This window comes from Pinus tabuliformis, chromosome 4_2 (assembly GCF_031772625.1).
Source record: "Pinus tabuliformis cultivar Carrire ecotype Pingquan chromosome 4_2, CPIR1, whole genome shotgun sequence".
Classification (NCBI taxonomy): Eukaryota; Viridiplantae; Streptophyta; class Pinopsida; order Pinales; family Pinaceae; genus Pinus; species Pinus tabuliformis.
The window spans coordinates 548,841,989-548,914,077 of NC_142304.1; positions in this window are offsets into that span (position 1 = coordinate 548,841,989).

The following is a 72,089-nucleotide window of genomic DNA, read 5'->3' on the forward strand; positions in this document are numbered from 1 at the left end:
AAAGGCTCATCTCCAACATGACTTGTAGAGGTTGAAGGTGAAGTGCTAGTGTGACTCGTAGTGACTAGACTTATGCTCCCAGCATGACTAGCAGTGGCTGAAGGCTCATCTCCAACATGACCTGCAGAGGTTGAAGATGAAAGGATAGAATTATTCTTCTTCTTTGACTTCCTCTTTCTCCTCTTTTTAGATTCCTTGTGACAAGAAGGAGGTGAAGAAGGAATCCCAGATTTCTCTTTGAAAGAAGATGAACAATTAGCACCCATGTGATGCCCTTGAAATAAAGCATTCAACTGAGAGGCTTCAAGAGCATTTGGAATATTCAGAGTGGACCACAGCCAAACGGGTAGTCCAACATTCAACCCAGGAATATTCAAAGTGGCCATCAAGGGAGTACCAACGTTTCCAAAGAAAGGAAAAGCACAAGGATCCCCTTTTGGGAGGGTACCTTGGTTGGTTTCCACATGAATATTAGCCATATCTAACTGATCCAAAGACCCTTTCCCTTACGGGAATATAGAAATAACTCTTCAAATAATATGGGTAAGCAACCAAAACCTTTGCCCTTGAGGAGGCAACTCCACAACTTCTGAAAGAACAACCAAAAGCCTTTCAAGATCGGTAGAGTGGTAAGCCAGTCACTCAGACCACAAAGTCCAAAGGTGACTAGACAAAAATACCTAAAGCCAACTATATACAAGGAGCAAAGAGCACTCACTATAAAGTCCCTAAAGATACAGCCAGTCAAACAACTTCCAAGTATTTCCGCTCCAGGTGGTGAGGACCGAACACCAAAATACAAGAAAGTGGAGTCAGGGGCCTTCCGAAGATAGTCTGGGATGATGAGGGCCCAGTCCTATCAGCGAAGGTATCAGAGGAAGTTACGCTGACCTCCTAACAACAGCCTGCGCCGGTGCAATCCCCCAAGCTTCGCAAGGATGCCCTCCAGTAGTACTGTCGAGAGTGATGCAACGTCGACCTCAGGTGCCACGGGATTCCCCTCTGCAGCCACCTGTGTAGATCCCTAGGAGAGGCAACTATGGGCACCAACTCGTCACAGAAGCCAGGCGGAACAGTCGTGAGGTAAGTTCGGACAAGTAGGAGAGGGGGTATCTCTCTTCCCTGTCTTCACAGACCCTCGTGCTTAACTCCCAGATCCGGAGCTTTCCTGGTCTTCCTAACGCTATTGGATTTTCTCTCGTTATTCAAACTCTTATGTTTGACGTTTTATGTGGCCTTGGAGAGTTAACTCTCCACTCGCCTAATCCAAGGCCCTAAAATCCTAAACTTGTTGGTGTAACTGACTAAAACAAAAAAGTTCTAGTGGATTTTAATTTAGCGCTTGATTTTATTAGGCTGTTCTTTAAGTCACAGGGTAATGGAGATGAAACTTGTGGTGTTTTTATGGACGCAAAAGAAATTAATAAAACTTAGCTACATGCACATGCACTTTTTGTTTTCGATGAAGAGCAATTTCTATGAGGTTCAGAGGTACTTCTAATATAAACAAATTTTTCTTTTCTTTTCAGACTCCACACTCACAAAAACTAACAAAACTATATATGCCTAAAAAGAGATGCAAATCTATCCTAATGCAAGAACTATATGTGGATGCAAGATTTAAGGACTACTCTAAAAACAAAGAAGGAAAGTTGCTGCTTTACCAAATTGTGTCTTGCCACTCAAATGCCTAGATAGAAGATGATGTGTTACCAATCATTTCGTCCAAACAATAAAAACAAGTTCTAAGATAAAAAACAAAGCACTTTCACTTCGCAAAAAAGGAAATCAAATGAAAAGCAAGTTTAAGAAAGCGAAACTCAAAACTTTCAAAAGATTTTCTTTCAATCAAACCAAAAAGTCTTTTTCAAAGGAAAGCTCTCAAAAATACTGACACCAATGATTGATAAATAGGCAACTAAACACTTTTGTGAATTGACACCTTTTAAATGATGAAAACTCAACAAAAATAAATGTGTTTGAAATCGCTTTTTTGACAATCAAAAGTAGCAATGAAAGTCCAAAAGATCAAAAGACAAGTTTCAAGAAAATGGTAACAAACAACTTTCCCGAAACGAAGGAGCAAATGGTCACAAAAATGGTTTCGTTAAGCAAACAAAAGGGTCATCAAAACAAAAGTGAACACAAATCTTGAAATTCAATCTTCCTACTCTGCCAAAACAGAGCAGTCAAGATTCTTAACTAGAAATCTTGAGTGTCAAAAATCAATGACGCTTGCAATCAACGAAAACAAGACTAATACTCCTTATAACTAGAGAGAGTTCAGAACAAGATGCCCCCTGTTAAACAAAGGACTGTTACTGGAAAATGACTGCTTGAAACTGACCCAAACCACCAGACAAACATTCAGCAAGAAGAAAATTTACAAATCTTGAAAATTATATAGTATACGCGCCTGCAGTGATGTGCAGAGTGCGTGTACACGCTACTGTAACTGAGGAAACCTGCGTATACGCGGGTTCACTTAGTACAACTTGCGTATATACGCTTCTGTAATCCAGCAAAATAGCGTATATGAAGACTTTCAAGAAAAATAAAAAAACACAGACTGAAAAAACTGGAAAAGCTTAGAGTTCAAGAACAGATCAGACAGTCAGAACCAGCAAACAGAGAGGCTGAGCCTTGATTGGCTTGAAGGCTACCCAAACTAGGAACAACAAGAGTGTTGTTCCCCAGTGGAGTTGCCAATTCTGGTTGAAGGGAAAGTACCCCTAGGGTCCTTTGGGTTAAGACTCTACCAGACTGAAAATTGCTTATTCAAAGAAACACACACACAGCCATTATCTTCACTTTAAGCAAATTCTAATGTTTAGGGTACGTACCTAAGGTCCTACGTTCGAGAAGGCCTTTAGGGTCCAAACCCTTCTTGGAGTTCCCTTCTTCTTCTTTGACCTGTAAAACAAACAAATCAAAGAACACAACAGTACATGGACAAATACTTGTATGAAAACCATCTTCATGCTATAAAGTTAGTTATAAAAATCTTTAAGTAACTACTTGCATAAGAATTCAAGACAAGAATCTCATAAGCATAAAGAAAGATTGTTTCGGGAACCAAGACGTGTTTCTTTATATAAAGGCAAGTAAAGTACATATAACGGAAAGATTTCACCTGAAACACCTTCAGCAGGCTCCAAGCAAAGCTTCCTCCCAGATTCGTTCCAGCCTCAAGCCTCCAACAAGAGCTCCTTCCAAGTCTTACTCAATGGTGATATAAAGGATGGATGATCACCAATACACATGGAAACAAGGGTTTCCTATGCAAAATGGGGGAAGTGCAGAAGGCACCAAGGACTTCAGACCTGGTCTATGGGGAAAATCTCAGCATAATAATCTTGCTCTTCTTTTCTCTCTCCCTTAGGCCTTCCCTTTGATGTCTTTTTATACCATCTCCAAAGTAGTTTTTTAGTTAGGAGTTGGTTGGGAACAGTTGGGCCACGGGCACTAACAGGTGATCAGCAGGTAAAACCCGCGATCCCCGCCCGAAAATGAGGAATTATTTATTTTTTTTAAGTGTTTTAATACATACACGCGGGTTGGGTATACATAGACCCACGTGTACACGCGTTTAACTCAGGGAAATGTCGCGTATAGGGAATAAAACACTGTTTTTTAAATTTTTGGACCAGGTCTGGAAGGAGGGGTTGCCCTAGGCCATGAGTGGAGCATCACAAACCATAAGAGTGATATTTGGAGCTATAACACAAATGTAGAAATAAACATGTTCTAAGAGAATGCCCTCTTGATTTAAAACATGTAGGAACCTGTGCTATATGTGTAGAAAATCATTATACAAAAGAATTTCCTTCAATACCAGGCCTTAAAGTAGTTTATAAAGAGGAAATGATACCAAATAAGCTAGATCCCATCTGTTTTATTACTAAGAGACCATGGAAAAATTCACAACCAAATATGACTTAGCGATTTAACACTCAAGCATTTGCACAACCATCACAAAACAATTAGATTTCACCCATGCATTAGCAATATATGCCTCCACCTTGGGAACAAGGATGGAAAAATCCTTATGGAATTTCTCCTCAATATCAACAACCTTATCCTATTTTTCCATCTCAATATTTTCCTCAACATTTTCAACCAACTCAACCTCAGAATCCAAATCGATAACTTTCATTACCATTTTTGCAAAGACCAAATCAATTTCCTTCTTAACCATTTCCAAATCTGAATAATAATAAAAAATCACAACCTGTTTACAATATGGAAGGAAAAAATTTCCAAACTTACATGGTAACTCCACTAGATCTAAAAAATGTCCATCTTATATCTAGTAGAGTATTGGAAAACAAGTCCCCAATAGTTGTTATTCAGGAATATGAAAATTAAAATACCTCTGGAAAAGAGAAGCCTCTCAATGAAAAAGAAAAATTTCAAAAACATGTCACCCCTACACATTCTGATAACATTCGTGTTGGCATTATGACACAAGTTTGGCTCGATGACATAAGTTTTGTCCTTGATGGAAACTCACTCAAATAGCAGATCACGAGTTCAGGCTCTCAAAATAATAGAAAATGAGATACCCGCAAGTTCATGTTCACAAAGTTGCGTACATACGCAGGTGCGTCGAACAAAAGCTGTGGACATCTACGCAGGTGCTTCGAACAAAAAGTGCGGACATAAATTACACGCACTTTCATACAGAGAAAAGCACACACGTGGGAAATCTTATGGTTGGTCCATGGTATTTAGTCTGACATTTTTTATCCTATGGTTTTGGTTCGTGGTTTTGCATCTAAAGTATTGAACCCAGGTTTTGGGTCCCTAGTATTGGATCTCTATGGTTTTGGACCATGGTTTGAGTAAGGCCTAGACTATAAAAAGGAAAGGAGATCATTTGGCTTGGGCAACTAATGTGTTGAATATCTTGAGATGAGCAAGATCTGAAATACTGGTGATTGGTTAGTGAGTTATAGCTGGACCTGAATCAAGGAGAAACCTGAGCATTACAAGATGGATCCACTGTTGGGTCGAGATCTCTTTGGCGCATGATCAGATCTGCAAATCTCATAATCTGGGGTATAATTGAAGTCTGATAAATTATCTATACCCGCAGGTTTAACATAGCGCAGACGCGGATACCCATAGGCTCAACACAGCGCAGGCGCGGATACCCGCAGGCTCGACACAGCGCAGGCACGGATACCCGCAGGCTCAACACAGCTCAGGTGCGGATACTCACAGGCTCGACACAGCGCAGGTGCGGATACCCGTAGGTTCGACACAGCGGAGGTGTGGATACCTGCAGGTTAAAGAAGTGAATACTGCAGACGTACACAGGTTTCTATTGGTGAAGTTGCGGACTTTTTCTTGAAATATGTTTTAGCTGCTTTTGTCTATTACTGCAATGTTCAGGGTTCTAAATTGGTGTCTAGTTATTGGTACTGTGTTCTGAGAAGTTATTGATTCAATATTTGTACAAGGAAGTTGGTTGATTGCAGATCTATTTGATGTTTGATTGATATTCATGGATCCAGTTTGAAAATTTATGAAACGTGGTCCCTGGAAGAAAAGAGAAGTCTTCTATAGGTCAGCACCTACGTACTAGTATCTCAGCTAGTATAAGAGCTAAGGGGGTTGTAGCTCCCTTCCAGAAGAGTTTGGAGAACGAGAGAAGGTTCTAACCTCCTGCAGGTTGAAGCCTGTGTACTAGTATAAGACTGCACCAGTACAGAATCATTGTAAAAATAAGTTTCTAATTGAAAGAAGATAGAGACATATTGCAGCAAGTGGTTTTCACCCACATTAGGGTTTCCACATTATATCTTATGTTCTTTTGTGTGACTGTCTGCTCTACTTTTCTGTTCCTTCTTACTGTTATATGATTCTGACACATAGATTAATGATCAACATCTAAAGAATAAATAAATTATAAGTCTAGGAGGTATACGCAATTTTCATTAGTCAGATCTGCAAATCTTTGTATAAATTGAAAAGAATTTGACAATACTGATTCACCCCCCCCCTCCCAATATTATTTTCAATAATTGGTATCAAAGCAGGTCCTTCAGGAAAAGCTTGATCACTTTAAGCAAGATCTATCATCATGAGCAACTACGAAAAGGAAGCATCTATCAGGCCACCGATTTTTGATGGGAGCAACTTCGTTTATTGGAAGGTAAGAATCACTGCCTATCTTCAATCTCTTGGTACATAAGTTTTGGATATTGTGGAAACATGATACACATTTCCATCAGCAACTCCTACAGATGCAGCTGGTAAGAAGCAGTATGAAACAAATGCAAAAGCTATCAATACTCTATTAGGAAGTCTATCTCAATCAGAATTCATCAAGGTTATGCAGCTCAAAAGTGCAAAATAAATATGGGACAAGATCGTTCTGAGCTATGAAGTAGATGAACAGGTAAAACAAGAAAAACTACAAACTCTTAGAATTCAATATGAAAGTCTCAGATTGCATAATGATTAAAGTGTGGCTGGCTACTTCCTACATATAGATGAGATTGTAAATTGTATGAAAAACTTGGGTGAAGAAATAAAAGAAGTTGTTTTGGTTGAAAAGTTTCTAAGATCTTTGTCTCCTAAGTTTGATTCAAAAGTTTCTGCCATAGAAGAAAAGCAAAATCTACAGAACCTTACCATGTCATAGCTGCACGGAATTCTAACTGCTTACGAAATGAGAAAAGGAGGACCATCAGACAGGAGAGAAGCTGCATTCAAGGCTTCGGGAAAAGGAGATTACTATGAGTCAGGACATATGTCAGAAGAAGAGGAAGAATCAAATTTTGTCTAGAACCTTCAATGGGAACTGGAAGATTCAAAGGGAAGCTGCCTCTCAAATGCTTTGCTTGTGGTAGAGTCGGTCATTATGCTGCAAAATGTCCTCATAAAGATAAACTAGACAAAGGTAAGGAACTTGTTAGATGGAACAAAAAATAGAATATAAATAAGAAGAGCTATTACATGCATGAAGACAGTGATGGATTGTCAAAAAGTGATGGAGATGAACAAGGTAATGATGATAGACTTTTGATGGCTTTTGAAGATGATGATTTCTTGGATGCTATAAATGAAGAAGGTCTTTATGAAGAAATTTCTAAACTTAAAGTTTGTTTAGAGGAAAAGAATATGATTATAGATACTCTAACATTCCAACTTGCTGAAAAAGATAAACACAATGAAGAGTTAGAATGTGAAATTGTGGTACTTAGAAAAGAAATTGAGAAAACAAAAGCCCTTAATCTCAGATTTGCTAAAGGATCTGAAACTCTAGATGAGATTATCAAAGTGTAGCATTCTCCTCTAATCAAGACTGGTCTCGGATATTCCGAAGAAGCATCTCAAGCTCAGAAGCAAGCGCAGAAGCCATCCACCTCCAAAAGTTATCTTGATGCAGCAAGGAGAAGTGAACAAGTTGACAATTGACAGTAAAAGCATAATGTAGATCACCAAGAAAATCAGGGACAATTTTCTTCAAGAATGATCAAAGATTATCAAGTAAATCGGGGGCAATCTACGTCAAGGATGGACAGAAGCCTCAACCGACCACAAGTAAATCATTCTCAATTTGGCTCAAGAATGGATAAAAATTACAATCATATGGTTGGTAGATTTGATAATTGTAGGAATTTCTTCAATGGCCAATGTTTCTCTCGTCATAACTTTGGTCATAAAGCTGCTCAATGTGTTTCCTACAAGACCATCATGACTAGGGAAGCTCAAAAACAAAGGAGTATGACAAGAATCATGAAAAGAACCTACAATAACTTCTCTGCTCTTGAAAATGAAATAGAATGTTCTATCTGTAACAACTTCAGTCATGAAGATTCTGAATGCAGAAGAAGGTTTCGGCAAACAACTCAGAAGGAGCAAGCTTCATTGAGTTCCAAAACATGGAAAAATAAAGAAACGCAACCGGAAAGATGTGGGATAGCCTTATATGTGGAAGGACAGGAAAATCAATGGTACATCGACAGTGGATGCTCGAAACATATGACAGGTAATAAAGAAAAACTTTAGTCGTATAGTGCCTTAGAAAAGGAAAAGAAGGTCTCATTTGCAAATGACACCCTTGCATTCATAAAAGGTAAAGGCTCTGTTCATTTGAAAGAAAAGGTCAAGGCTGGTAATGTTATGTATGTTGATGGCTTAAAGCATAATCTATTGAGTGTCAGTCAGATGTGTGATCAAGGAACTGAGGTAATATTTCGATCAAATGGATGTATTGTTCGTGAGCTTGATACAGGAAAGACAGTGATCAGAGGCATAAGAACTCCAAATAACTTATACGTACTCAAGGGAGAACAACAACAATGCTATTTAAGCAAGAATGATGAACACTAGCTATGGCACAGAAGACTAGGGCATCTTAGCTTCTCTCAGATAAGGAAAGCATGCAAATATCAGGCAGTTCGTGATCTTCCTGACATTAGAATTTCAGACAATACAATATGCAAGTCATGTCAATTTGGTAAGAAAACCAGAACTAATTTCCCTGAGAAGGAAGGATCAACTAGCAGGCCACTTGAACTTGTCCACACCGATATATGTGGTCCAACTAGGAAGAGGTCACCTCGAGGAGGAAAATATTTCATATTGTTCATTGATGACTTTTCAAGGATGTGTTGGATAGGACTCATGAAGTATAAAGATGAAGCTTTTGAAAAGTTCAAGTCATTCAAAGCTTTGGTTGAAAACGAATCAGATCGCAGAATCAAATGCCTCATATCTGATTGAGGAAGGGAATTTACCTCAGATGAATTTTTCGATTTTTGTGAAGAACATGGAATAAGAAGGGAATTTTCTGCTGCAAGGACTCCTCAGCAAAATGGAGTAGTGGAAAGGATGAATAGAATGGTTCAACAAATGGCTCGTGTTATGCTTGATGAGTCTAGAACTCCCGCAACCTTCTGGGGTGAAGCCACATTTTTCGCTGTTACTATTCTCAACAAGACAAACGTCCAAGTAAACAGCACTCGGACTCCTCATGAACTTTGGTACAGTAAGGCTCCCACGGTAAAATACTTCAAAATTTTTGGAAGCAAATGCTACATTAAAAGGACTGATGAAAATCTTGGCAAGTTTGAACCCAAAGCAGATGAAGGCATTTTACTTGGCTACTCTCCCCACAGCAAAGCTTAGAAATGTTACAATAAAAGACTTGGTAAAATTGTTGAAATTTTGTTATCGGGAAATCTAGTGTCCACTCGGAGCTACTAGTCCCCCTAAGACTGGTAGCTATCTTAGAAACAAACAAACTAAAACTACTTCGCTTTCCTTTATGAGAAGTAGATAAGAGGGGAACAAAGGACACCAACCTCAGTCTTGCGCTTGGTTCCTTGCTTATTTCCTCTCCCTTCTGACAGATCCTTGCCACTTTTCTTTCGTCTACCCAGCTTCAAAGAGCACCTGTGGGATCAAAGCAGCATAATATTATCGAAGAACAGAGATCTACAATCATAAAAAATATAGGACCAGATATATATTGACCACACAAATGCATATATCATCAAACATACAAGAATGTGGAGGAAAACTTGAATAGCTTTATTAATATCAAGAATAGCAAAGAGAATTACAACCAATTGTTCTAACCCAGCGTCATCCTCCCAGCATGAAAGCCCTTCTTCACCTCATGAAAAGCTTAGATCACCCAACACTATGATATTCCACCAAGAAACCAAAAGCACTTCCTTATAAGATACAAAATTCCAGCCTCTAGATCTCTAGGATGAGGGATCCATATATAGATGATTCCAGGGGGGTGAGTAAGATTTTGGGATTTTTATTAATGTCCTCTCTCTGATAGTTCTTGATTCCACTTCGAGATTGATGATCTCTTACTCATCCCTGGGCGAATTCAGAGAGGCAAGTGTCACAGGAGAAGTTTCTGGAAGATTCCATGACAATCCACCTTGTAAATTGTCTCTGCCATTTGTCTACTCTTGCCCATCGCACCCTACAGAAGGGCTTTCCAGTATGCATCACACCCTTTTCACTGAGCAGGTGAGATGCATCGCACGCTCTGCACTGGGCAGTCTGTATGGTCCAGCTTTGACCAGTTCTGAGTAGTTTTCTGTGGAGAACTTCTGGTTGATGATATAATTAGCTGACCTTGTTCCTTTAGGGTGTGAAGCAACAATTTTAGGGACTTAGGAGCCCTTGGTTTATGGACATTTATGATTGGGGTTGCAATGCCCAAAAATGTCTATAACAGTTGCCCCCTAAAGCATGAGGTTGTTAATCTTTTGATGTCAGGTGAAATGCTTTATCATGAGGATCCGAAGTTTTTTTGAGCTGGAAGGTGACCTGTAATAAGATACAATACAATACATTATCTTCATAATATTTTTCATGATCTATCTGAGGCGGGCATTCCCATGCTCAGCTTTATAAATTCATTTTCATGTACATAAGACAGACAACCGTCTGTGTGGTAGACTGATGATTCTGATAGAGTCATCATCCTTTGATTCGGATGATCATCTATGCAGCAATGATGTACATTTGATGTCTTTATTTTCCTGAATATATCGTAGCCCGGATGGATGAAACTAGATTTGGGGTCTTCAAACTCATCCAATCTTCACTCGGAGTACAATTCGATCCATGTGAAAGATGTTCTGGAGTCGAACATGGAAAGACATCGCCTGATTACCAGCCAATGATGTAAGCTGTTAACAAGCGTGAGAGGAATCACTGATAATGATGATGACCCTCAAGGTACTATAGTACAATTCACGTGGTGTGAAAAGGGACTTGGCATCGAACACCACGCAAAATCTTTCGGTCGAAGGCCATTGATGTAAACCTATCGCCAGAAGTGAGAAACTTGCCATTGAGGCATGCAAGCTTCAAAGTACTGAAAGGTTTGTTCCTATGTTGACTTCTTGGATAATAAGCTGATGTCGACAAGAAGTGACCCATCATAGGGGGCCTTAATGAATCCCACATCTACAACACGGAACAGAGTAAATGATTTTGGAGGTTAAAACGATCTGATGATACAGGGTTCAGGGTGGCGGTCATGAAAGAATGGAGCGTGAATGTATTGCAGCGGATGAGACACAGGTGAATTCTCTGAGCGACTTCTCTTGAACATACCGGTGACACTGACATGGATTGGTAGCATTAACCCCAATAAAGGATGGTGCGATGGACCAATGGTGATATGATTGGTGAACGGAATAACCCAACCCGACTTGAATGTGGAGTGAAAGTGTCATGTTCAAGAGCAACTTGCTACCAATAAAGTTTCTTCAAGTTTTCTTCCCAATTTTTCCCCAGTCATTGTTGACCAGTACCTATTTATTTTTATCAAGCTTGAGGAGGATAACATATGCTTGTTCTATAATTTTCCCTTCGGGCAAACCCGTCGCTATGTTTTAACGACCTTAGCAACAGTGAAACTTGTTCTTGTCCATATGGACAAGTTTGTCGCTATTTGGTTTTAACGAGTTTAATGACAAAGATAACTCGGTCCTTTTCAATTTTAGAGAGTCTGAAAGGGATGTAAAGGAAACTCCAATAATCCTTTTTCGTCATATAATCCCTTAAGTCTGAAAAAGTATAAAATAATACGAAAGGGATGAATTTTCGGTAATTTTAACGAGCCGAACAAAACAAGCACTCGATCTTTTTGTGTAATAATCCCTCATGTCCAAAAATATTAAAATCTAGAGGAGGGATAGCACTCCCGGTAGCTTTAACAAGCTCGAGAGGCCAATTCCTTGACAATCTTTTCATATTTTACGAGTCAGGTGAAAAGAGCTTAAAGGAGACTCGTCTTTTGAGGAACGAGTGATAATTTCAGGTAGCATCTGATTCTAGGTAAGGTTTGGAATTTTCCAATCACGGTAGTGTCACAAGGATGGCTAACAGGATCACTCTTCGCAGCTGTTCTTCAAAAGGGGTAAACAATCAAATGGAGGTGAATGATCAGCTAAAACAAAGTGGAGGTGATGATGAGAACATGACCAGGGATCAAGAGTTGATAATAATGCATTCACAATGGTTATTTACCGGGGATTGGTTCATTTTTTAATGAGCTTAAACTCTGGGGGAACGTTTGCTCATTTCTAAGGTTTAATTTTTAACGAGCTTGAACTTTGCATAAAAACTACTCATGCCAGTCGTATAATAAGGATGTCTCATCGATAGGTTCAATTTTTAGGGAGCTTGCACCATTCGAAACTTTGCTCTAGATCCTTTCATTATGCAAGCTAGGAACGACCAATCCTACGAGTTTAAAGGGTTGAGAAACTACAAACTAAGAAAATAAATGGTCGCTCTTTACTTTCAGGCAAAAAGGTTTGCATGCCCCCAAGCATAGCGAAGTAGAGTTTCCAGGTTACCATATGAAAGCTCTCGCATTCGCAAGATTGCTCCATCCGCGTTGCAGACAAAACACTTCCTTGGCGATGTCTACCGAAATAGACAAAGGTGAGTGGCACGGTCGCCTCCACTCACATAACTTTGACGAGGGAATCTTATTCCAGTCTAATCCCATTTTCCTAAATGGACGGGTGTGTCAAACTAGTCATATATCCTCCGCGGAAACCTACCCTATACCCAAGGTTTTCCTGCCGAAACAGACCAGGGTGCATGCCCCCTGGGTTTCAGTCATGTCCCCCCGAATCACTCGCGCTCTTCAGGTGGACGGACCGGAGATTGATGAGACATTCCTTGTGTGAAAAGACCATTTAGGGATGGCATTTGACTATTAGCTATGTGTGAGCCGGGGAACAAAAGCTGGTCTACAAGCTGGACCACTCGGCCTTCATGCAGAAAACACATTACTCTAAAGAGTGAGGAGACAATGGCTCCCATGCTATAAATATAGTCGCGCCCAAGGAGTATATTATAATCTAGAGATATGAGACTGATTTTGAGTCAGTATTATACATCCTCGATCATTTCTTCTTCTTCATAATTCGGACAAAGCAGAGTAGATCAGAACAATGCAAGAGAAGAGCAGAACAAAACAAAATAGTACAGATCAGTGCAGGGCAGAACAAGACAAAGCAGAATAGGCAAAATAGAGCAGAGTAGGGCAAGGGTCAGGCTGTACAAGGCAGTTCATTTGATGGATGAATAGTAACGACCGATAGACAGATTGCAGATGAAGTTCTCCATGGTTGAGAGGGAGTGTTAAAAGTGGCAACCAGGGAAAAACTTCATGTGGGTCATCTTATTCATGGCTAATAATATTTTTATTAGATTCCTCTCGTCGAGAGGTGTAGGATTGATATAAAGATCATCCACTTCCGATAAGTATTCATGGAGATATGAATTTATTTTGATTATGGAATTATTATCAAGCCGACCTACAACTCATGTACGCTCAGAAGCCCAACAGTCGCATCTATTTACCCACCAACGTTGTGTATAAATATAAGAGGACTTTTCCTCATTTAGACTCACTCATATCATCACATCTCTCTCTCTCTACTGCGTAGATATGAGTCTCTTCTCTACTGTGCCGAAATGGGTCTCTCTCTCTCACACATGTGAAGCCGGAAGCTGTTGAATTTGAAGCTGCAACTGCAGAAGTAAAGATTGACTTGTGTGGCCTAGAATATCTCCTCTTTGGAACTGCATTGTAGGTTCATCTGAACCTCCTTTGAAAGCCGCAACTTTTGGTGGTGGAACGAAGTCAATCCGACGAACGGTTTGCAAGATATCGACTGCCCTAGTTTGAAGCCGGAAACTGCTGAAACTGAAGCTGCAACTGCAGAAGTAAAGATTGACTTACCTGGCCTAGAAGATCTTCTCTTTGGAACTATTCTATAGGTTCATCTGAACCTCCTTTGAAAGCCGCAACTTTTGGTGGTGGAATGAAGTCAATCCGACAAACGGTTTGCAAGATATCGACTGCCCTAGTTTGAAGCCGGAAACTGCTGAAACTGAAGCTGCAACTGCAGAAGTAAAGATTGACTTGCGTGGCCTAGAAGATCTCCTCATCTGAACTTCGCTGTAGGTTCATCTGAACCTCCTCTGGAAGCCGAAACTTTTGGTGGTGGAATGAAGTCAATCCGACTTTCGGTTTGTGAGATATGGTCTGCCCTAGTTTGATAATGAAGCCACTAATGTTGATGCTACTGATCTAGGGTTTGCTACTGCTGATATGAATCAGATTTATTGTACTATTTCTCTCTGCTGAATTATTGAAGATAAAAGAAGATTTGATCAAAGGGTTTCCCCACACATTGTGGGGTTTGTCCCTGGCTAGCCGCCACATCTTGTGTCTCTTGTCTTGGCTTGTTTTCTGTCGATCGTTTAATGTTCTATCTACACTTTACTTTATGTACATGTGATTGTTATTCGGTGGAATATAATAAGAAAATGAAGTAAATTGTTATAAGTATAGAACATACCATAACTTAACATGGTATCAGAGCTGAGGTGAAGACAAAGCCCGAGCAAGAGCAAGAGAAATCATTGAAGAGAAGATTGGCAAGGCTATCCTAAAAGAACTATGGGGTCCTCAACACTCTTTCCTGCCGAAGACAAGCTCCGTGAGAAAGATGACTATCACGGATGGAAGATGTCTATTGATCTAACCCTTGAAGATCAAGGAGTACTGGACCATGTAAGAGGCAATATTGTTGAGCCTTCATCAAATGCATCTGCTGCTGCCTGGAACAAATGGAAAAATGGAGAAGTCAAAACAAAGAAGATCATCCGGGACTCTATCGACAAGCGCTTGGTGGCCTACATCTCTGACCTATACACCTCCAAGGAAATCTACGACAGACTGGTGAGTTTATTTAAAGTTAATGATGCAAATCAAGTTTTGTTTCTTAGAAATAAGTTGAGGGAAATCAAGAAGGGTAAAGATGAAAGTATGCAAGCATACTTCTTAAGAATCACCGAGATCAAGAACGATCTCCTATCTATTGGGGAAACCATTACTGACAGAGCAATGGCACTCACAACTCTCGGAGGATTACCATCTGAATGGTATGTGTTCACGACTACTCTTCTGAACAATAATGTAATTCCTAGTTTCGAGGAATTAATGGTTAGATGCATTCAAGAACAAACAAGGGTAGAAGAGCAGGAAATGCCCTTGCCTAAAGGTCCTCCTGTTGCTTTTTCTTCTCATGCTAAGAAAAGAAATAATTCTGGGTCTAAATTGAAAAGAAAGGCTGGATTTAAGGGTGGAAGAAAAGGACAATGTTTCTCTTAAACTGAATCAAGGTAATACGATTCACTTACAAGATGTATTATATGTACCTGATCTCAAAAAGAACCTGGTATCCATCTCGGCAATGGAAGACAAAGGCCATAAGGTAACCTTCAGCGATGGTAAGGTACGCATATGGAAAAATAATGTTAAAGATGCTTTCACTGTTGGGTTTAGTGTTGATTCATTATATCAGGTCGATGGAAGTCTGCTAGGTGTCATGTCTTGTGACACATCTCTTTAGCCCGAACTTTGGCATCGGAGGTTTGCCCACCTTCATTACAAAGCTCTACCCGATGTAAGACAGATGGTAACAGGGATGCCTGAATTCCAAGTAGAGAAAGAAGGTGTATGTCTGGGATGTGCCAAAGGAAAGCTCAAAAAGGGGACCATTCCCCTCAAGCCAAAGCAAGACCTCCGATATATTACAATTGGTTTAGTCAAGCATACCTGAGGTTGGCATTAAGAGGGAGACTACTACACCACATACTCCTGAGCAGAATGGTGTGGTGGAAAGGAAGAACCACACAATTATGGAAGTTGTCTGAGCCATGCTACATGATCAAAGTCTTCCTAAGTTTCTATGGGCTGAAGCTACAAACACTGTCGTATATGTACAAAATCGATGCCCTCATCAAGCATTGGGTTCCAAGACTCCTGAAGAAAAATTCTCTGGTAAGAAACCTGATGTTTCTCATTTTAAAATTTTTGGAAGCCCTGTATACTTTCATGTGCCGAAAGAGAAAAGAAATAAATTGGGAGCATCTCGAAAGAAGGGAATTTTCATGGGCTATGGTGAAAATACTAAAGGCTATAGAATTTATGTAGCCGGTCAAAGGGAAGTCATAATTAGTCATGATGTCACCTTTGATGAAGATATGGCTCTCAGCAAGGTGGACAATCTATTGACTTTGAGTAGCTCTCAAGAAGCCGACACCAGGGAACCGAAAGAAAAGGATGATGAATCAATGCCTGATGTAGAAGAACCCATGGATCCAATTGATCCTCATCCATATGAGCCTTCCTCTTCTAGGAATAGGCCTTCATGGCTTAAGGGGTTACTTGATGATGCTGAAGGACATGCTACACCCCGAGGAACCTTTCGTGAAAGTAAGAAACCTAATAGGTATCAAGGATACCTGACCATCATGAGCACGATCATACAAAATGAGCCTTCGTCATTCTCAGATGCCGTCAAGCATCAAGTATGTAAGGATGCTATGACCGAAGAATATGAGTCTATCATAAAGAATGATCTTTGGGAAGTAGTTCCCAGACCCCAGGACAAGACTGTTGTTACTTCCAAATGGCTTTACAAGATAAAGCATGCAGCAGATGGAAGCACGGAAAAGTATAAGGCTCGTTTTGTTGCTCGAGGTTTCTCCCAAAAGGAAAGTATAGACTATGATGAGATATTTGCACCTGTTTCCAGATATACGACCATCCGCTCAATCATAGCCCTTATCGCTTCACAAGGATGGAACCTACATCAGATGGATGTCAAGACTGCGTTCTTGCATGGCTCGATCAAAGAAGAGGTCTACGTGGAGCAACCCGAAGGATTTGAGATTTATGATCGAAAATCTCATGTATGCAGGTTGAAGAAAGCTCTCTATGGGCTGAAGCAAGCACCCCGAGCATGGTATGAGAGGATCGATAGCTACTTGATGAAGCTGGGATTCACTAGGAGTGAAGCCGATCCTAACCTTTACTTTAAGGTTGAAGATGACAAGCCTCTCATACTGGTGTTGTATGTGAATGACCTCTTTCTAATAGGTGCAGACCCTCTCATTCACAAATATAAGAGGGAGCTAGCCTCTGAATTTGAAATGAAAGACCTAGGACTGATGCACTACTTCCTAGGACTTGAAGTGTGGCAAAAGCCAGGAGAAATTTTCCTATCTCAAGGAAAATATGTGGTGAAGATAGTGGAAAGATTCGGAATGGTGGACTGCAAGCCTGTAACTACTCCGATGGAGCTTGACTTCAAGAAGTTAAGCGGTAGTGCTGCTGGACCTGTTTTACGAAATGCTACCGAGTATCAGCAACTCGTCGGAGCATTAATGTTCTTAGTGAACTCCCGTCCAGATATATGCTTTGCAGTCAACACATTGAGCCAGCATATGGTTGAACCCCAGCACATACACTGGATTGGTGCCAAGAATCTGCTGAGATATCTTCGTGGCACTATCACTTATGGGTTAAGATACATTGCCAGAGATGTGAGACTATTTGGATACACAGATGCTGACTGGGCAGGCAATGTGGAGGACTGTAAGAGCACTTTCGGGTGTTGTTTCTCCTTGGGATCTGCTTTGATATCCTAGATGAGCAGGAAGCAGAAGTTGGTGGCTTTGAGCACCGCCGAAGCAGGATATATTGTTGCTAGCATAACCTTGTGTGAGGCAGTCTGGTTGCGAAAGCTCTTCAGTGAGCTATTTGGATTTACATTGGATACCACTGTTATTCTCTGTAACAACCAGAGGTGGGATTCGATTATTGAGGAATCTCGTATTCGTCAATTGCTCCAGCAGATAGACATCATCTGGGATATGGTAAGTTGATGAGCAAGGAAGCTCCATCACATTAAGATGATGTACAGGTTGATAAACCTTGTCAAAGCCCCGAGGAAAGATCTAATCTGTGATTTTCCCAAACGACTTGGAGTCGGCAAGAAACCCTTGTACAAGGGTCCTGCATGTTGCATACATTGAGCTATGGGAGCTCTGATGGCTTGCGATTCCTATTGGAGCAACATATGACCACAGGGTGACTCACCCTCCCCTGGTGGTGCACACTGGAACAAGATGATTCGCTCTCTTGTGGGACAAGATGATTCGCTCTCTTGTGGAACAGGATGATTCGCTCTCTTGTGTAGCAGGATGATTAGTTCTCCTGTGAGGCCTGGATTGATGTGTTCTCCATGGCAGCCTAGATTGATGTGTTCTCCTGTGAGGCCTGGATTGATGTGTTCTCCATGGCAATTGTAGCAGGATTGATGTGTTCTCCTGTGAGGACAGGATTGATTAGTTCTCCTGTCGAGGCATCCTACCCATGCAGTCTGGGACTCATGGGAAGTACCTCTCATCTGATCAATGAGCAGGGAAATGAAGTTAGGGACCATAGTAGTACCGATGGACGCATTGTTGTAACTACCGTACTCCCTACACTAGGATGACCTCCATTGATCTGGGATCAATGATACTGGTCTGGGACCAGTGGTAGGAGTTGTACCATACTATGACGCTGACTTCGGGTCGGTTGAGACTGGTCTGGGATCAGTGGTACATACTCTGAGACTGACTTTGAGTCAGTGGAGGATTATATTGGTCTGGGACCATTGGAGTTGTACTCACTATGACGCTGACTTTGGGTAGGGTTGAGACTGGTCTGGGACCAGTGGTACATACTCTGAGACTGACTTTGAGTCAGTATGATACATCCTCGATCATTTCTTCTTCTTCATAATTCGAACAAAAGCAGAGTAGATCAGAACAATGCAAGAGCAGAGCATAACAGAACAAAACAGTACAGATCAGTGCAGGGCAGAACAAGACAAAGAAGAACAGGAAAAATAGAGTAGAGCAGGGCAAGGGTCAGGCTGTACAAGGCAGTGCATTTGATGGATGAATAGACAGATTGCAAATGAAGTTCTCCATGGTTGAGAGGGAGTGTTAAAATTGGCAACCAGGGCAAAACTTCATGTGGGTCATCTTATTCATGGCTAATAATATTTTTATTAGATTCCTCTCGTCGAGAGGTGTAGGATTGATATAAAGATCATCCAATTCCCATAAGTATTCATGGAGATATGAATTTATTTTGATTATGGAATTATTATCAAGCTGACCTACAACTCATGTAGGCTCAGAAGCCCAACAGTCGCATCTATTCACCCACCAACGTTGTGTATAAATATAAGAGGACTTTTCCTCATTTGGACTCACTCATCTCATCACATCTCTCTCTCTCTACTGCGCAGATATGAGTCTCTTCTCTATTGCACCGAAATGGGTCTCTCTCTCACACATGTGAAGCCGGAAGCTGTTGAATTTGAAGCTGCAACTGCAGAAGTAAAGATTGACTTGTGTGGCCTAGAAGATCTCCTCTTTGGAGCTACACTGTAGGTTCATCTGAACCTCCTTTGAAATCCGCAACCTTTGGTGGTGGAATGAAGTCAATCCGACGAACGATTTGCAAGATATCGACTGCCCTAGTTTGAAGCCGGAAACTGCTGAAACTGAAGCTGCAACTGCAGAAGTAAATATTGACTTGCGTGGCCTAGAAGATCTCCTCTTTGGAACTGTGCTGTAGGTTCATCTGAACCTCCTTTGAAAGCCGCAACTTTTGGTGGTGGAATGAAGTCAATCCGACGAACGGTTTGCAAGATATCGACTACCCTAGTTTGAAGCTGGAAACTACTGAAACTGAAGCTGCAACTGCATAAGTAAAGATTGACTTGCGTGGCCTAGAAGATCTCCTCATCTGAACTGCACTGTAGGTTCATCTGAACCTCCTCTGGAAGCTGAAACTTTTGGTGGTGGAATGAAGTCAATCCGACTGTCGGTTTGTGAGATATGGTCTGCCCTAGTTTGATAATGAAGCCGCTAATGTTGATGCTACTGATCTAGGGTTTGCTACTGCTGATATGAATCAGATTTATTGTACTATTTCTCTCTGCTGAATTATTGAAGATAAAAGAAGATTTGATCAAAGGGTTTCCCCACACATTGTGGGGTTTGTCCCTGGCTAGCCGCCATATCTTGTGTCTCTTGTCTTGGCTTATTTTCTGTCGATCGTTTAATGCTCTATCTGCACTTTACTTTATGTACATGTGATTGTTATTCGGTGGAATATAATAAGAAAATGAAGTAAACTGTTATAAGCATAGAACATACCATAACTTAACAAAAGGATACTCACAGAAGCCCCTTCTTCTATGATGGTACTGACCATGACCATTTTGTAAGCTTGTACAATGATTTGGAATGGTACACTAGCCGGTAAACAGGGTTTGCCTAGTAGATTCAAATCGAAGGAAATGACTAGGTTGCTTGGAGGTGGGACCGAATAGACGGCTGGATATGGCTCTGACAAACTTCCTTCCTGCAGTAAAGGAACGAGTAGATTTCCCCCATGTTCATCGGAGTCTGTGTTTACGAAAAGAATTTGAACGGTGTCGTTCTCATTCTCTTCGGTGATTGTATCATCTGAAGATGGACCTTCCGAAGACAAGACCGGGTCAACTGCCATCTCAACCTTTTGACTTTCGTCTGGTATGGATTCAGCGGGTTTATCTTCAATGACAGATGCTTCTACTGACCACAATGGTGTGTCGGTCAGATTTTCAACTAGTGATGGACTCGGCAAGAGTTTCTTGTATCCAGGAGGAGGCCGTAGCGGTGAAGCAAGACGGTCATACAAGACTCTTTTAGCTTCATCTAGGAATGGACAATGGTGGACGACATGATCACCTTCACACAGTTTACAAGGAAATTTACATTTCCTTTTCTGTCCAAATGCTTCGCTTTCACTAGTTGATGGTGTACTTTCAACATGATCTTCAGAGGTTGATGACACCGGATTGTGCAAACAAGGAGACCAGTCCCTTAAGATCCGAGGGATGCAAGGACAATCTCGATGATAGTGGTATCCTTTGCAAATGACACATGGAGATTTAGGCTTGGACGGTGCAGTGTGTGGATTTTCACTAGACGATGCCTGGTTACCCCTTTTTGCCTTTGGCTCCTTCTTCTTCTTCTATTTCTTCTCCTTCCCCTTCTTCTCCTTCTTAGTTACTTGACTTTTGGCTTTACCAACTTTATCAATTGAAGAGGAAGGAGGAGAGGGAGAATCGGACGAAGTAGAAGGTTGGGGGGTAACTTTAGTATCATCCGATTGCTGACTCGATTGTTCAGGAATCACGGTGTTCTGAACGACGGAGGTCGAGAAGAGCCATATTGGCAAGCCAATCGTCAATCCTAGAAGTGACAATGTGGCCATATGAGGTGCACCAACATCTCCCCAAGAGGAGAAAGGACTAGGATTTCCTCCAAGGGGAAATCCTTGGTTGGTGGACTCCATTTTTCTCAACCTACGACAAACACGGGAATGGTGATATTATTCTGATTAAAATAAATTTTAGACGCTTTGACACAACTTTTTTTTTCAATTTTTAAGAGTCAAGAAAAAACAAAAGATGACTCTAGTCACCTTCGATTTTTAATGAGCCTGAAGTGACAAGTGCTCAGATGGACCTTTTCCTTTAAGGAGTCTGAAAAGGAATGAAAGAGACTACTCTGGAAATCTAGATAGAGGGATTACCAAACCAATCGCAAAACTGCAGAATACTTTTTACGGTGCGGCAATCAATCTTCCCGAATGCTATGTTCAGTGCATTGCGATCGATAGGGCGGCAGACACGACTTCCTATGGATAAAGGATATAACCTATTGTGGTCCCCCAATATATACTCAATGGTACGTGGGAGCACAAGTCCGTACTGGAACTTGTCATCTCAAAGAGGAAGAATCACCCAACCAACAATGAAAGCGACACTTACTAGGCTTTACGACGCTGGAATACGTCTCTAGCCTAGACTTCTATATGTTGTGCGTTAGGTTCCAAAGCGTTTTTATGTTCATTAAATTTAGTTTACAGTTGATATTTCTTAAGAAACTTGCCTTTCAGGTTCATCGCGTGATGTAGATGTACAATTCCTAAAATTCAATCTAAGATGATAAACAATCGTTTAATCTTATTTTTGCAATGAAAATCCTAGCTACTAAAGAAAGAGAGATATATTCTTTCAACATAGTGCAAAGAGCACACACTAGATGCACTGTCCTAAATCAAACCGACAAGCAGTCTAAATGCAAATGCACATGCATGTATTTTTTTCAGCTTTCTTAATGTGTGAATGACAAGAAGAATGCTAAGTACAAATCTGAATTATCTTTTCAAAGCGATAGTACTAACAAATTTCTCTTCAAAAACGAAAGGAAGATAATGACGACACTTTGCGATTTTGAATTGAAAACTGCTTTCGACACTTGAAAAACTACTGATTCAAATCAAATACAAGAGTAACTATATTATCGACCATCAAGAACAACAGAATTCTTTTCTTTGACTGAAAACGACACTTGCGACACTTTCAAATCAAAAGACAACAGTGTGATTATGCTACTTTTTTGTAAAAGAGAACTGTAAATGGTGCACAATACATAAAAACATTCACAATTATTTGTACTATGGAAGCAGAATCATGCAAAGGAAGGGAGTTTCTACAGTGGTATACTGATCACAGACGGCAAAACTCCTGAATAAAGCTGAAGAGAGTGAACACAGAAACCAAAATCTGAGAGCAAAAGAGGTCTTGTCTGATCAGCGCACCTGCAACACAGGGAAAGTGCAATGCAGCGCACCTACTGCACACGGGAGGTGCGATGCATATAGATTCCCAAGAGGAGAAAGTGCGATGATCCAGGGACGAGACTTCAACTTGGTTCCAGGTCACAGTTTGCAGCTTAGTTCAGGGATTTAGGCCAAGCTAATGATAGTCAGTAAATAGAAATAACAGGGGCTGATTTAATGAGGTTACTAGAGCCACCACTAGGGAAATTAGAATGTTTGCAAATTGATTGTTCAGTTTATAAACAAAACCCAGAGATAGACTGAATCAGTGTTGATCTACTTTGCACTTGCATAGAAAATGCAGTTCGAAGGCTAGCTAGCTTAACTTGAGGCTTCTTCTGTAAGTTTATAAAGCAAACAAGTATATACAAGCAAACAATCTATTTGCTCCCCAGCGGAGTCGCCATTTTGTTATCAGGAAATATAGTGTCCACTCGGAGCTACTAGTCCCACTAAGACTGGTAGCTATCTTAGAAACAAACAAACTAAAACTACTTTCGCTTTCCTTTATGAGAAGTAGATAAGAGGGGAACAAAGGACACCAACCTCAGTCTTGCGCTTGGTTCCTTGATTGGTTACTCTCCCTTCTGACAGATCCTTGCTGCTTTTCTTTCGTCTACCCAGCTTCAAAGAGCACATGTGGAATCAAAGCAGCATAATACTATCAAAGAACAGAGATCTACAATCATAAACAATATAGGACCAGATATATATTGACCACACAAATGCATATATCATCAAACATACAAGAATGTGGAGGAAAACTTGAATAGCTTTATTAATATCAAGAATAGAAAAGAGGATCACAACCAATTGTTTTGACCCAGCGTCATCCTCCCAGCATGAAAGCCCTTCTTCACCTCATGAAAAGCTTAGATCACCCAACACTATGATATTCCAACAAGAAACCAACAACACTTCCTTACAAGACATAAAATTCCAGCCTCTAGATCTCTGGGATGAGGGATCCATATATAGATGATTGCAGGGGGTGATTCAGCTTCTGTGATTTTTAGTGTCCTCTCTCTGATAGTTCTTGATTCCACTTGGAGATTGATGATCTCTTACTCATCCCTGGGTGAATTCAGAGGCAGGTGTCATAGGAGAAGTTTCTAGAAGATTCCATGATGATCCACCTTGCAAATTGTCTCTGCCATTTGTCTACTCTCGCCCATCGCACTCTACAGAAGGGCTTTCCAGTATGCATCGCACCCTTTTCACTGAGCAGGTGAGATGCATCGCACCCTCTGCACTGGGCAGTCTGTATGGTCCAGCTTTGACCAGTTTTGAGCAGTTTTCTGTGGAGAACTTCTGGGAGAAGATATAATCAGCTGACCTTGTTCCTTTAGGGTGTGAAGCAACACTTTTAGGGACTTAGTAGCCCTTGGTTTATGGACATGTATGATTGGGGTTGTAGTGCCCAAAAATGTCTATAACAAGTATTGATGTAGTGGTTGATGAAAAAGGAAACACTCCTAGGCGGGTAAAATCTGAAGATTTCGAAGATGGCGAAGACTATTCGTCAACATCAAATCAGATTCATGACGAAGAAGAAACCCATGAGGCACCAGAAGAATAGATAAGGATAGAAGAAAAGACTCCATCCAGATACATTCAAAAGAATCATCCAGAATCTCAAATTTTGGGGCAGAAGGAGGCAGGTGTACAAACAAGAAGAACCATTTCAGAAGCTTCGAGCTCTCTAGCATTTCTCTCCTCCACTGAACCGCAGAACATAAGAGAGGCTTGCAAAGATGAATGATAGGTCAAGGCCATGGAAGAAGAACTTGATCAAATTGAAAAGAATAACACTTGGGAGTTTGTTCCTAGACCAAAAGATAAGAATGTCATAGGGACAAAATGGATTTTCAAAAATAAGCTGAATGAAAATGGGGATGTGGTTAGAAATAAGGCAAGACTTGTTTGTAAAGGATATGCGCAACAAGAAGGAATAGACTTTGAAGAAACTTTTGCTCCAGTTGCTAGACTTGAGGCCATAAGAATGTTCCTTGCTCTCTCTAGCTTTCAGAAGTTCAAAGTATTTCAGATGGACGTAAAATCTGCCTTTCTGAATGGAGACTTAAATGAAGAAGTATATATTGAATGACCAGATGGTTTTATTCTTGGAAATGATCCAAAACTTGTATGCGGAGTCAAAAAGGATCTCTATGGCCTTAAAAAGGCTCCAAGGGTGTGGTATTATTGGTTGGATAAGTACCTCCATCAACAAGGTTTTATAAAAGGATCAACTGATAGCAATCTATATATAAAAATTAACAATGATAAGTTGTTGATACTTGTTGTGTATGTTGATGATATCATCTTTGGTAGCAATGAAGAAGACATGAGTCAAAAATTTTCCTTGGTGATGCAGAAAGAGTTTGAAATGTCCATGCTTGGTGAGCTCACATATTTTCTTGGTTTACAAGTCCAACAAGACAAAGATGGTATTTTTCTATCACAAACCAAATATCACAAGCAAATCTTGAAGAAATATGGGATGGAGGATTCAAAACCATTATGTACCCCTATGGTGACAGGATGTAGCCTCAGCGCAAATGATGACTCGGCAGCTGTGCACCAACCAACCTATAGATCCATGATTGGTAGTCTTCTCTATCTAGCAGGTACCCGACCAGACATTATGCATGCAGTGGGAATAGTTGGAAGGTTTCAGGCAAATCCAAAGGAAACTCATCTTCAGGAAATTAAGAGAATCTTCAAGTATCTTCAAGGAACTCAAAAATATGGCTTATGGTATCCTAGAGGAACATATCTCACACTTCATGCATACACTGATGCGGATTGGGCAGGAAGCATGGATGACAGGAAAAGCACTAGTGGTGGTGCATTCTTCATGGGTTCTAGATTAGTATCTTGGTTCAGCGAGAAACAAAGCTCTATTGCATTATCTACAGCTGAAGCAGAATATGTAGTTGCTTCATCTTGCTACACACAACTCCTTTGGATGATGCAAACTTTGCAAGATCTTCAAATCACTTGTACTCCACCTATCTCCATTTTCTGTGATAATACAAGTGCAATCAGTATTTCAAAGAATCCTGTCATGCATTCAAAGACTAAGCACATACCGATCAAGTATCATTTTCTCCGAGAACAAGTTCTTGAAAAAAAGGTCAAATTGGAGTATGTTCCCTCTAAGGAACAAGTTGTTGATATTCTCACCAAACCGTTGCCCAGGGAGACCTTTGAATACCTCAAAAAAAAGCTGGGGGTATTTGATGCATCATCCTGCTGTTGAATCTTGTCTGTTTCAGAGATTGTTGGTTGTACACGAGTTTCATATGGGGTATATGCGTACATACGCTGGTTTATGTGGGTATAGTCGACTTGATGAAAAGAGTCTGATATGGGTCTGTCAGAGACCATCTGGCACAGGTTCAGGGGGAGCATATATTCTTCTAATAATGCATTGTTGGCATTATCATAGAAGATCTTGGTTCAATTATTCAGTTGTTTTAATTTCAGGAGGAGAAAGTGCAGAAGGAGAACATGGATACTGATCTGAATAATGATTGATAGATGTTGCTGATATTTTGTCTATATATTTCTTTTGTCAAGATCATATAACGACCTATCTTGGTTTCCCTACTATGCCTAGGATGGATAATGTAATATGCTTATATCATGTATCCCCACTTGGTTGGGAGTCGTATGTATGAGTCTTTGGTGATAGGAAGGTCAGTTATGATGTATAAATTCATATGTCAGGGGGAGCTTGGACAGCACAGCAGAGCAAATATTTCAGCATGTACTAAGGGGGAGCATAATCCTTTGCCCTTGATGTCAAAGGGGGAGAAAAGACTTTGAGTGACTTTGGGTTGCCATCAAGTCCAAAGGGGGAGATTGTTGGCATTATGACACAGGTTTGGCTCGATGACATAAGTGTTGTCCTTGATGGCAACTCACTCAAATAGTATATCACAAGTTCAGGCTCTCAAATTAATAGAAAATGAGATACCCGCAGGTTCCTGTTCACAAATCTGCAGACATACGCAAGTGCGCCGAACAAAAGCTGCGGACATGTACGCAGGTGCTCCGAACAAAAAGTGCGGACGTAAAGTACACGCACTTTCATGTAGAGAAAAGTGCGCACGTGGGAAATCTTATGGTTGGTCCATGGTATTTAGTCTGACATTTTTGATCCTATGGTTTTGGTCCGTGGTTTTGCATCTAAAGTATTGAACCCAGGTTTTGGGTCCCTAGTATTGGATCTCTATGGTTTTGGACCATGGTTTGAGTAATGCCTAGACTATAAAAAGGAAAGGAGATCATTTGGCTTAGGCAACTAATGTGTTGAATATCTTGAGATGAGCGAGATCTAAAATACTGGTGATTGGTTGGTGAGTTATAGTTGGACCTGAATCAAGGAGAAACCTGAGCATTACAAGACGGATCTACTATTGGATCGAGATCTCTTTGGTGTATGATCAGATCTGTAAATCTGATAATCTGGGGTATAATTGAACTCTGATAAATTATCTATACCCACAGGTTTGACACGGTGCAGGCGCAGATACCTGCAGGCTTGACACAGCTAAGGCGCGGATACCCGCAGGCTCAACACAGCGCAAGCACGGATACCTGCAGGCTCAACACAAGTCAGGTACAGATACCGCAGGCTCGACACAGCGCAGGTGCGGATACCCGCAGATTCGACACAGTGGAGGTGCGGATACCCGTAGGTTAAAGAAGTGAATACTGCGGACGTACGCAAGTTTCTATTGGTGAAGTTGTGGACTTTTTCTTGAAATATGTTTTAGCTACTTTTGTATATTACTGCAGTGTTCAGGATTCTGAATTGGTGTCCAGTTACTGGTACTGTGTTATGAGAAGTTATTGATTCAGTATTTGTACAAGGAAGTTGGTTGATTGCAGATCTATTTAATGTTTGATTGATATTCATGGATCCAGTTTGAAAATTTATGAAACGTGGTCCCTGGAAGAAAAGAGAAGTCTTCTGTAGGTCAGCACCTACGTACTAGTACCTCAACTAGTACAAGAGCTAAGGTGGTTGTAGCTCCCTTCCAGAAGAGTCTGGAGAATGAGAGAAGGTTCTAGCCTTTTGCAAGTTGAAGCCTGCGTACTGGTATAAGACTGCACCAGTACAGAATCATTGTAAAAAGAAGTTTCTAATTGAAAGAAGATAGAGACATATTGTAGCAGGTGGTTTTCACCCACATTGGGTTTCCACCTTATATCTTGTGTTCTTTTGTGTGATCGTCTGCTCTACTTTTCTGTTCCTACTTACAGTTATATGATTCTGACACACAAATTAATGATCAACATCTGAAGAATAATTAAATTATAAGTCTGGGAGGTATACGCAAGTTTCATTAGTCAGATCTGCAAATCTTTGTATAAATTGAAAAGAATTTGATAATACTAATTCATCCCCCCCCCCCTCTCAGTATTTTTTTCAACAATTCCAACTCCTATTATGGAACAAACTTCAGTATCTGTTTCAAAAACACCTTTTCCTGAAAGATTAAAAATTAATGAGGGGGTAGAAAAAAAAAATTGTATTCCCTGATTATGATATGTTAGATGAACTGAAGAATGTTTGTATAAAAATACCTTTGCTACAAGTAATTAAGGAAATACCAATTTTTTCAAAGACAATTAGGGATTTGAGTATTAAAAGACTAGGGACAAAGAGAAAAGAAATCAAAAGAATTCAGTTTGTTGGAAAAATTACAGATATCATGATGGGTAAAACAACAATTCAAAAATACCTTGATCCAGGAAGTCCCATAGTGAAAATACATATCAATGGTATTGAAATTCCAAATACATTGATTAATTTAGGAGCATTTATAAACATCATGAGTAAATAAACTATGAATCAATTGAAACTTACTAATCTTCAATATACACCTACATTGTTGCAATTAGCAAATAGATCTGTTATTAAACCAGATGGCGTATTAGAAGACATATTTATATCCTTAGATTCTTGGGATTATCCTGTTGATTTTATGATTCTAACACCCAAGAGTAATTTAGGAGGACATCCATTGATTCTAGGAAGACCATGGTTAGCTACAACTGATGCATTTATAAGTTGTAGATATAGTGATATGTTTATTTTTAATGGAAGTTCAACAAATAAATTCACATTATATCCTCCTGCAAAAACAACAATTGAAGTAGAAAGTGAAGAATGGATAGATGATGATATTGATATACGACCAAGATTTGTTACTTCACAAATAGATGATGAAGATTAGATTTTGAATTTAATGGAAAATAATGAGTCTTCCTCATATTTTGAATCTAATCAAAGTTTTCAAGAACAATGCAATATTGAATATTTATCATCTTGTCAATTATCTTTACATTCTATGGAAAAATTTGGCGACTCTTCAATAGAAGTTTTTCCAAAAAAAAAAAAACTAAACTTTAAATATCAATAATAATCTGGAAGAATTTCAAAAGAAAGATTTAATAAAGATGTTACAAGAACATTCCTCTTCTTATGCATGGGAATATAATGACATGAAAGGAATTGATCCTAATACTTGTATACACCATATTTACATTGAAGAAAACGCTAAACCAATCTGACAACCTCATAGAATAATGAATCCAAATTTGAGAGAAATTGTTAAAGAGGAATTACAAAAATTGTTAAATGTGAATTTCATTTATCCAATATCAGATAGCCAGTGGGTTTCACCATTGGTAATTTTTCCTAAAAAGAATGGAAAATGGAGAGTATGCATTGACTATAGGGAATTGAATAAATCCATCTTAAAATATCACTTTCCACTTCCTTTCATAGATCAAGTTTTAGACACATTAGCTATAAATAAATATTTCTCATTTCTAGATGGTTTTATTGGATATAAACAGATCCACATAGCTCCAGAAGATCAAGATAAAGCAACTTTTCCCTGCCCATGTGGAACCTATGCTTACCGAGTACTTCCTTTTGGGTTTTGTAATGCACCTACAACATTTCAAAGGGAAGTTTTAGGAATTTTTTCTGATCTAATTCATGATTGTGTGGAAGTTTACATGGATGATTTTATGGTTTAAGAAAATTCTTTTGAAGAAGCTCTTAAAAATTTGGAAAAATTTCTCATTAGCTATAAGGAAGGAAATCTCTCATTAAGCCATGAATTATTTTTTTTATGATGTTTACTGAGGGGATTATTTTAGGGCACCATATTTCAGGAAATTGAATTAGAATGGTTCACATCTAAAGTAAAAGTTATTTCTAAATTTTCAATTCCAACTTGTCAACGAGACGTTAGAATTTTTCTTGTTTTACTGGTTACTATAGAAGATTCATAAGAAAATTTACAAAAATTTCATCTCAAATTTTTAAATTGCTAACAAAATATTGTGAATTCAATTGGAGTTTTGATTTCCAAAAATTCTTTTAAACATTGAAAGAAAGATTTCTAGAGAACATGTTCTAAGAGGACCAAATTTTAAATTACGTTTTCACATTTCAACAGATGCTTCAGATACATCATTAAGAGATGTACTAGAACAGAAATATTTAACTCATGTCATTTATTATACCAGTAAAGATTTGACTCATGCATAGTTAAGCTATATTGTAACAAAAAAGTAGTTTTAGTTGATGTCCATGCCATCAAAAAATTCAAGCATTGCATCACTGGCTATTAAACCTTTGTACATAATAATCATTCTACAATTAGATACTTAATGATTAAATCAATTACTAATGACAGAATTACCAAATGGTTATTGTTGTTACAATAATTCAATATTACTATTTTGGATCGACCAAGAAAACAAAATACAGTTGCGGAATTTCTATCTATGATTCAAAATGATAATAATGATGTACCTGTAGAAGACAATTTTCCTGATGAATATTTATTTGCAGTATCTACTAAATCTCCTTGGTTTGTAGATATTACTAACTATTTGGCTACAGGGAAGTTACCATCATATTTATCTCCTCAAGAAAAATGGAAGGTAATTCAAATTAGTGCATCTTATCCATGGATAAATGAAGAATTGTACAAAACAAGGCTAGATCTAATTATTCGAAGATGTGTTAGAGAAGACAAAGTACCAAAAATACAAAAAAAATTGTCATGGTGAGCCATGTGGAGGACACTTCACTGACAAAATAACTGCTTACAAAGTCCGTCTCTTAGGATACTATTGGCCTTCCCTTTTCAAGGATGCCAAAGAATATGTAAAGAGATGTGATAGTTGTCAGAGAATGGGGAAACTTGTTCCTTCAGATGAAATGCCTCTGCAACCTTAGGTACTCATTGAACCTTTTGAGAAATGTGCTCTAGATTTTGTTGGTCCAAATAATCCACCATCTAGACAAAAAGGTACATTCTTGTTTGCACTGAATATGTTACAAAATGGGTAGAAGCTAAAGCACTTTATTTTGCAATCGAAAATGCTATAGTTTCATTTCTTTTCAAGGATATATTTAGTTGTTTTGGTGTCCCAAGAGAAATTGTGATAGATCAAGGTACTCAATTCACATCCAAATTGATACAGAAGATAATGGAGGAACATAAAATCAAACATCGAAATTCCACTCCATATCATCCACAAGCAAATGGAGAAGTGGAGTCCACTAATAAAGTTATTGAAGCAATTCTCACCAAACCTATGCATCTACTATTGGCTTAGTGGGGCCTGACCCAAGTTCGGAGTTGATTTAGCCAAACAAATCCCGGTACTACTGGCACTTTCGGCAACAGTCCGCGGAGCACGAGCTGAGGTCTCACCCGAAGTAGTATGGGAGGGTGGTAGAACCAGGTTTCCGCACCCTGGGAATGTCTGATGGTTTCAAGTGTTCCGCAGCTTGATCTTGCACGCACGTCGCTATGCGCACTTATCTGTGCCTTGCAGCCTACGATGTTGCCTTCATGTAGCCCTACTCGGGGGCCGAACATTATTATTACCCAAGCTCATGTTCCACCATTAGTTAAGTATCTTAGCTTATTTTCATGTGTAAGGTATACTTAATAGTATAATTCATTCATACAAGTGCACACATTAAATAAACAGTATAGTTGCAATTAATATCAAACATGTAATAACTTAGATTAGATACACAAAATTGATAACAAAACCTTTCTTTATTAATCTCTTTTCTGATTACAGACTCAACTTCACCGTGTGCACTCAACTGCAGGAGTCTGCGCACTCAGCTGCAGAGCCTCCTCCTACTTTATGACCCAAGACACACTTCACACTTCAACTTAATCTCTAAGACCTTCTTCTTTCCATCCTCTATTCTCTTCTATTTTCTCTTTTTACAACTTAGATACTCACTCTATTTATACAATCCCATGGTCTGCAGACCATGGGTAGGTCGACATTACATTCAAAACTTAGAGCGGACAACCCTATGATTCTAGCATACAGTTTGTGCCCGCATTTCACAGAGCTTTACAACAATATTAACTCAAAACTTGGGCTTTGAGCCCCAAAACATGTCGTGGGGGGATTCCATGCCCAACATCTACATAGAAGAGATTGGGCAGAAAAGCTTCTAGAAGATTTATGGGCATACCATACCACATGGAGAAACACTAGAGGACATACTCCCTATGAACTTGTTTATGGGGAGAAATTATTATTTCCTATTGAGTTCTAGATAAAGACCTTCAAGGAAGTAGTTAAATTAGGTATTGTTCTATCTGAAGCACATAAACAAAGAATGGAGCAGCTGAATGAATTATATGAGATAAGATAGGATGTTATTCATAGAACCAACATAGTTCAACAACAAAGATCCAGGTTGCATGACAAGTACATAAAGGAAATAAAATTTCAACCAATAGATTGGGCATTACTTTTTGACTCAAAGTTTAAATATTTTCAAGGAAAATTTCAAACTTGTTGGTTTGGGCCTTATGAGATTGAAATTGTCTTTGATAATGGTGCAGATAGGATTAGAACCATTGATGAAGAAAGAGTGAACTTCCTTGTAAATGGTCATCGATTGAGAATTTATCACAAGACAATATTGATTTGAAGATGATTAGGAAAGATTTCCCTTCCTCTCCAACTTGATTTGTAAAGCTTTTTGTTTATATATATATATATATATATATATATATATATATATATATATATATATATATTAAAAATAAAATAAAATAAAAAATATTATGATAAAATTGTATAAACATGAAAACCAACTCTGTTGGCATGTTTATACAGAAAATTTAGGGTGAAAACCAAGTAATTTTGGCACCTTAAATTTTATTTTTCAATCCTATTCTAATTCCCATTTTATTTTTATCCCTCTTTTTCTTTTCAGAATAAGTAGCTACAAAATTGATGAGAATCTGTAGCTTTGACACAATTCTGTAGCTGAAATTTATAGGAACCATCAACTGGGACAATTGAAGACTTCAGTAGAAGAGGAAGATTAGACCTACAATTGCAAGTACCTGAAGACAATTCAAGAAGAACAATCAAGTGTTAAAATCACAAATTCAAAGGTATGAAAATATTAGACTTAGCAATAAATGTAAAACATTAGATTATGAATGACATAAATGTTATACCACGATTTAAAATAATGATTATTATTCTGACTTCAGACTGAGTTGTAAATATTATATCACATTAATGAAATCAACCACGAAAGAGCCCAACTACCATTCATCATTACATGAACACTCCATTTTAACCCTGCCTACTCATATACATTTAATACCCTGTCCTCTCAACCCTATTCTTCAAATAGTCATTGTACTCTCTACCATCGCATGCTCTCATATTCATCCTCGGAACTAATATCATTCTGAAACCTTTTCGAGGAAGCAACTATGAAGTGAAATTTTTTCTAGCATGGGGGTCATCGTCCGAATGAAGCCAAATGAGTGACAGTTTATGCAAGAGTATTCACAGATAAGGAACCTCCTCTAGTAAGCATAGTGGATAAATTTCATAGAATGGTTTGATGGCCATGATCGAGACATGACCAAATCCTTTGCTCAAGCTTTTAATGGAATAAAGAAAGAAATCAAAGACATTAAAATTGTGGTGACAGAGTCCTTAGCTGAAGTAACTTGACTACCAAGAATTGGTGAAAGATGATTCAGAATTAGGGGCATCGAAGGAAGAGAATGGAAGGTATTCTTGAAGAACCTAGGTATGGATGCAACTATTTTCAAAAAGGGTATTCCAAGCACAACTTTGAAAAATAAAGGGAGAAGTTTTCTATTAGTAATCCAAAATTTCATCACATATGAGGAAAGGTGTTATAGACATTTTTGTGCCTTACAGCATGAAGCATGAAATGTCCATAATCTAAGGGATCCAAAGTCCCTAAACATGTTGTTCCTACCCCTAGAGGAACAAGGTCAGCAAACCACAGCACTGAATAGCAGTTCTCCACCTGAAAACACTCAAAAACAAGGCAATTCTGGATCATGTCAACTGCTCCACTGAGCATCTGCGCTGAATGTCAACTGCTCCACTGTCTACCTGTGCTGAATGTCAACTGCAAAGAAGGCTACCTGCGCTGGGCGAATTGGGACATGTGGCACAGTCATTCCTCAAGGTGTCAATACCCAGGAAGCTTCCAAAATGACACTTGGATCAGGGAATTCGACTGGTGATGAGTAAGAGGGTCTAGATCTCCAAGTGGAAGCAAGAACCTCCAAGTGGACTCAAGAACTGAAGATTAACTAAAGTGGGAGAGGACACTAGTCAGCTTCATGCCAGCCTCAAGCTGACTCATCCTTTCTCCAAAACTCCTATATATAGATCTCTCTCATGAGGTCTAGGGAGGCTGGAATCTTGTGAATGTAAGGAAGTGATGTTGGTCTGAGTTTAGAACTATTGGGTGATTTGCTTCGAAGGAGGTGAAGAGGAGATTTCTTTCTGCTGGGAGGTGATGCTGGATTGGGCCTCTTATGGTTGTATCACTTCCTGAACTTTACTTCTTCCATTAATAAAGCATTTGAGGTTCTTCTATATGCATGTGTTCAATGATGTATTGTTATGCTTGTGTATTTGGTTTATTCTAATCCTTAAATCAATTATGAATGTATGCTTCTTGTAGTTTCCCTCTCTTGTCATTTTGTAGGATCTTGGTGTAGCTGGGCCAGTGAAAGAGCAAGGAGCTGGGAACAAGCAGCAAGGAAAGAAGATTGGATCAATCATTAGCGGAAGACATCGGTTAGTGGATCTCTTTCTCCCCTCTTTTACATCTCGTAAAGAAGTAATCTCAAATAGCTTTGCTTTGATTGTTGCTGAGGTACTATCACCCTTAGAGTGGGATAGGGTCATTCCGTATTGGATACTTTTCCCAACAAAAAATTGGCGACTCCGCTGGGGATCGTATCTTGTTGGTTGTTTGTGTTTTTTTCTATTCATTTCCTAAACACAGGGAGTACCGAATCGAACTGCATTTGGATCTTTCAAATGCAAAGTAGAGGGCAGCTACTCTAGCTCAGTTTCTGGGCAAGTTTATGATTTGAAGAGCTGATCCACAAGGACTCTGAACAGCTCTTAGTGATAGCTTTTCATCCTTTAGTGTGTACTTGATTGATAGCTTTTGATTTGGCCAAAAACTGTGAATTTTTGAGCAATCTTTAACCCAGAAACTGAGAAAAACGAAAGTTTATCTCTTCATTGCAGGCACTGTGAAGGCAGTCTGCATTTCATCGCAGGTCCCGAAGGGGCTACCTGCGCTGAATGTCAAACTGACAGTGTACTACCTGCGCTGAACCAGTTTTGCCTTGTGCTACTGGGGTTCCCTGCTGTTTATTGCCCTGTTTTCATCCTTGTTTTTGTAGCCTGTTATCAGTCAATGTACCTATCTGAAACCACCTTTCCTTGCCACTATTCCGCCTCGGTTGTATAAATAAACTGTATTTGTTCTTTGTGTATTTCTTATGTCATTTGCAGTTTCCTATAACGAAAGTGAACTAGTCTTGTTGTGGCCTCTTAGATATAGACCTGTGATAAAGTGTCGTTTTGATCTTAAGAGTTAGTTTGTTTGCTGTTCATAGCTGATTGAGCTTTTTCTTTCATCATATGGTTTGAATTTATGTATTTCTAGTGTCGAAACAAGTAAATCTTAAGGTGTCTTTTGATTTTGGACAAAAGCTTGTTTGCTTTCACTTGAAATTGAATTCAAAGTTATACAACAGCTTTCTTTTTGTAGTACATCAACATTAAGAAAGAGAAAAGAAATACCTGCATTGTGCATGTGCATTTTGACAGCTTGTATGTTGATTTAGGAAAAAGTGCATTAGTGTGTGCTCTATGATCTGTGAGAAAAGATGATGTCTTTCTTTTCCCTCAGTAGTTAAGATTTTCAAAGTTGAAAGATTGAAAAGCTTGCTTATCATCTTAGACTGCATTTAGGAAGTTGTACCATACATCACGTGGTGATCCATAAAGGCAAACTGCTAAACAAGATCAACCTTAAAATAAATTGAATTTACATAACAACGCTTTGAAACATAACGCAAACACATAGAGGTCTAGGTAGAGACGTGTTCCGGCGTCGTTAAGCCTAGTGACTGTCGATCTCTAAGAAGGTGGGTGATTCCTCCTGAGAGACGGTAGCACTAGTACGGACTTGTGCTCCCACGTACCGTCGCGTATATATTGGGAGACCCCTATAGGAACAAAGCCTTTATCCATAGGAAGCCGTGTCAGCCGCCCTACTGATCGCAATGCAGTGAACACAACATTCACGAAGATCGACCACTCGTACCGTAAAACGTATTTTGTGGTTTTGCGAAAAGTTTGGCACACCCTCTGCCTAGAACTCCAGAGTAGTTTCTTTTGGCCTTTTTCAAACTCTATAACTGAAAAAGTCCATCCGAGCATTTGTCACTTCGGGCTCGTTAAAACATCGAAGGAGACTAGAGTCATCTTTAGCTTTTTCCTCGACTCTTAAAAAGTGAAAAAGCAAGTTGTGTCTAAAGCGTCGTTATAAAATTTATTTTAAACGGAACATAATCACCTCCTATTCCTGCATTGATCTGTAAGTTGAGAACATGGAACGCCCCAACCAAGGAATTCCACATGATGGAAATCCTAGTCCTTTCTCCTCTTGGGGAGAAGTTGGTGCGCCCCACATGGCCACATTGTCACTTCCAGGACTGACAATTGGCCTGCCAATTTGGCTATTCTCAACCAATGTAGTTCAGAACACCATGGTTCCTGAACAGTCGAGTCAACAGTTAGATCAGTCTAGAGCTGCCCACCAGCCTTCTACTTCCTATAACTCTTCCTCCAATCCTTCATCTTCGCAAGGTAGAGCCGGAAAAAGCCAAGCACCCATGGAGAAGAAGGAGAAGAAGAAGAGAGAGAAGAAGAAGAAGGAGCCTAAGGCGACTGGGGGCAAGCAAAAGACATTTGACAAAAATCCACACACAGCACAGACCGGGCCTAAATCGCCATGTGTCATATGTAGAGGAGACCACTTCCATAGAGATTGTCCCTGTATTCCCCGGATACTAAGGGACTGGTCCCCTCGTTTGCACAATTCGGGAGCATCAACCTCTGATAGCCATGTTGAATGCTTACCGTCAACCAGCGAAAGTGAAGGTTCAAGACAGAGAGGGGGAGCAAGATCCCCCTGCAGACTGTCTGAAGGCGATCACGCCATCCACCATTGTCCCTTCTTAGACGAAGCGAAGAGAGTTTTGGAAGATCGTCCAGTTTCACCGTTGAGACTTCCTCCTGGATACAAAAAGCTCGTGCCAAGTCCTTCGTTGGTTGAGAATACAGCTGGCCCGCTCAAGTGGTTAGCTGAAGCGTCAGTCATTGAAAATGAACCTACTGAATCCAGACCAGACGAAAGTCCAAAGGTCGAAACGGCAGTTGACCTGGTTCCTCCTTCAGAAGTTTCATCTTCAAATGACACCGTCACTGAAGATTCATCTTCAAATGACACCCTCATTGAAGAGAATAAGGATGACACCATCCAGATTCTTTTCATCAAAACAGACTCTGATGAGCATCAGGGCAATGCGCCCATTCCTTTATCGCAGGAAGGAACATCGTCAGGGTCATATCCGGCCGTGTATTCGGTCCCACCACCAAGCAACCTGGTTGTGTCCTTTGATTGGAACCAACTGGGCAGACCCCGGTTACCAGCCAGTATACCATTCAGAATCATAGTCCAAATATACAAAATGGTAATGGCTGGAACTGTCATTGATGAAGGGGCATCTGTGAGTATCCTTTCCTCTATTGCTTGGAAAGCACTGGGTTCCCCGGCGCTTTTGCCTGAGATGAGAAATCTCTCGGGTTTCGATAAAGGAACCAGTCGACCATTAGGGATCCTCCCCAATGTGCCTGTTACATTGAAAGGGAAGACCGTTCAAATGAACGTGATGGTCGTTCAAGGACCCTTGGATTATAACCTACTCCTTGGACGAGACTATATATATTGCATGGGAGCTGTAGTCTCCTCACTCTTTAGAGTAATGTGTTTTCCACACAAAGGAAGAATGGTCAAGCTCGTAGACCAACTTTCATTTCCAGGATCACGCATCACAAATAGTCACATACCAACCCTGAATGGTCTATTCAATCAAGAAATGTCTCCACCCCCAGTCCTCCTTCCCGATGAGTGCGAGTGATTCGGAAAGATGGGACTGGAACCCAGGGGGCATGCATCCTGGTCTGCTTCGGGCAGAGGAAACCTTGGGTATAAGGTAGAATTTCCGTGAGAGAGTATGACTAGTCCGTACCCCGTCCGTGGATGGAAGAGGGGTTGTTCTCGAATAGGACTCTTTTGTCAAGGTTACGCGTTTGACAACAGTCATTCACCCTTGTCTATTTCGGTAGACAGTGCCGAGGAAATGTTTTGTTTGAAAGATTAACGAAACAATCTTTGGGTAACCAGAAAGAGGCAAGCCTCCTTCAATAACACCAATGTTTTGTCTTTGAGTAGTGTTCTTCTATTTTCGCAAGTAGCTGCTCTCTTGTCGCAAGTAGCTGTTCTCTTGCGATCTTGCGAAAGATCTGTTAAAAATTGGGCTGACGAGAAGACAAGTATCGCGTAAGACCCGTTAAAAATAACGAGAAGACAAGTATCGTTAACATTAGACTGGCAAGACAACAAGTAGCTGTGAACACCCAAAGAAAAGCAGAGGTGGGGGAGAGGAGGGGCAGCCTTGAAATTGTATTTTATACCTGGGGGCATGCAAACCTTTTGGAGTGCAAGCAAAGAGCGGTTATTTATCTGTTTTTTGGATTAGTCGTTTCCGAACTTGCATAAAGAAAGGATATGGAGTAAAGCTTAGTGAAGATGAAACTCCTTAAAAAATAGAGATCTCACAGGGGACATTTCTTATCTTATGACTGGTATTTCGAGCAGTTTTAGCATAAAGTTCATGCTCGTTAAAAAATAAACGCAAGATCCGAGCAGTTTTAACGCGGAATTCATGCTCGTTAAAAAATAAAACATAAGCATTGAGCAATGTTTGGTGCATTCAAGCTCATTAAAAAATGAACCTATTCCGGTAAATAACCATTGTGTATGTAACCTTATCTGCCATAAAAGCCCTTGGTCGTGTTTGCACCTGCCACCTCCACTTTTCATTTGGCCGATCGTTCACCTCCATATGATTGTTTACCCATTTTGAGGAACAACTGCGAAGAGTGATTTCGCCTAGCCATCCTTGTGACACTGTCGTGATTGGAAAATTCCAACCTGTACCTGGAATCAGTTGCTATCCCTGTTTATCACTCGTTCCTCAAAAGACGAGTCTTCTTTGAGCTCTTTTCATCTGACTCGTAAAATATGAAAAGTTTGCCGAGTTTTGGCCTTCCAGCTCGTTAAAGTGACCGGAAGAGCTATCCCTCCTCTAGATTTTAATCTTTTTGGACCTGAGGGATTATTACACAAAAAGGTCGAGCGCTTGTTTTATTCGACTCGTTAAAGTTATCAAAAACTCATCCCTTCTGTATTGTTTTATACTTTTTCGGACTTAAGGGATTAGATGACGAAAAAGGAATTTTGGAGTTAAACTTTCTGTACCTTTTCAGACTCTCTAAAAATGAAAAGGACCGAGTTTTCCTTGTCGTTAGACTCGTTAAAATGATTAAATAGTGACAAACTTGTCTTTAGACGAGAACGAGTTTCCCTATCGCTAGGCTCGTTAAAACATAGTGATGGGCTTGCCCAAAGGGCAGGTTATAGAACAAGCATATGTTATCCTCCTCAAGCTTGACAAAAATAAAGAGGTACTGGTCAGAAATGACTGGGGAAAATTTGGGAGAACCTCAAAGCTTTAATGGTAGCAAAGTCACTCTTGAACATGACACTTTTCCTCCGTATCACATCGGGTTGGGTTGTTTCATTCACCGGTCTCATCACCATGGTATCGCCAAACCATCCACATTTGGGGTAATACTACCGATCCATCGCATCAGTGTCATTATATGTTCAAGAGATGTTGTTCAGAAAGAGTCAACCGTGTCCCATCCACTGCCATACATTATCCTTCATCCATCCATGATCGCCACCCTGAATCATATGTCACAGATTGTTTTCACCTCCATTAAAATCATTAGCTCCGTTCCGTGTCACTGATGTGGGATTCGTTAAGGCCCTCCTTTGATGGATCGCTTCTTGTCGACTTCAGCTCATTATCCAAGAAGTCGATCTAGGAACAACCCCCCAATACTTTGAAGCTTGCATGCCTCAATGGCAAGTTTCTCACTTCTGGCGACAGGTATACATCAATGACCTTCGACCAGAAGATTTTGCGTGGTGTTCGACGCCAAGTCCTCTATTCACACCACGTGAATTGTACTACAGTACCTTGAGGGTCATTATCATTATCGGTGATTCCTCTCGTGCTTGTTAACGGTTTACATCATTGACCGGTAATCAAGCGATGTCTTTCCATGTTCGACTTCAGCGCAATTCTCACATGGATCGACTTGTACTTAGAGTGAAGATTGAACGAGTTTGAAGACCCCGGATCTAGTTTCATCCATCCGGGCTGCGATATATATTCAGGAAATATAAAGACATTTGACATGTACATCATTGCAACAGATAATCATCCTACTCAAAGGATGGTAATTTCAGCAGAGAATTATCAGTCTATTATCAGACGGTCGTCCGTTCTATGTACCAAAATGAATTTATAAAGCTGAGCATGGGAATGCCCGCCTCAGCTAGATCATGAAAGAAGAATGAAAAATAATGTATTGTATTGTATTTGATTACAGGTCACCTCTCAGCGATTGAATGAACTTCGGATCCTCCTGATAAAGCATTTCACCCGATAAACGACCTCATACTTTAGGGGGCAACTGTTATAGACATTTTTGTGCCTTACAGCATGAAGCATGAAATGTCCATAATCTAAGGGATCCAAAGTCCCTAAACATGTTGTTCCTACCCCTAGAGGAACAAGGTCAGCAAACCACAGCACTGAATAGCAGTTCTCCACCTGAAAACACTCAAAAACAAGGCAATTCTGGATCATGTCAACTGCTCCACTGAGCATCTGCGTTGAATGTCAACTGCTCCACTGTCTACCTGCACTGAATGTCAACTGCAAAGAAGGCTACCTGCGCTGGGCGAATTGGGACATGTGGCACAGTCATTCCTCAAGGTGTCAATACCCAGGAAGCTTCCAAAATGACACTTGGATCAGGGAATTCGACTGGTGATGAGTAAGAGGGTCTAGATCTCCAAGTGGAAGCAAGAACCTCCAAGTGGACTCAAGAACTGAAGAATAACTAAAGTGGGAGAGGACACTAGTCAGCTTCATGCCAGCCTCAAGCTGACTCATCCTTTCTCCAAAACTCCTATATATAGAGCTCTCTTATGAGGTCTAGGGAGGCTGGAATCTTGTGAATGTAAGGAAGTTTTGTTGGTTTGAGTTTAGAACTATTGGGTGATTTGCTTTGAAAGAGGTGAAGAGGAGATTTCTTTCTGCTGGGAGGTGATGTTGGATTGGGCCTCTTATGGTTGTATCACTTCCTGAACTTTACTTCTTCCATTAATAAAGCATTTGAGGTTCTTCTATATGCATGTGTTCAATGATGTATTGTTATGCTTGTGTATTTGGTTTATTCTAATCCTTAAATCAATTATGAATGTATGCTTCTTGTAGTTTCCCTCTCTTGTCATTTTGCAGGATCTTGGTGTAGCTGGGCCAGTGAAAGAGCAAGGAGCTGGGAACAAGCAGCAAGGAGAGAAGATTGGATCAATCATTAGCGGAAGACATCGGTTAGTGGATCTCTTTCTCCCCTCTTTTACATCTCGTAAAGAAGTAATCTCAAATAGCTTTGCTTTGATTGTTGCTGAGGTACTATCACCCTTAGAGTGGGATAGGGTCATTCCGTATTGGATACTTTTCCCAACAACAAAAGGTTCAGTAGTATGTTCTTTTATTATGTTATATTAATGATGCATTTTCTAGAGGGAAATGAAATTAATCTACCTTATTTTCTACTTAATAGTCTACGAAGATGTCTGGCAACACTAAAAGGAAAATGCAATTCATTGAAAAGACTTTATATCATCATGGCCTTGTGAAATTTCTCATTGAAGCCCATCTTGAGAGCATAGGAGATAATTGGGACAATGTCCTAATCAGAAATCATTTCGAGTTAGAGTAGGAAGATCCTAGTGACAGTAAGATAAAAACAAGTAGAAGGAAATTGCAAGAAAATCCTGTTGAACATATCATTGACAACCCTACTAATAATTCACCTCTATAACCAGAACAACACTCAGAAGATGAGATTCCCCTGGTGAATATTTTAGAAAAAAAAAATAAAGAAAATGTTAGAAGAAATAAAGCCAACACAAAGAAGAATCTTTCATCCACTATACGAAGAAGTGCAAGATTTAATAAAATAGTGAAGGATTTAAATCAACAGTTTACAGAGGTTGTTAATTTGGAAGAAGAAGAAGAGTTGAAAGTTCCATAACCCACTATTCTTACACCAATCCATATTCCAACAAGAATAACAGCAGAGATTGATCCAGTTCAACAAGAAATATATGACTACATTGAGTCTTTCGAGAGAAAAGATGCAAAAAAATCATCTTCTTCTACAACCCATGACAAAGAAATCCAGTCTAACAATCAACAAGAATCTCCAATCATGAAAACTCTAAAACAAGAAGTCTTTGAGCTGGAGACAATGACTAGACATCTAAATAAGGAACATGAGGCATTAAAGGTTGAAAATGAAATTCAAAGAACCAAAAATGATAACATTATGTTGCATCTAGGTTTATGGTATGAAAAGAACAAGAAGTTAAAGGAAATAAATAAATTTCTCAAAAAAAAGGTCATGAGTTTAAAATGTAGGATTTTGATGAAGAAGCCCCGAATGACAATTTCTAGAAAGAAGTTCAAAAGGAAAAACATTGATGTTTTAGTCCAAGCTTCTGAGAAAGTGCAGTGACAGAGAAAGACTACCCATTTTGAATTTTTGCATGAGGACATGAAATGACCTCCGTGTGGAGGAATGTTGAGCCTCATAGTTGTTTCCTTTTTGACACCCTTTTCACTAATTTCACCTGATTTTGACCACCATAATCAATCCATGGGCATCATATAACAAGAATAATGGCATGGCAAGTATATATTTTTCTTTTCTTTCATAAATTCATAATGTTCCTTATTGTTAATATAATATTTGTTTCAGCTACTGAAATATGGTGATTCTGCAACTAACATCTGATTCTGCAGCTAAGCTCATTTTTTGCTAGGTTCCGGAGTGCCAGCTGGAGTGAGAAATATATGGGAAAGTGGATAAAGATGTGTACAAGGCTTTCCTTCTATCTACACGAACCAAATCAACGAAGGAAGCTTCCAATCACGTAGTCAAAGGAAAAGTCAACTCTATTAGCTAAATCAAGGGAGCGAGAAATGGTATGTACACCTCCCAATTTTCTTTGTCAAATAGAAAATCGTGATCAAATCTCATGATATTATATTTTATGTTTACTTTTAGTATTCTATTATTGAAGTTTAAGCTATGAACATTTATGATACAAGCTTATAAAATACCTTGTACCAGATAATTTACAATGACTTATGTTACGTGAAAATTATAATTAAAAACTTTGTTTTCAATTCAACTATAAGATATCCTTCTTGTTTCAATGTGTGGCTTAGTGTTAATTTCAATTTGAAACCATATTCTTGTGGAGCCCCCCCTCAAGTAGTTAGGTTTTTCAATTTACTTGTTATTTTCTTCATTATAATTTTTGCTTAACTCAGTTCATTAGTTGTTTTTTATTAAGTAGATACATTTGTTAAAATGTCTTCTTTGAATTGATCTTAGATTTCGTAACAAGATTTGAATGATAACTTCGGCATATGGATTGAATCTAGCAGTAGTGAAATTGATAATATTCTATACTTAGAATAAGATTCAGTTTTATAAAACAAACAATTTATTTATAGTTTGTATTCGTAGTTGATTTATAAATTCAAGTGAGTGTGATTCTTTTCAAGCAAGGTTTTGATTTGCTTTGATTTGTTCATGCAAAGAGTGTGTTGTATTGATTCAATTTTCTTACAAAATAGAGTGATAGATATGCAATAGAATTTGAAGATTTTCATGAATTGAGTCTTATTATTTTTTTCCTAGTGTGAGATTGATTGTATAGATTAAGATTTTGATTGTTTTCTTTTTGAGTTTTATTTATTTGACATCATTTTCATAAGAATATGCTCATCTTTCATAGGATTAATCTCAATAATGAATTCAATGATATGCATTTCAATTTGAATAATTAAAGAATTCTTACACATATAATTCACTTACACTTCGTCGGTTTACAAATCCTAGTCGATAATTCATGTAACAATTTAAGACAATTAAATTGACAAACATCATTGAAGGTCAGCTCATCTTCATTATGATTGTCTTCTAAAATTGGATAACTTGGTCTTGGGGATTCCAAAGGTTCAAACTCAACATGTTGGAGTATGTCCGGGATGTTCTAGTGAAAAAATGACAAGAGGACCATTCCCCTCTAGTGAAAACAAGACCACTGACATCCTCCATCTCATTCATTCTAACGTATGCGGATCGATGCCCATGAACTTTATTAGTGGATATCTCTACTACATCACATTCATTGATGAATTTTCAAGGAAGAAATGGATAACATATTTGAATCATAAGGATGAATCCTTCGAAACATTTAAGGAGTTCAAAGCATTGGTTGAAAATAAAACAGGGAAGAAGATCAAAATATTCAGGTCAGATAATGGTGGAGAATACATGTCACATGAATTCATTGACTTTTGCAAAAAGGAAGGTATCAAGAAGGAAACAATTGCCATATACTCTCGAACAAAATGGTCTAGCTGAATGGAATAACATGTCTATAGCAAAAGACACTCAAGTGATGCTCCATGATCGAAATTTGCCTTAATTTCTTTGGGCCGAAGCTTCCCATGTTGTCGTATATGTTCAAAATAGGGTGCCTCGTCAAGCTTTGGAAAAAAAATTCCCAGAGAAGTATTTACACATGTGAAGCTTGACATTAGTCGTCTCTGCATATTTGGATGTCATGTATATTTCCTTGTTCCGAAGGACAAAAGGAACAAATTAGAAGCTACAATAAGAAAATATATGTTTGTTGGGTATTGTGAAAATTCTAAAGCATTTAGAATATATATTCCTAGTCAAAGGGAGGTTGAAATTAACACGGATGTTACATTTGATGAATATGCCACTCTTGGAAAAGAAAGAGACCTTCATACGCCTCCTCCACCCGAGAAGAACAGTGATAATGATATCTTGGATGGCTCATATGTGCCCGAATCTGAGACTGATATTGTTGGTGATCCGATGGAGCCCATGGATCCCTTCGATTCTCCTCCTAGTAATCCTCCTACTAGGAAGAGACCACTTTGGCTCCATGACACTCTTTAGGATTCCAATAGTCATGTTCCCTTTCGAAGATCATTTAGAAAAAGGAAGAAGCCATGCAAGTATCATGGATATGTTGCAACCATGAGCACTATGATTCGAGCCGGACCTTCTACATTTGAAGAAGTTGTAAAAGAAAAAGTTTTGAAAGGTGCTATGGCCGAGGAATATGAATATATTATGAAAAATGATGTATGGGATGTTGTGCCCAGATTGAAGGGGAAATATGTGGTAACTTCGAAGTGGATATTCAAGATCAAGCATGGAATTGATGGAAGAATTGAAAAATACAAGGCTAGGTTCATGGATCAAGGATTCTCCTAGAAAGATGGAGAATATTATTATTATATATTTGCACTTGTGGCTTGATATGCAACCATTTGTTCAATAGTTTCCCTTGTCGTAATTCAAGGATGGACCCTTCATCAGATGGACATAAAGATCGCATTCCTCCATGGCATGATACAAGAAGAAGTATATGTTGAATAACCACAAGCATTTGAAGTAAAAGATTGAAAGACACATGTTTGGATATTGAAGAAGGAATGTATGGTTTGAAGCAAGCCCCAAGAGCGTGGTACGCCTGCATAGAAAATTATTTTGTGAAGTTGGGATTCATAAGAAGTAATGTCGATCCCAACCTCTACTTCAAGGTAGTCCAAGGTATGTTGTTGATTTTAGTTTTATATGTTGATGATCTATTCTTGATAGGTAGTGAGCCTCTAATGATTGACTGTAAGAGGGAGTTATCCTCTGAATTCGAGATGAAGGACCCTGGACTCATGCACTTTTTCTAGGCCTTGAGGTGTGGCAAAGGCTTGGTGAGATTTTAATTTCATAAGGAAAATATGTTGTGAAGTTGTTGGGAATATTTGGAATGATAGAATGCAAGTCCCTACCGACACCAATGGAAATGAACTTCAAGAAGCTATGTGGAGAAGTTGCAAGACCATATTTGGCAAATCCATTCGAGTATAGACAATTGATTAAGGCTTTGATCTTCCTTGTGGAAACCTAACCATACATATGCTATGTAGTGAACATGTTGAGTAAAGTCATGACTGAGACTCTCCATGCACATTGGACCGCTTCCAAACACATTTTGAGATATTTGCAGGGGATGATTACACTTGGTCTAAGATACTTTGTGGGAGATGTTAGACTTCATGGATACACCGACGCTGACTAGGAGGGAAATGTTATCGAAAGGAAGAGTATGTCAAGATGTTGTTTTAGTCTTGGATCTGCCATGATATCTTGGATGAGAAGGAAGTAGAAGTCCGTAGAATTGAGTAGTGTCGAGGCAGATTATATTTCTGCAAGCATGGTTATTTTTTATGTTAAAATACCAACAATACATCCTAAAATAATTCCTTGAATTAAATTAGGAATTAGATCAAAATTCTATTCTCATAGAAACTTGTAATAGTTAACTAAGTTAATTTGACTTAGTTGGCTCAGTAAATTCAAGTTGGAAGTCTATCTAGAGTCATGTAGAGTGATTCCTAAGTTTTAGGCATCTAGGTTGAGTTCTTTTAAATTGTAATTAATTAACTCAGTCTAACTGAATTATATTCAGTTAAACTAATTCAAACAGTTGGAGGAACTAGTACGTGGTCTAGTAGTGGAGAGTAGCTTTAGTGCAGCTTCACTGCTCCACTAGTTAACTAAAGATTCACTCATAAATAAATCGTGCATGTGAGTTTAGAGGAAGACCCAGTTGAGATTAGAGTTCAAGGATAGTGTACTATCAGTTGTATAGTTTTCTAAGTTGTACAAAAGGTGCATGCAATTAGTAGAAGGCCTATGGATGGATTGCACAGTTATGAGTGAGGAATCTCTCAATTAAATATGGCCTAATTCTCTCAGGAATTGTGCAATGAAGTAGGGGATTGGTAGGCAAAAAAATTCGCTGAGTGTTGGATTGAGTTGGATTTTGAAATAGAGAGATAGATTTTTTACTTGTGCAAGAATTGTTTGGGTTGCACAAGAATTGTATTTTCCTCTCAGGTCTTCTGGTTAATGCAATATATATAGTTGAAGTTTTGGGCAATTTTTTTCCTTAGAAAAATATTGTGTTATGTGTGATGGAAATTATTCCTTTTCTAGTTATTGTTTTCATTGATCAATTCTTGTTTCCATTAATAAGTAGAGTATAATATTTTCTTTTGTTTTAGCATATCACATAAGTTGTTGAATATAAAAGTAAAAATCTACATGGTATCGGACTTGAAGACATTATAGAAGAGGAGAATATGAGTTTGTTGTGTAAGTTAAATTGAATTCACAGTTTCATACTTCAGAGTCAGAAGGATGTCATTCTATGATTTGAACTTGAGCATGCCCTGGAGGGTAGCTTGAATTACATAACTTGGAAGGACAAGATGGAGGAAGCGTGGAAGACAACAGGCTGAAAGAATTCATAGATCATGATATTGTGAAGTCTCCAGAATATGATGCTAAAGATCTAGTTGAATGGAGAAAGTGTGTGGCAAAGACGAGAAGGATTATCCTATAAGGAGTTTGACATCATATTGTCTCGAATCTCCACAACAAGGAAACTCCATTTGCAATATGGAAGGCATTGGAAATCCTGTTTCAGAATAACAATGACCATAGGAAGCTGGCACTACAGGGCAAGCTTAGAAAGATCAAGATGGAGAAGGGCGACTCAATTCTGAAGTACTTGACCAAGTTCACCCAATTCCGGAATGAACTTGGAAGTGTTGGGATTACTGTTGCAAAAGACGATCTAGTGAGCCTAACACTTCTAGGACTTCCCAAGAGATGGCACAACTACCAAGACTCAGTTAATTGGAGGGAGAATCTACCAAAGAGGGAGAAATTGTGGTCCCACTTGGTACATGAAGAGATTTGGTGAAACACCAAAGATAAATCCTCATCAAAGCATTATGACGATGATAATTGTGCCTTAGGTGTTAATGAAAAGAAAGGGAAGGCGAAGTTATCCCATTCCAAATCAGATTCTTATCAGGAAGGCAAGAAGAAGGACATGTTGAAAATCAAGTGTTTTCACTGTCATGAGGTGGGACACTTTGCCACAACGTGTCTGCACAAGGAGTTCGGTAAGAAGCCCTCAGGATGAGCGAGAGTTGAAGCTCTTGTTTCCCAATTTGAACTACATTTTTCCCTCATCGCTTGTATGGTTTCATCGATGATGGGTAGTGTGTTTTACTTGGATAGTGGAGCTTCATTCCATATGACCAGTAACAAAAAGCTCTTTAGTAACTTGGAGGAGAAGGATCTCTAGATGCATATCGATATGGGTGATGGTGGGAGATATAATGCAACCCACATTGGTACAATTACCTTTCAAAGGGAGTTTGGTTCTCCCCTCACTTTGTGGGATTTCATGTATCTTGTAGGTTTGAAGAAGAACTTGCTTTTTGTTGCCATGTTTGAGGATAGAGCCTATGATGTGATATTTAGTAAGCGAAAGGCATTCCTTTGTCACATAGACACGGGATATGTGAAGCAGATAAGTGTTTGAGTGAAGAACCACTATAAATTGGAGGTAGAAGACTGCACTGCTTTGAGCGCTAAAGAAGATAAGGTTTAGATCCAAGACATCGGTGAGTTGTGGCATAGGAGATTGGGTCACTTGCATCATGGTGCTTTGAAGATATTGCAACAAATTTTTATAGGGCTTCACAAGGGTACACTTGAGCTGAGAGACACATGCAAAGGGTGTACATTGGGGAGGTACTCCAAATCTTCGTTTCATGACAAAAACAATCGAGCACAAGAAATCCTTGATTGAGTTCACTCAGATGTGTGCGGACCATTCTTGACAACATCCATGATCAAGCACATGTATTATGTAATATTTTTTGATTATTTTTCTCATAAGTGTTTGATTTTATTCATGCAGAAGAAACATCAAATGTTTAATAAGTTTTGTGAATTTAAATCACTTGTCGAGAAATATACTGGCAAGAAAGTTAAAGGTCTCAGAAGAAATAACGGTGAAGAGTATGTGTCGAATGAGTTCAAAAATTTCTATGCATCAAAAGGCATTCGATGGGAGTTGATAGCACCTCATAACCCACAACAAGATGGGGTGGCTGAAAGGAAGAATACAAGTATTGTGGGAGCATCACTGGTCATGTTGCATGATCAGGGCCTACCATTACACTTGTGGGCTAAAGCATACAACACAACTATTTATTTGGAGAATAGAAGCCCCCATCAAATTCTCAAGATGAGTACATTGGAAGAGGGATTTTCAGGGAAGAAATGAGATGTGGCACACTTTAGGATCTTTGGTTCATCAATATACTACCATGTTACCAAAGATGCATGAAAATCGTTGGAGCCAACAACTGAGTTGGGCATATTTGTTAGGTACACTGATACAAATCATAACTATCAAGTGTACATGCCAACCAACATGATGACAATGGTTCACAGAGATGTGAATTTCAATGAAGAGAAGGTCATGAGATGTTCCCTTGAGAGAGAGCTTTAGCTACATGCAGTTGATGAAATTTTAACTCCAAAGGAGGATTCTCAAGATGATGTGGAATAGCCACAAGAAGAGGAGGAAGGAGTGGAAACACCCACTCATGCAGAGTCTTCCAAAGATGGGAGAAATCACACCAGAGAGGCTAACAGGTTATCGCATGATAATGGAGAGAATGTGGGAGCACCCACATCACAATGCAGGAAGAGGAGGTCACCAGAGAGGTACACTATCTAAATGGATTTGAGATGCGAGAGTGTAGAGATTGAGCCATGCTCTTTTGAGGAAGCAGTGAAGCAACCATTTTGGGTTGATGCCATGGTTGAGAGTATGACTCTATTATCAGGAACATTGTTTGGGAAGTGGTTCCAAGACCGATAGACAAGTCAGTGGTGAGTTCCAGATGGCTTTGAAAACTAAAGCAAACAGATGATGGTAGTAGTGGAGAAACACAAGGGCAGGTTTGTGGCCAGGGAGTTCTCTCAGGTGGAAGGGATTAATTACGATGAGATGTTTTATCCTATATGAAGGTACTCATAAACCGGATCCATTCTAGCACTATCAGTGTAGATGGGATGGAATATACATTAGATGGATGTAAAGACAACATTCGTCAATGACATGATTGAGGAAGAGGTGTATTTTGAGTATCCTAAAGGATTTGAGACCTTCAACAGAGAGTTTCATGTGTGCAGACTCAAGCGAGGGTTGTATGGTTTGAAAAAAGAAACTCGTGCTTGGTACACGAGGATCGACAACTATTTCATTGGGTTGGGCTTCACCAAAAGTGAAGTAGATGCGAACCTTTACCATATTGTGGTTGAAGGTAAATTATTGATTATTGTTTTATATGTTGACAATTTGATTCTGATAGGTGATGATAAGTTTATCAAGTCTTGTAAAGTGGATCTTGCAAGAGAGTTCAAAATGAAGGACTTGGGGCTCATGCACTAATTTCTAGGGATGGGAGTATGGAAAGGAGATGAGGAACTCTTTGTCTTTCAGGGAAAGTATGCCAACAAGATACTAAACAAGTTCCACATGGAGAGAAGTAAACCCATGGAGACTCCTCTAGCTAGTATCAGGAGAAAGGAGGATGGTACTTCTGAGTAAGTAGTGGAGGATACTATTTATAGAAAGATTGTGGGTTCACTCATGTATTTGGTGAACACAAGACCATACATGTGTTATGTAGTTAACCATCTTAGTCAGTTTATGGTTAAGCCTACCAAATTGTATTGGAAGGTAGCCTAACATGTGTTGAGATACTTGAGAGACAACACTCAGTTTCGTATTTGGTACAAACATATAGAGGGAGTGAAGGTTCAAGGCTTCATTAATGTAGATTGGGCAAGGAGTCCATCTAGCAGGAAGATCACATCAGCTGGGATCTTCATTATTGGGTCAACAATTGTTTCTTAGTACAATAGGAAGCAAAGATCAATTGCACTCAATTTAACAGAAGCAAAGTACATGGTTGTTAGCCTAGCATCTTGTGAGGCTATCTGGATGAGGAAGATTATTGTTGGTTTGTTTAGCCATCAGATGGATCCAACAATGATTTACTATGACAATAAGAGTTGTATCAAACTCTCCGAGAATCAAGTTTTTCATGATCGGTAAAAGCATATTGATATCTAGTATCATCATCTGTGATATTGTGTGCAGAGGAGAATCATGTTGCTAGCATATAATCCCTCAAAGGAGAATGATGCAGATATTTTGAAAAAGGCCTTGTCAAGGTGCAAATTCGCATTTCATAGAGGTAGGATCAGGGTAGCAGATAATCCATTTCTTGTTGAGAGGGAGGACTAAAAATAGAAACAAGAAATCCTAATTTAATTTCTCATTGAATTAAATTAGGGATTAAATTGAAATTATATTCTCATAGCAACTTGTAATAGTTAACTAAGTTAATTTGACTTAGTTGGCTTAGTAAATTCAAGTTGGAAGTCTATCTAGAGTCATGTAGAGGGATTCCTAAATTTGAGGGGACCATGTTGAGTTCTTTTGAGTTGTAATTAATTAACTCAGTGTTGGCTTGTATGGGTCTAACCCAGGTTCAGAGGTGATTTAGCTAAGCAAATCCCGGTACTACTGGCCCTTTTTGGCAACAGTCTGTGGAGTGCGGACTGAGGTCTCACCCGAAGTAGTATGGGAGGGTGCTAGAACCAAGTTTCCGCACCCTGGGGATGTCTGATGAGCTTCCAGCGGTCTGCGGTTTGACCCTACGCACACGTCACTACGCACACCTATCAGTCATTCACAACCTGTGAGGTTGCCTTCGCGCAGCCCTACACAAGGTGCGATCCATATTATACTCAAGTTCCTTTCTATTTAATCTGTTATTACTCAATTACTTTACTAATCAATGTAAGATCAATGATAATTAACAGTATATCTAGTAAGCATATAAGGGCGTGCGATAAACAAAAAAACATAAATGTAAAGAATGCAATACATGAGCAGATGCGTAAAAACTGGAATCAACTTCTCTTTGTTATTCTTTGTTCAAGATTACAAACTCGACCCTGCCCTGCGCACTTAGCTGCAAGGGTCCACGCACTCAGCTATGGACTCTACTAGGCCTCTGGGCACTCAGCTGCAGAGCCTCTTCCTTCTAATATGACCCAATACACTTAGGCTCTTACTCTATGCTTGGACCATTCCTATTCATCTCTCCCCCATTCTTTCTTTATAAAAATTAGAGCCTCGCTCTATTTTTACAATCCCATGGTCCGCAAACCATGGGTAGGTCGACATGACTTTACATTACATACAAGACTTTAGGGTGGACAACCCTATGACTCAACCTATACTTCGCACTTCGCCCTTTCAATTCACGGAGTCTTACAATACATTTGACCAAGACTTGGGATTTGAGCCCCAAAACATGTTGTGGGGGGATTCCATCCCCAACACTCAGTCTAACTGAGTTATTGATGAGCCCCATAAATGGGTAATTATATGGGCTCATTCTGCCTCTTAATTCAACTTAATCCACCATTCTCATTATTTTATTGCATGTTTTTTATTATATTTATGCTAATACAGTGAATTTGGTTAGTCATTATGCCATGAATTCTAATGTGTGCTTTATGCAGATTTTTTGGTCAATTTTGGACAAAGTCAAAGGATTTATAAGGATTTGGTAGCCAATATTCAAGGAAAATAGGGAAGAGGATTTGTAGGGGGGTGTCCCCTTCATTTATGAACCCTTACCTCGAATTCTCCATTAGAAACTCAGAGCACAAGTAGCCACATGAGTGCATCCAAGGGGCAGCCGAGCAAGTAAAGAAGGACTATTGTTTATCTGTAGTTTTGGGAAGCTGAGCTCCTTGATTTTAGGAGAGTTGTTGGAGGCTCGATTTGTATCAATAGTAGGGATTAGGTGTTCAGTTTTTTTAGTTGGATTTTAGCCAGTTATTAGTAGCTTTTTCACACTTTGGTGCAGCACTTGTTCAGCTCATTTTTGAGCTTATTTTTTAGAACAGTTCATGTAATGTGACTATTATTTTTTATAATGGAGATGAATTACTTTCTGATCTAGCAATGAGTTCTTTCAGAGGGCTGAAGATCTTCGGTTAGGGCCCAACCCAAGCTGCCTAGCACCTCTTGCTTTGTACTTATATGTTTCTTCTTTAGTTCATGAGTTAATTTCTATTAGACATATTCATTTTAACTTGTTTAGAATAGGTTTCTTTTGATGGTTTGCATAGCTGTTTTGTTTCAGTTGCTCAAGTAGGTTAATGCAGTGACAGGCTAAGATTAAAAAAGGCCAACAGTAGGCCCTGATCTCCTTTCTCCCTTTTTGGGAATATGATTCTAGGTCAAGACACTACTGCTGCCACCAAAAACACAATTTTGCTCTCCCATGGAATTTCTAGTGTGATGACTTGATTTGGAAAGATTAATGTATTGCTTCAAATTTAGTTGCCTAGATCATTTCCTATTGTTTACAATAGATCTCTCTACATGCTTTTCTGTTCAAAGGTTACTCTTCAACATATTCTGTTTGTAGGTTAGAAATTAGGTCAAGCTAGAGAAAGTTTTATTTTCATGGTATAGTTCATCCTTTCCTTGATCAGTTTTCATAAGTAGATGTGCAGATCTCTTGCAGGGAACCTCAGCTCACCATACATCCATAAAGTAGCCAGCATCAGCTCACTTCTCACAGATTTCCCAAGTCAATCGCAACATTCCACCAATCTGCCCTAATTTCTACATTTTCCTCCATAATCTTCCCTCTTGCCATTTCAACAAATCCAACCATCAAGTCCCCTCTTGATCTTCCTTGACAAGCTCCAGACACCTCAACACCTTCATCTAGCCTTCAGTTACCCTTTCCCATCATGTTTCCACCTTCAAAACCTCAAAAAATAGCTCTCGGCCTCCTCCTGTAGATCCTCCTGTAGAATTTCATGTGAATGATTTTTCGAAGTCTGATTGCAAGGGAAGTCTTCAGAATGGTACTAGGGGCTCCTTAGGACCTATCCACACCTTCCTCCACCTCTGCAAAAACAAAATCCATCCTCCATCGCCATTAAACCTCTACCACAACCACAAACAGATAAATTACAAAGCATAATAATTTCACATAAAAACTCAAAAAGATGTTCTTTTCTCATTTTATTCTAGGAATAGCTTGAATAGATGTAATTTACCTTTTCAGTAGTCAATGGCATTCATTTCATCAGTTTTCATCTCTTTTTCTACAAAAGTAGGGTTAATGGGTAAATTAGGGTTTGCTAGGGTTTGCTTTACATTCTAGTCTTCTTTCTCTTTCTGCAAATAGGATAGCCTCTGTAGAGTTAGATTTCTTTCATCACAGTTAAAAGCTTCTTATTGAAACTCATAGAAGTTGGCTTGAGCTCCTAGTGATCTTGCACTAGCTGACCAAGTGACAGCCTGCAGTAAGAGCTAGTACTTGTGCATATAACACCGTCACTTCCAAGTTTGTTACGAACTACCGGGTTGATAAAAGTAAAGTAGGAAGTCCCAGGAGTTGCAACATTATTGCTGCAATACTGGTGCTCACTAGTTATATCCAGTTAAACTAGTTCAAACAGTTGGAGGACCTAGTAGGAGGTGTAGTAGTGGGGAGCAACTTTAGTGTAGCTTCACTGTTCCACTAGTTAACTGAATATTCAATCATAAATAACTCGTGTATGTTATTTCAAAGGAAGACCTAGTTAACACAATTGAATCACAAAAATGATATCTAATGTATTATTAGTTGTATAATTTTCCGAGTTATACAGATGGTGCATGCAATCAGTAGAAGGCCTATGGATGGATTGTGCAGTTATGAGTGATGAATTTCCCAATTAAATATCAGCTAATTATCTCAGGAATTGTGCAAGCCAGTATAGGCTTGGTAGGCAACAGAATTGGATAAGTGTTGGCTTGAACTGGTTTGTGAATCAAAGAGATAGATTGTACTTGTGCAGGAATTTTTCGAGTTGAGAAAGCATTGTATTTTCTTATTAGATCTTCTAATTAAGGAAATATAGATAGTTGGGGTTTTGAGAAGTTGCATTCCCCAAAAAAATATTGTGTTATGTGCAATTTAAATTATTCCTTTTCTACTTAGTTTTTTCATCGATCAATTTTTCTTTTCGCTGATGAGTAGAGTAGATTCTTTTCTTTTGTTTTAGCATATCACATAAGCTATTAAATCTACAAGTAAAAATCTACATGCGAAGAAATTTGGTTGAAGAAGATCTTTGGAGAGCAATTTGAGTAGGTCCTAGATACTACAATGATATATAACAACAACAAGAGTGGGATCTGTTTGACAGAGAATCCTGTGTTTCATGATAAGTCCAAGAAAATAGAGATCTGATACGAGTTCATTCGTGATATGGTACATAGAGGAGCCGTTTGACTCCGTCACATATCAACAAATGAGAAAATTGTAGATATTATCACAGAGGCTTTGCCGAAAGGGAAGTTCTTTGTCTTCAAATAGAAGCTTAGACTAATGGATGTGACTCGTCCTAATAAGGGGCACCATTGATCGAGGACACTGAGCCATACTCTTGTTGGCTTAGGTTGGGCTGACCTAAGTTTGATTATTTATTACACACAAACACAACCCTCAATCACTGGCCTTGATGAGCCTCATCATTGGGTAATTATATGGGCCTTAATTCACCTCCTATCTTAGTCAAAACAACTATTCCCACAACTTATTGCATACTTTTGATCATATTTTGTTTATGAGATGAGTTAGAGTTGGATATTTTTCTTTGTGGTCTAATGTGCATGTAATGCAGGATTAAAGGATAAACATAAGGCGTTTTGGAAAAGATCTTGGTAAAAACTCGAATGGGACAAGGGAGAGGAGTTATAGGAGGGAAATCCTCCTCATTTACTACCCCTCCATTTGAATATTCCTCCATCATCTCAGAGTGCAACCAACCAAATCATGAGGACTAGAAGCCAGCCGAGCAAGTGGAAGTCAAAGCACCAGTTTATCTCTAGTTTGGGAGACGAGCCTCCCTAATTTTAAGGAAGTCATTGGAGACTTTAAAAGTATAAGTAGAGAGGCCTAGGACCTCAGTAGTATTCGATTTTTATTCAGACTTTTGCAATGTAAAACTTTACTCTATTTTTCAAGCTGCAAGACTTGTGACAATTTTGATGTAATACATTGTTTTTATAATAAGAATGAGTTTTGTTTTGAGCCAGCATTGAGTTAACTCAGAGGGCTGGAGCTCTTGGGTTAGGGCCCAACCCTAGCAGCTAAGGCTCCTATTTACTATACATGTATTCTAGCGTATATCCATGGTTTAATCGTTCATTTTCTTAAATAGCTGCATTTTCATTACAACAGGGTAGAGTAGATTGGTTGTGTTTTAGATTTCTAGTTATCACATGAACTTAAGAGTTTGTTGTCTTGATTCAGTATTTGGTTCATTTCATCATTATTGTCTTCAATCACTCTCTTTCTGCCATAGACCGCACTCATTCTCTCCTTTCCTTCAACACGAAATACTTAAGCGTGAGCCAATAAATCACATCTTAAGCAGATTCTACTCATAGATCTCCTTACTGTCCGATCCATAGCAAACCTGACAAATCATTGTTCAATTCATTTCAACGCTTGACTTTATGCGCTCTAGATCTCCACCTTTGATCTATCTATCTTGATACAATAGCTATTGTGAATTCTTTCACCTGCTTTATGCACTCCAAATCTCCACCGTTGATCTACTGCGCCCTTGATCCAATGGCTATCGCATCACCCAATCACCAACCAGCTTGGCCAATCTCCACCATTGATCAACCCTGCTTGATCCAATAGTTATCGCGTGATCTCACGTGGATTCTTGCATGGCAGATATCCACCTGAGAGCATGTGAGAAAAGTGGTTTTCTCGTGCTACGTGTCACCCAGTTACGCTAATTGCACAAAATTTTGGAATTCTGCTTACAGCCTTGAGGGTGTGCGAGAAACTACTTACTACCTATGGAAACCCATTCCATAATTTTGCATGTTTTCTTTCCTTTTGTTGCCATGTGACTTAATCTTGTTCACTCGTCGATTCACTTAAACCCCGCGATAAGATCTTTGCCACTCAATCTTCCATTTAACCCTGTTCGTCCATCAATTCACTTAACCTGTGTGATAAGATCTCTGCCGCTCATCTTTCGTTAATCCTTCCCATCCATCTATTCACTCAATCTCATGCGATATGATCTCTGCCATTCATCTTATGATTAGTCTTATTCATTCATCTCTTGAATTAAACCTCCCGCGATAAGATCTTCGCCATTCATCCTCCAATTAGTCTTATTCGTCCATCTATTCACGTAATCCTCTGTGATAATATCTTCTCCATTCATCTCCCATTAATATTGTTCCTGATCGATCCAACGGTTCTACTACACTTCTGCTTCATTACGTCCTCCTTTCATTGATTTCAATCTTCGCTTGCTCTTCCACTTAACTCCTTGCATTCTTGATTTTACAAAAAAAAAATCAAAAATGCGAAAACAACTTTAGTTTAGTTTCTTTGCTTATTCATTAGTTTAGTTTGATGCTCTTTACTTTTGTAACTTAGATAGTAGCATTAGGTTAGTGCTGATTTAGCAATTCTACTTAGTTTAGTTGTTTAAATGGTTAATTAGTATATGGTGTGATTTAGCATTACATGTTGTTTTCTTCATTATTGCAGTAGAGTAGCTCTCCTAGAACATATTTTCTCTTATTCCATCAAAGAATCAAGCTTTTTCTGACTCTATAGGAGTCTAGCTTGGAACCCCTGGGGTCTCTTTCCAGATGAACAAGTGACAACAAGCAGGACCTTCACTTCTACTTGTGCATATAGCACTATCACCTCCAAGTTTGTAGGAAACCTGGGTTGATAAGTAAAGCTGGTAGCCCAGGAGTTGGAGCATCCTTACTACAATACTAGCACTCATTAGGCCCTTTCAAAAAAGACTTGCAAGAAAGTTGCAGTCTCACCCGAAGTGACTATGGGAGGTTGAAGAATCAAGTTTCTGTATCCTTGAGGGATACTGCAATGTGGAAATTTTGTATTTTCTTCTATTTTATCACTTAATATAAATACTTCACACTTATATATTACTTCGCAGAGTTACATTCATTATTTAAACATATCATAAACATCCATAAACTTCACAATACTGAAATAAAGTGTAGATAATAAGAAAAACACATGAAGACACAGATTTAACTGTGGTTCATCCCAATGTGGTACTACGTCCACAAGAAATGTGGCTTATAATAGAGAATTTGGTACAAAAAATAGTTCTTCACTTGCACCAACAACTGTAGATTGTTTGTGCACTAAGCTGCAGATGGTTTGCACACTAAATTGCAGACCCAAAACTCAACGCACTCAGTTGCGGAGCCTTTCCCCTTTCTCCGAAGTACAGATCACAAAGATACAACCATAAACACAAATCCAGATTCAATTCATGATAGATGCCTTCCTTCTTTATTATTCATCACTATATATACTATTACATTGAGGGATTACATCGCTATATTGCCAAGGACTCAATACCATGGTTTTCAAAATATAGGGGACTATGGTCCAAAACCATTTGACTCTTACAATATTCTATGATTTTAAAAAAAGGGAGGGCTTTTCCATGAAGCCCCTATCCTACACGGTGATTTTTCTATGTGACCCTTGTTGTGCTCCATTGCTCTACTGCACGGTCCACTTCGTACTCCATGACATCCTTTCTACTATGCACTCTACCTACAGATTTAAGGTTCCTTGCCCAAAATCTGCCTAAGTTGGGCTACACCCAATAGGCCCCCAACACTCACATGTGACTCATCCTGAGTCACTTAGCTTCTTTTCCTCTGATCTTGTCTGCAATGTTGTTGTATTCCTTGTTGAATTGTTGTAGAATCTCTACCAGCTTCTTTTCCTTGCTACACACTTCTTCTAATAATGCTTTTGTGACATGTTCTGCATCCTTCTTTATCAATTCTATTTCCCTTTGTTGAAGCTGCTGAATCTTCTCATCTACTGCCTGTGATAGCTAAAGGGCCTCATCCTGCAAAGGCTGATTCCTTTCTATCAAACTTTTCTCCTCCTTTAACTCTTGTATTTTCTTTTGTAGCTCCTTTGACTCATTAAATTTTGCAAGCCTCTACGAGATTGACAAGGTATTTGGAGTTGCCTGAATCTCCTCCAATTGATGCTACTTTTACTGCATTTCCTCTTGTAACTTTTGAACATTTGGATCTTCCTACAGCAAAATCCAAATTTGCATGCTTTCATCCAGTGATTTTCCATAGTCTGCCAATGCTGCGGAGATACTAGCCATCCAAATCTTTAAGTCAATCTCCCTCTATGACCAAATATGGCAATGCATGCCATCTCTTCTTCGTGTCTCTACATGCTTGTATGTACAATTTATGAAAATATGCCTTGAACCTCACCATAGGGTCATACTATTTCTGCAAACTTGGCGAAAGGTGCAAATGATGGTTGACTAACATGTGTAGATCCCTTTCACATAATATGAAAAATATTCTATTTTCCTATGCTCATAATGCTATAGTGGTATGCCACAATGAAGCATACTTCGCGGCCTCACATACATCTAAAGGCACTGAAGGGCACTATGTGTCCTCCGTCTCTTTCCATGCTAACATAGGAATGATCAAGATTAACCAGGCATAGTGGAAAAATGTACCTTTCTCCTGCACCTCGCAATAGTCATCCAAGAATTCCTTGCATAAGTATCAAGCCCAATTATAATGGACTCCATTTGTGCATTTGGTGGGCACCAGTATTGCAGCAATGACGCTGCAACTCCTGGGACTCCCTTCTTTACTTTTATCAACCCGGTAGTTCGTAACAAACTTAGAAGCGACGGTGCTATATGCACAAGTACTAGCTCTTGTCGCAGGCTGTCACTTGATCAGTTGGCACAAGTCCGCTAGGAGATTAAGCCAACTTCTATGAGCTCTTAGAAGAAGCTTTTAACTGTGATGGACGAAAGCTAACTCGAATGAGCCTAATCTACTTGCAGAAAGAAGCTGAAAGCCGAAAGGAAACGCAAACCCTAGTTTTACCGACTAACCCTATTGGTGTAAGAAAAGAGATGAAAGCTACTGAAATGGATGCCATTGACCCTTGGAAAGGTAAAATGCATGTGACTAAGCTACTTCTGAAGTAAAATCTGAAAAAAAATAAAAATAAATAAATAAGTAAATAAAATAAAATAAAAATAATAATAATAAAATAAATAAATAAAAATAAAATAAAATAAAATAAACAATAAATAAAAATTAAAATAAATTAATTAATTAATAAATTAAAATTAAAATTAAAAAAAAAAACAAAATTAATAAATTAATAAATAATAATAATAATAATAATAAATAACTAAATAACTAAATAAATATAAATAAAATTAAATAAAATTAAAAATTAAAAAATTAAAATTAAAATTAAAATTAAAAAAATAAAAAAATAAATAATAATAATAATAATAACAATAATAATAATAATAATAATAATAAAAAAAAAAAAAAAAAAAAAAAAAAAATAAAATGAAAAATAAATAAAATATATATATTTTGTATTTTTGAGTAATCTTGCAGAATTATTATGCATGTGCTTTAACTGTTTTTGACCATGTAGAGATTGATTGGCGAAAGGGAATGGAGTGGATGCTTGCAAGAGGTTGGGAAGGTGAGAAGAGGCCCTAAGGGGTCCTTAGCATCCTTTCAAAGGGTTTCAGAGCGATCAGATCTCGAAAAACTTCTCACTTGAACTTCTACAGGAAGTCTGCAGGGGTTCTACAGGAGCAGCCGAAAGAGGATTTTAGAGGATTGATGGAGAAAAGATGGTAGGGAAGTGGGAATGAAGGGTGGATAAGGCTATTAAAAGGTATGGGACTTGGTAAATGAAGCTCAGAAGTGATGAAGATAGTTGGATTTGCTCAAGGATGGAGAAAGCAATGTTGCACAAAAATATAGAAATTAGGGCAAATCGGGAAAGTGTAGCGAATGGAGGGTAGGAATCTTGGATTAGGGGATGGAACAGGTTGGATGATGGAGGAAGGGCAGGTAGGAATGTATTACAGGTGCTCTGCACACTATTTTCTAAAACTAATCGAACAAAGACTAGAAAAACTAGAGATCTATCTACTTTTACCTAATCTGACGTAACAACCAGAAACATGATGAACAGAAGTTTATATACCGGAAATCATGCAAGATAGTTATGGAAACTAAGCAAGAACAGATCTAAACATGCAAGTACAACTGGTATCAACTTTTCCAACTAAAAATCTAACACTAGCAATTGCATAGAAAGGCAAGAACAGTGTTTTTGTGGCAGCAAGTATGCCTTGGTCTCAGCTCATGGTCCCAAGGAGGGAGAGATGAGATCAAGGATTTCTTAATGGCCTTTTTGCATATCTTTTCTATTACCAAACTACCAAATCAACCTGAAGCATGAAAAACTATCTTAATCATCAAAAACAACCTAAGTAACAAAGCGAGATTTTAGCCTAAATAACAGAGATTATTCTATGAATGCAGCAAAGACACATAAAAGTACACAAAGGAGGTACTAGCACTTGGGTTGGGCCCAACCCCAAAAGCTACAGCCTCCTAAGAAAGATCAGAGCTGGTGCAAAGCTGGATTCATCTTTATTGATCAAAAAATAATAGTTACATCCCAAAAACTGTCTACAAGAAAAAACTCGAAAATGTGTTGATACAGAGCTGCTCTAAAGTGCAAAAATAGACTAACCTACTGACTAAAATCTAACTAACAAAACTGAGGCCCTAAGCCTTCTTATTTATACAAATTGAGGACCCCAACAGTCCTCCTAAACTTTAGGAACTCAGCTGCCAAAACTTGCAGTTAACAGCAACTTTACTAGCCCTGCTCGGCTGCCCTTGTGATCATCGATGTGGTGGCCCTTGAACTTCGAGCTGCTGGTGGAGAATTCGAGGTAAGGGCTCATAAATGAAGGGGACACCTTCCTACAAATCCTCTCCCTTGTTCTTCCATGAATTTGGCTACCAAGTGCTCATTAAACCTTTGATTTTGTCTCAAAATTGACCAAAAATCTGCATAAAGCACACATTAGACTTTTTGGCATAATGACTAACCCAATTCACTCTATTAGCATAAATATAATAAAAAACATGCAATAAACTAATGAGAATGGTGGATTAAGTCAAATTAGGAGGCTAAATGAGCCCATATAATTACCCATTTCTGGGGCTCATCATCACCCCCCTACTGAAGGTGTTGCTCATCCTCTGAGCAACTAATCCATCTCCTCATCCTTGATGGCCCTGGTGGCCTCCCTATCATCCCAAGCTTCTGAAGTGGTCTGCTCATGTGTGCCATAAAATTCTACCTTCTTGTCCATGTCCTTCCACTGCTCCTCATATTCTGCTTGTTTGAATTCTTGTGCTTTTCCTGGCCTTAAAGTACATGGAGGCCCACCTTGTTCTCTTTCTTTTGGCTTAATTGGTGTGCTCAGGGTAGTGAGAACAGCTGCTGCCTCCCTTGCCAATATTTCAGGGGATTTTTCTTCCTGCTGTCCTTTTTCTTCACTTCTTTTAGAAATATCTATGCCCCCTGTTTCTACTTGTGTCCCTGATATCTTAGGGTGTGTCTCTTCTTTATCTTGTTCGGTGCTTGTCTTGGCTGTGGCAGCCCTTGTTTGGGATCTCTTGGCCTTTTTCTTCCCAACCTTTGTTTTTCTCGCTTTCTCTATTTTTTTTGTTTTCTCCTTTGCTGTCTTGGGTTCAGCAGTCTTGCAATTTCTTTTTTTTCTTTATGTTCTTCCTTTGTTTTGCCCTCTGCTTGAATATCCTGTGCTCCCTCATCACTGTCCTTCTGAATTTATCTAGTTTGCTCCCCTCCTCACTACTGGATGGGGTTATGTTTTCAACCAAAGATCTGATGTTATCATCCCTGGACATATTTCTAAAGATTTCCCAAGATATGGGGATAGTATAGGTGTGTAAAGCATCTTCCACCAATAGTTTTATGAGTCCATGGTGGGCTAACTGATCTGGGACTCCTGCATTTAGCTTTGCACCACATTCAATTAAGGACTAAAGGAGGAAATATGGGATGCTCAGTTTTTTAGCTGGAGGCAAGTCCATCCCATACCTCAATTCATGTAACAACCTGAAATGATAACCATAAATGATGCTAAACCGCCCTTCACATGTGATACACATCATCATTTGATAACTAGCTTCACTCCAGAGAGGAGGCAAGTTTGTCCTTCTAACTCCATTTTTGTCTTCTACAGGATGCTCCTCAGGTAGAAAAAATGGTTTCTTAGCAACTTGGCCCAATTATCTCTCTTCTTTGCTCCAAGGGAGCCCCAATGGTAGAACAGTAATTCTACTGATGAAATCAGGGGTAAGTTCTAGGATCAAACCCCTAAAACTAACTGTGGCATGTGTCTTCGAATGTGGTCTTAGGGATATCAAAAACTCTTCAATCACCTCCTCATCATAACCCTGAATTCTGTCAAAAAAGGATATCCAATTTTCCCTGGTGAAAAGGTCCACCACCTTAGGGTGTTCGTACAGTTTGCTAGAGTTTAAGGGTTCTTTCCTCATGAATCCTCCCGGCATGGTGTTGAATTTGTGTTTTAACCAACAAAAATAATGCTCATGTGGGAAAAAAAAATAGAGGAGAGCTGAATTCAGTTTTTCTAAACCCAAGAAGGAAGTTTTCGTGTGCTCCTTACAATATGAAATGGCAGTAATTCCCCTGTTTGAAAACTCTTGTCACCCAGAATTGGTCTGTCTGTTTATGAAAGAAATTTTTTTACAAGCAGAGCATAAGGACACAGGTTTTTTTCAGCACATTGATAGATATGTAAATTCAGGTTTTTTCACACACACAAGTTTGTCTCTACTACTGCATGTCTTCCTTGCAAGGGAATTTTTTTTTAAAAAAGCTGATGAGGAGATTTCAGATGCAGAAGAAAAAACTGGGTAAACTCAGTGAATCATGCAGGCAGACTTCCACTTTTCTCAATGCACAGGCAGACTTTTTACTCTCATTTTTCAATATAATGTTGTGTTCAATTCACCATTTTGCACCAACAAATCATGCACAGAGAAGTTTTCCTGAGCCTACCTCGTTTTGAGCTTGAAATTCAGTGAAAATCCCGGGTTTTATTTCTGCAGAGTTGTTCTCTGCCTTTCCTATAGAAATGTTTCTGTAGAAGTCACCCGGCTCTTGTAGAATGAAACTGTGCTTCCTGTAGAGCCCGATAGACAGGATATTTTCAAAAAAATAGGCAGAAATTTGGCGGAGGACAACTAGTTAGCGATTCTGGAAGTGGTAGATGCGTACTCCAGTCGAGAACGTTGTGAAGGCACAGTGAACAAAGAGTGGTGAATGTCTTAACTGAGCTGTCTTTTAACTGCGGGCGTGATTCGTGGTGAGAAGATGAGGTGGCAGAAATGTGCGTTGTCATTATTCAGACCATTGGTCCCTACTGCAGTGTCATCATGGGACTGGATGTTTTCTGCCCGTAATCCCTTGCCATCAGTTGCGCTGGAGTTCAAAACATCTGCCACTACTTGTTTTTTAAATTTCCCATGAATTGACTATACACGTGTGCTGGGTGATCTCCGGATGAGTGCAATCGAACCAGCTGAGGGTGTCGAGTTAACTGGCCAGCTTTCTGGCTTAATCCAACCATTTCATTCGTTCATGCACTTTCGAATCATACAGATGCAAATAGAGGAACTAGTTTAGACACTTACCTGTAAGTCGACGTGCTGCTTGGTTCTTTTGCTGCTGCATGCTCATATTCCATTGCTGCATGCATGGATCCCTTCTACTATATGCCTTTTGTTGTCTGATGTGTGGCTATTTTTCTTGTGCAGGTATCCTCTGGCTAGATCTAAGCTACAGAAGTCTGTTTCATCCTTCAGATTTGCACCCTCATGATGTTCATGCTAGATTTTTGCAGGACGGCGACTTGTTTTGCCTATAGCTCCCAAACGATAGACTGGATTGACCTAAAACTTTCTTAACATGTTTCTATAATCGTTATGCACCTCCCATAGCAAAATTGTGGTTAATGGATGCACGGATTTCAAGAAAAACTAAAAATGGCTTAAGGTGACAGAGGTCAATTTCTCAGCAACCGTGTGCTGTAATTGGCTGAAACTGCTTGGGCAGGTTACTATCACCTATATGCATCTCCCCATGTAACAGTTTTTTAAATGGATGCATGGTTTTCAAGTTAGGGAAAAAACAAATTTCTACTCTATGTATTTTTGTATCAGAGCATTATGCAGTTTTTTTTTGGACAGTAGGAAAAATGAGCTTGGGGTGTGATGCAGGCATGGAAATGATGGAAGAGGGGTTTGAAGATTGCAGGAGGATTTATGAACCCTTTATGAAGCTTCCCTGTTCCTCAAACTGCTTTTGAAGTCCATTTCTAGCTTTCTGTAATTTCTACAGGATCCTCCTGTAGAAAACACAGTTTTCAGAAAAGAAGCACAGTGAGGTGGAAAGGATGTCAAGAATGATGGAGAAGGGTGAGGGAAGGAAGGATAGGTGTTGTTGTTGGTTTCGTAGCTTTCTTATCACCTGCTACTGCTTCCTGAAGTTCTGCAAATCTGCAATACAACTAGAAATTCATTTTTTTTCTTTTTCTTTCTCTTTTTTTTTGAAAACAACTAGGGTACCTCAAGGAGGTTTTCACCCTAATTGCTTGCCCTGGGCACCTCCAAGGGAGGTTTTCACCCAGGGATCTTATTCTCTTCTTCTTTTCTCTTCTTTCCAACCCATTGACCGCCTCATGGAGGTTTTCAATCAATGGGCCAATCTGAGGCACCTCCGAGGAGGTTTTCACCTTAGATTTTTATTTTCCTCTTATTTTCATTTTTTTTTTTCCTACCCTACCCTACTTGAAAAACAAAATCATTTTCAAGTATAAGAACACTTCCAATGGAGCCATGTGCAGATCAAGATTAGAGACAAAATGATGTGGATGCTTGAAATGCATGCTTTGACAGGTATCCGGATTTCAGAGACCAAATGATTTGACTTTGAAGGGATCAAACATAGTTGAGGAAGAGAGTACTGCTGCAACTTAGTGACCATCTGGAACTATATCTCATTATAGCTCTGATATCCTTGGTCCTTTTGCTGATCTGGATCATTCTTCATGTCACCTTCTATCATGACCTTCTCATCTTCCTCTTTTTGCTGATTTTTCTCTTGAATACATGGAGGATTTGATGGTAACCATGAGGGAGCTCTCTCAATCTCTGATTCTGTTGTCTTCTCTTTATCAAGTGCAGCCCATGGTTCTTTGCTCTTCTCTTTTGCATCTTCTTCTGCTAGATGTGGTCCTTCAATGATATCAATATAATCTCTTTCTTGCAATACTCTTCTTGAGCTATGGTGAATATCATTGAGCTCAAAAGGAGTTGTTTGGAAATGTTGTGCCTCAGCATTGTAATTGGGTTGAGCTACTCCAATGTGCGGGTTTGGAAATGGTGGTACGAGTAGTTGAGTGGGGGTGTATATTTGAGATGGATGTGGATGGGGTTGTGGTTGGGCAGGTGGTTTCCCACTATATACTTGTTGAGCCTGCCTGTTATTTGGGTTCGGGTTTGGTTGAGCAGGCATTTGGGGCTACCTTGGTGGAGCAGGAGGCGATGGTTGCGGTTGAACAGGTGGTGGAGGAAAAGGAGAGGAAGGAGTGTTGTACTGGGGCCTCCACCCCTGATGAGGTGCATTCCATTGAGGTTGTGCCCGAGCATAGGGGTGAAATGGATGAGTAGCTGGTTGAGCATGATATTGAGATGGATACGACCAAGGAGGGGTGTGGACCAGGAAGGATGAGTAGGGGGACCCCAAGAAGGCATGGAAGTGGCTTGATAGGGGTTGTAATAAGTCTAGGATGTCCCTTGCATTCCCTGCTGGTAAGGTATGGGTCCACGTGGCCTCCTTTGGCTCATGAAATAGAGTGGTTCAGTGGCTCCTTTGGCCCTCTGATATGCAGCTTTAATTCCAGGCAAGGAAGGGCACTGGTTCGTAGGATGGTATTTTTCACAGACAAAACACACTTCTATAGAGTGAATTGGACATTCATTCCTAGGATGCTTTCTAGTGCACCTAGGACAAAAGATGGCCAAAGCCCTCTCGACTTCCTCTCAATATCTTTTGATATGCATGGCAAGCATCTACCTCACCTCACTCTTGCAATCATCCCACATGTTTCCAATTTCACCTTCAATGGATGAGTTGGAAGAAAAGGTACTGCTCCCAACATTTCTGTTTTCATCCATTGGCTCCAGAGGAATGTTTTCTTCTTCTTCTCCCCTATAGGTTCTTCAAATATGTCTTGTTGTCCACCTAAGGGTTCTTCCTAATCACAGCCATCGAAGAAGAGAGAAGGTTGGATGTGTGAAGTAGTGGGTGTGTTTGTGCAAACAGTATTCTAAATTATCTCTACTCCTACAAGGCATGAAAGGAAATATTTTTGGTTGATTTTTGTTTTTTTTCTCTGCTTATACCTGCAAAACTGAAATTGATTGAATAGCAAATTGCAACTAACTAAAATCTATCTTGTTGAAATGAAAATGTAGAATTGAAATGAAAGCAGGAAATGACTAATCTATTTTGCTGAAATGAAATTGTAGAATTGAAATGAAAGCAGGAAATAGCTAATCTACGCTTGCTGAAATGAAATTGCGGAATTGAAATGAAACTAGGAAATGTCTAATCTACGCTTGTTGAAATGAAAATTGCAGAATTTGAAATGAAATAAACTACTTAGCAGAATGTTGCAGAAAAAAATAGAAGAAAGCAGTAATCACAAAGTACTCTGATGCTTCCCTGGCAACGGCGCAAAAAAGATGGTGGGCTCCAGTATTGCAGTAATTATGTTGCAAATCCTCGGACTCCCTTCTTTACTTTTATCAACCCGGTAGTTCGTAACAAACTTGGAAGCGACGGTGCTATATGCATAAGTACTAGCTCTTACCGCAGGCTGTCACTTGATCAGCTGGCACAAGTCCGCTAGGAGCTTAAGCCAACTTCTATGAGTTCTTAGAGGAAGCTTTTAACTGTCATGGACGAAAGCTAACTCAAAGGAGGCTAATCTACTTGTAGAAAAACGTTGAAAGCTGAAAGGAAATGCAAACCCTAGCAAACCCTAGTTTTACCGACTAACCCTACTGGTGCAACAAATGAAAGCTGCTGAAATGGATGCCATTGACTCTTGGAAAGATAAAATGCATGCGACTAAGCTACTTTTGAAGTAAAATCTGAAAAAATGAAATTAAATTAAATTAAAAAAAAATAATTAAATAATAATAATAATAATAATAATTAATAAATAAATAAATAAAATAAAAATAATAATAAAAAATAAAAAATAATAATAATAATAATAAAATAAATAAATAAATAATAAATAATAAATAAATAAATAAATAAAAATTAAAAATTAAAATTAAAATTAAAAAATTAAAAAATAATAATAATAAATAAATAAATCTTTTTGTATTTTTTAGTAATCTTGCAGAATTATTATGCATGTGCTTTAACTGTTTTTGACCATGCAGAGGTTGATTGGCGAAAGGGAATGGAGTGGATGCTTGCAAGAGGTTGGGAAGGTGAGAAGAGGGCCTAAGGGATTCCTAGCATCCTTCCAAAGGGTTTCACAGTGATCAAATCTTTGAAAAACTACTCACGTGAACTTCTACAGGAAGTTTGCAGGGGTTCTACAGGATGTTCTACAGGAGCAGCCGAAAGAGGATTTTAGAGGATTGATGGAGAAAAGATGGTAGGGAAGTGGGAATGAAGGGTGGATAAGGTTGTTAAAAGGTATGGGACTTGGTAAATGAAGCTCAAAAGTGATGAAGATAGTTGGATTTGCTCAAGGGTGGAGAAAGCAATGTTGCACAAAAATATAGAAATTAGGGCAAATCGGGAAAGTGTAGCGAATGGAGGGTAGGAATCTTGGATTAGGGGATGGAACAGGTTGGATGATGGAGAAAGGGTAGGTAGGAATGTATTACAGGTGCTCTGCACACTATTTTCCAAAACTGATCGAACAAAGACCAGAAAAACCAGAGATCTATCTACTTTTACCTAATCTGACGTAACAACCAGAAACATGATAAACAGAAGTTTATATACAAGAAATCATGCAAGATAGCTATGGAAACTAAGAAAAAACAGATCTAAACATGCAAGTACAACTGGTATCAACTTTTCCATCTAAAAATCTAACACTAGCAATTGCATAGAAAGGCAAGAACAGTGTTTTTGTGGCAGCAAGTATGCCTTGGTCTCAGCTTATGGTCCCAAGGAGGGAGAGATGAGGTCAAGGATTGCTTGATGGCCTTTTTGCAGATATTTTCTATTACCAAACTTTCAAATCAACCTGAAGCATGAAAAACTATCTTAATCATCAAAAACAACCTAAGTAACAAAGTGATATTTTAACCTAAATAACAGAGATTATTTTACGAATGCAGCAAAGACACATAAAAGTACACAAAGGAGGTACTGGCACTTGGGTTGGGCCCAACCCCAAGAGCTACAGCCTCCTAAGAAAGATCAGAGCTGGTGCAAAGCTGGATTCATCTTTATTGATCAAAAAATAATAGTTACATCCCAAAAACTGTCTACAAGAAAAAACTCGAAAATGTGCTGATACAGAGCTGCACTAAAGTGCGAAAATAGACTAACAAAATGACTAACCTACTGACTAAAATCTAACTAAAATCTGACTAACAAAACTGAGGCCCTAAGCCTTCTTATTTATACAAATTGAGGACCCCAACAATCCTCCTAAACTTTAGGAACTCGGCTGCCAAAACTTGCAGTTAACAACAACTTTACTAGCCCTGCTCGACTGCCCTTGTGATCATCGATGTGGTGGCCCTTGAACTCCGAGATACTGGTGGAGAATTCAAGGTAAGGGCTCATAAATGAAGGGGACACCTTCCTACAAATCCTCTCCCTTGTTCTTCCATGAATTTGGCTGCCAAGTGCTCATTAAACCTTTGATTTTGTCTCAAAATTGACCAAAAATCTGCATAAAGCACACATTAGACTTTTTGGCATAATGACTAACCCAATTCACTCTATTAGCATACATATAATCAAAAGCATGCAACAAATTAATGAGAATGGTAGATTAGGTCGAATTAGGAGGCTAAATGAGCCCATATAATTACCCAGTTCTGGGGCTCATCAGCATTGTGGGGCTAAAGACACCACCAACATAGGAACTTCATTTGTGTGACACTTCCTCATAATAATTCTGGCCAAAATGTGTGCAAAAAAGTAGACTTCTTGGTCATTGATCAAGTTTATGTAGTAGCCCCTTTACAATTTGATCATCCCGTACTTCTTCTTCATATTGTTTGTCAAAGTGTGATCCTGATCCTTTCCCATGAATCCTCCACAGGGTTCCACCCTTGGTATGGTAATCTTGTGCTCCTCCAGATCAACATTTCGTCTATGGGGATCTTATTCCCCATCCACAGGTGTCCATCATGTATTAGTACCAAACATTTTCACACAAACGTTGTGTTTGTTGAACTTCTGCCAAAGTGTGGCACATTAAACGTATTGGGCAATCCTGACTATGCCAACGCATTTTCCCACCGTTGTGGTTCCAATATCATCGCTCCTCTCTCTGGGTAGTGAACTTACTGCAAGTACTAGTTTGGTGCGAACTGAGGGTACTTCTTCCAATCATTAAAATCGTAATATGTAAATTTGAGTTGCGGAATGTTCCCTAAACTCTCTCCTAGAAACATCAAACCTTTCGACTATAGTGGTGTAAATGTCCCATACTTCACGTCTTTAGAATCCTTTACTAGTTTGGCACTTGGCTCCCCGGTGGGATGTATGAGTGCATAGGCAACATGAACACTGAGCCACATTCCTCATTTTGTATTTGCCCCACTTCTTCTTCAATATTGACCTGCTCACGTTGCTTTTGAGGTTTCACAGGTTTGGCAGACTTCTTGTCTTGATTTTTCTTGTTTATTTCTGCATTAGTTTGCTTCTTCCTTGGTGATTTCCGATGTTTCTGTGGAAATGATGTTGCTATTGTGGGTGATTCTACTATGGGTGTTTCAACTTATGGCACAGACATATCAATGGATTCCATGACTTGAGACAATCTCTTCTCACGAAAATTTTGCACAATCTCCTCCCAAGATCCCTCAAACAACATACACAATGAAGTCTCCTACAACTTCTTCGCACTATTAATCACTCGAGTTCTTGATTCATCAAATTTCTTAATCTGAGAGGGGCTCAGCTATTTATCACAATTCTGGTCTTCAAACCTCATTATTAGATTTGATTTTGTCCCGATGCTTTTCATATTTTGTCATTAAATGCATATCTATCCTTAAATTCTAGCAATCTTTCGTCTTAAATGCAACTTTACATGTCCTTTCCCTTTTAACCATCATATTTCTGCTTTCCTAGTGAACTTCGACACGTCCCCTATTTTAGCACATCTTTGTCTTACATCGTGACTTCTTGCGAACTTCGACATATTCGTGAACGTAGAAAAGTACTTTCTTCATCGAAGCTATCTCTGCATCGTAGTTTAT